The sequence below is a fragment of the Puma concolor genome, chromosome A1 (genome assembly GCF_028749965.1).
Source record: "Puma concolor isolate L17-30 chromosome A1, mPumCon1.1.hap2, whole genome shotgun sequence".
Taxonomy (NCBI): domain Eukaryota; kingdom Metazoa; phylum Chordata; class Mammalia; order Carnivora; family Felidae; genus Puma; species Puma concolor.
Genome location: NC_141667.1, coordinates 157,694,065 through 157,766,153, shown reverse-complemented (window position 1 = coordinate 157,766,153; position 72,089 = coordinate 157,694,065). Strand labels below are relative to the sequence as shown.

Here is a 72,089-nt window from a genome sequence, read left to right as displayed (position 1 = left end):
GCTAAAGGCTAATGCCAAGTTGGTCCATAGTAATACCTATTGGAGACATAGATTTGAAAATAATCTTTTGGGAATTTTTATTTATTCATAGATTTCTTCTGTGAATCAGATCAGCAAGCCAAAGCATAAAGGGGAGACATATAGAAGTCTCAGATATAATTGCAAATGGCTATGCATTTAGTACCTAAGCTATCAGCTACTTAATGAACCAAGGGAGACTCCTGTTGAGGTCTGTGCCCTGAGAATACACAGAAGAATGCTAAGTATACAAATGACAAAGGCCAAATTTTATTTACCTCAAGGAGCAGTATACTCAGAAAATCTCTATTCTAAAACTCCCTTCCACTCGATTTTTTATTAACTTCTTTCTCTTGTTGAGACTGGTACTGAGAAGTTAGGAAACATACTGAAGGCTACTGATACCAAAAATAACAAAGCCACAGTTAAAACGTCAATTGAGTTTTGCAGGCATACCTTAGAGATATTGCAAGTTCAGTTCTACACCACTTCAAAAAAACAAATATTACCCAAAAAAGTGAGTCCAATATGTTTTTTGTTTCCCAATATACATAAAAGTTATGCTTACTTTATGTCATAGTCTTTTAAGTGTTCAATAGCAATTAATCTAAAAACTTGCACACCTTCAAAAATACTTTATTGCTATTGACTGAGAAAAGAGGCAGAGCTGAAATAAATAGGTATATGCATTTGGGGTCTCAGAATTGCAATTAGGGAAGCAAAGATTTAGGTAGCAACCCAAATTGTGTCCCTCTAAGGAGCAAAAGTCAAGGGTTTTAAAAGACAAAAGGGAATGCTTGTGTGCATTATTTATAAAGAATTTTGATTGGTGTTGGTGTCAGAAAACTAATCTTGGCCGAACATAATTGTTTGCTTATCACTAAGCAAAGTCTCTTACCGCAAGGAGTTGCGGGTGTTTAGGCAGAATCCTCATAATATTTGCAGTTTGGCCCAGTTAGTTTAGTTTTATCCAATGAGGATGCACGAAGGACCACTTCCTTAATGACCTCATGTCTCCATTTTATTTTATTTTATTTTATTTTATTTTATTTTATTTTATTTTATTTTATTTTACTTTAATGTGTATTTATTTTCAAGAGAGAGAGAAATAGCAAGAAAAGGAGGGGCAAAGAGAGAGAGAGGAAGACACAGAATCCAAGGCAGGCTCCAGCTGTCAGCACAGAGCTTGATGTGGGGCTTGAACTCACTAACTGTGAGATCATGACCTGAGCCAGAGTCAGACACTTAACCAACAGTAGGGCCCCTAGTGTTTCCATTTTAAAAGCTCCTGACATATGTGTTTGCATTTCATTTTACCGTTCACATTTCTCCCTTTTGATCAAGATTGTTCTTCTAAAATTATTGCTGATCAACTATAGATTTATTTAGTCCTGTGTCCCTGGTTAGACCTGCCCCAGAAAGTCATGTCACATGTTGGGGGGAATTTTAATCTCTCTGTCATTTTAAAAAGTCACTGTTACTAGGGTTAGGCCACACTTTGTTTTTTAATTTTTTTTTACATTTGTTTATTTTTGAAAGACAGAATGAGACAGAGCATAAGCAGGAGAGGGGGAGAGAGAGAAGGAGACACAGAATCCAAAGCAGGCTCCAGGCTCCCCACTGAGCCACAGAGGCACCCCATGGTTAGGCCATTCTTCAGTAACAAGGAGGCTGTCAGGAAATAACTTCTAGGCAGTTTCCTCATCTGGGAACTTTAGGACACCCTCTGGATTTCAGATGAATATGTTATATTTATTATTTCAACATATTGTGTGACCATAATCTTGGTGGTTGTAGAGGTTCTAGATCCAAAACTATCAGCTAATTAAGTAGAGTTTTCTTAGAAAGGTGATGGACATAAGCAGTACCAATATCTCAAAAACTTCATGGACAATAAGTATACCAATCTAGGTAATTAGGAAATACTTAAGAATGTTGAATTATTAAGTCTCTAAGGTTCTCGATAAATGTATCAGTACAATAAAACAGATACAAGGAGGTAAACAAACTTTATAACAGTTGTTTACCAAGAATTTAGATTCGGGGTAAATTTATCTCCTACAGTTTATTGGTTGATCAAGGAGATTTTATCTATTATTATGAAAGGCTTTGTACTGCCTTCAAAAAGTGCTTTTTTAGCAAATAATTTGTTTAGGTTTTTTGGACAGGTCAGCAAGGTCAATACTGATATATATATATATATATATATATATATATATATATTATGTATATATATCATATATATATATGATTTTTTAAATGTTTATTTATTTTTGAAGGAGAGAGAAACAGAGTGTGAGTGGGGGAGGTGCAGAGAGAGAGGGAGACACAGAATCTGAAGCACGTTCCAGGCTCTGAACTGTCAGCACAGAGCCCGACCGGGGGCTCAAACTCACAAGCTCAGAGATCATGACCTGAGCCGAAGTCCAACGCTTAACCAACTGAGCCACCCAGATGCCCTAATACTGTTATATTTTTAACAAGATGGAGTATACAGTACAAAATGCCGTCATTGTTGATAATTTTTTTAAGTATTAAAAAAATTAATGCTTATGTATTTTGAGAGAAAGAGAGACAGAGTGCGAGGAGGGGAAGGGCAGAGAGAGAGGGAGACACAGAATCTGAAGCAGGTTCCAGGCTCTGAGCTGTCAGCACAGAGCTTGATGCAGGCAGGGCTCAAGCTCAAGAGCCATGGGTTCAAGACCTGAGCCGAAGTTGGACACAACCAACTGAGCCATCCAGGTGCTCTGACAATTTTTTAATAAAATGCTTAGTTGAGCTAATATGGTTAAGACTGAGGAAAAGTTGAAACAAGATATGGGGACTCCTGGTTATAATAACTTCACCCAATTGGTAATATCTGTAGGCTAAGGGGTATAACTGAGAGTGGCATTTGGGACCAAAGAGAGATTAGGAAAGATCAAGCAGTCTCTGACATTGTGAACAGATAAGAGTTTTTTTTGAGATTTTCCCTCTTGTAATAGACTGAAAGATGTAAATAAGAGCACTATCTCTCTAAGAGAGAGAGGGGGAAAAAAAAACAATGTAAGAAGCAGCAAGATAAGGGTATACAGGCTTGCTCCTCTCATCTTGAGAAAGCTGTCTCCTTTAGCTGTCATCTGCTTTATTTTCTGGAAATCTTTCCTTTTGGGTCACCAGTTAGTTGGTGTGTAGGTTCAGTAGGGGTTTGGTGTTTTCTTTAGATGTGATATGTGACTTCAAGCATCTATTTCATGGAATTTGGACTCCAAAAAGTTTGGGTTAACTGTACTTGATAGTTTTTCCTAATGGGATTGAAAAGAGTTTCTTGAGGCATTTTTTTTTTAACCAGATGAAGTCCCCAGGTTGTAACTTGTGATGTGTAAGTTTTTTATCTCCCAGGAGCACGCTGTGAATTCTTCTACCAAAGCATCATTATTTTTAATAAAAGTAAGTAGGCCTTTACAATATTAAAATATTTCTTATGTTATCAACTGTGGACGAAAAGAGCAGGGGCTATGTTCAACATTTATAGTCAGACACACAAAAATATTTAACAGTCTCCACCACAAGTCTTCATTTTTTAAAACTTTTTAAAAAAATTAATATTTATTTATTTTTGAGAGAGAGAGAGAGAGAGAGAGAGAGAATGGGGGAAGGGCAAGGAGAAGGAGACACAGAATCAGAAGCAGGCTCCAGGCTCTGAGTTGTCAGCACAGAGCCTGACGTGGGCTCAAACTCATGAACCATGAGATCATGACATAAGCTGGTCAGAAGCCCAACTGAATTAGCCACCCCTCCACTGTAACTCTTCAAACATAGGTTTCACAAGAAAAACAGAAAAATAATTACATAAACATTAAATTTGTATTTTCTTTTTTTAAGTTTATTTATTTATTCTGAGACAGAGAGAGAGAGACCCCTAGAGGTGGGAGTGCAAATGAGGGAGGGGTGGAGATAGAAGGAGAGAATCACAAGAACTCTACACTCAAAAAGTGCAGAGCTCAATGCGGGATTCAAAGTCTCAAACCATGAGATCATGACCTGAGCCAAAATCAAGAGTCAGACACTTAACCCACTGAGCCACCCACGTGCCCCCAACTAATAATTTTTTAACACATATTCTATATCAGGAAGCTTTTTTGTGCTTGAGATGCATCAGGGAACAAAATCAAGATTTGTGTCCCTGTTTGTATTGTGCATAAAATCCAATATAATTGGATAAGCAATAAAAAAATGAACTAAACAATGTGGAATAATCAGAATTGATGATCTAGGTATTTATCACCTCTACATTCTTAGCTAGTTGTGCAAACCAAAGTATTATAACAGAAACAGAAATTTTAAATATTTTCTTGAACTTTGAATCTCTGGGCTCTTGAAGGAAGCACTCATTGGGATGTTAGGTAACTGTGACAAGGGCATAGTAGGCATGTTGGTTTAACAAAACGTAGTAGCCAGCACAATCCCAAGTGGAAAAAAAAAATTATAAAGGCATCTAGTTTTAGGTATTATATACATATGAATCCAACTGTTGTATTAGTTAAATAACCTTTCAATATCATAAAATTAACTATTATTACTGTCTCATGTAAATCATTTCTGTATAGTAAGGATTTCATATTTCAGATACCTTGTATTCACGTTGTTATCAGACTTCACTTACCAGGACTTCACTTCATCCAATGTAATCTAACTTTGTCACCTTCTAGGCAACAGAGGTCTGAATTCTCTTCTCTAAAATAATTGCCTACATATTTTCACTTTCTCGATCACTCTATTTTAAATTTGTATTTCATTTTATTTATTTTACAGAGAGAAAGAGAGGAATCAGGGAGAGGGAAAGGGCGGAGAAAGAAGAAAACAGAGAATCCCAAGCAGGCTCCTTGAGGTCAGCACAGAGCTCGTGCAGGGCTCGAACCCATGAACCATGAGATCATGACCGAGCTGAAATCAAGAGTCAGATGCTCAATTGACTGAGCCACCCAGGCACCCCTCGCAATCACTCTTTAATGTCCAATATGTTTTTTGGACATTCATTCAATAAAGTATTTAATAAAGTATGCAAGAAGTAGACTTTATAGTATTAACTATTATAATTTTTATGTTTTGTAAATATACTTTTTAAAATTTACTATATCAATTAAATATGCAGAAACAAGGGTTCAGTTAATTTCCTGTCCAAATCCCTCTCCTGTAGAAAGATCCCACAGGAGTCCTACTGCCTTTCAACAAGGATCATCATATCCTTGTTGAGCCAGGAGAGATGGTATCCAACACAAAATTAACATATATTTTATTAGCATGTCACCCCAGAAGAACATTTTTTCTGCAGGTCACTCTCAAGATTAACAAGCTGGCAGCTGTATGTTGTGCTACATGTTTCTTTCTTTTCTATCAATTAATAAGATTTGGCATAAAAACACAAGACCAAAAATCAGAAGACATGGTTCTGAAGCTCCCATTTGCCTCCTGCTTGAAAGAAGCAATGATTTTCTCTGAATATCAGCTTCTCCATGTCCCATGAGGTTAATTCTTTCTCTAAATATTCTTAGAATTTTGTGAGGATCAAAATCAGATAATTCAGCGAATATCCTTTGAAAAATAGGGACAGTTTTTGTTGTTGTTGTTGTTGTTGTTGTTGTTGTTCATTTTTGTTCCCCTCCCCACTCCGCCCTCATCTTTCTTCACAATTTAGAATAGTACCTGACTGGGGTGCCTGGGTGGCTCAGTCAGCTAAGTGTCTGACTCTTGATTTTGGTTCAGGTCATGATCTCACAGTTAGTGAGTTTGAGCCCTGCATCAGGCTCCACACTGATAGTACTGAGCCTTCTTGGGATTCTCTCTCTCCCGCTCTCTCTCTCTCTCAAAATAAATAAGTAGACTTAAAAAAATAGCACGTGATATTTTGTGAGAATTCAATTTATATGTTGTTAATAATTAAAAATTATAATTGTCATTTCCAAGTTATATTTTAAGAAACAGGAAACACTGATGACCACAAATTATCATATATAAAAATTTGGTATGATTATTGGGGAAAAACCCTTGATCATCCCTTGTAAAATAGAACTAGTTCTGTGAGTGAGAAGAGAGGATACCCATGATACATATTGTGTGATTTATTAAAAATTTAAAAATTGTATTAAAGTATATCATATAAAAGAGAAGTGCATAAGTCTTATATGGTGAGACTAATAAATTATCACAAAGTGAACACACCCATGCAACCACCAGTAAGGTGGAAAAACATTAAAAAAAATGTTTATTTATTTTTGAGAGAGAGAGTGTGAGCTGGGGAAGAGCAGAGAGAGAGGGAGACACAGAATATGAAGCAGGCTCTAGGCTCTGAACAGTCAGCACAGAGCCCAATATGGGGCTCCAACTCACAAACCGTGAGATCATGACCTGAGCTGAAGTCAGAAACTTAACCGACAGAGCCACGCAGAGCCCCAATAGCTCTTAACAATATCAGAGAGGTCCCCTCCTTCCCTACCCCAGACATGAACTTTTATGACACCTCCCTTACAAGTTGTTTTTAAATAATTTTGAAATATTTATCAAAGTCTGTGTTAAATACCTTTCTTAAAGGTGCAAAAGATTCATCTTGCAAATGTGAAAACAAAAGCTCTATTAGATATTAATATAAAGAACACAGTTCCAGGCAGGACTCTGAGTAAATGAGGGACACAAATGTCCAAAGTAGAGGGGGAATGGAAACTGTGAAATGAAAGATTTTGAGAAAGGAAAAACCAGGAGAGATGCTAACAAAGGCAGGAAGAAGGAGAAAATAGAAAGTATCAGTGCAAAGACTAAAGGGAATTAAACTGAATTGAAACAACATTGAGTATATTTCATAGATGAATCTTAGTCAATTTCTCCACTTGAAGAGATTTAATATGTCCCAGAAATTCTTCCATTGTTTGATATCAGTGTATGATCAGGTTATTAGGAACCTTCTAAAGCAAACATAACCTTGAAAAGCATATTGATGATGGGGGTGCCTGCATGATCTCACAGTTCATGAGTTTAAGCCCCACATTGGGCTCTGTGTTGATAGCTCAGAGCCTGGAGCCTGCCTTGGATTCTGTGTCTCCCTCTCTCTCTCTGCCCCTCCTCCACCTATTCTTTGTCTCTCTCTCAAAAATAAATAAGAATTAAAAAAAAGCATATGAATGAGAATGTTTTACTTGCATCAACATTGTTGAAGAAAACATTTTCTCCTCGATGTTGATATTAGATTAACTTAAGGCTAAGTAACCATTTATTAGTCTTTGTTAATTGCGAAACCACTACAACATGCGTCCAACATTTTCTAAGCAAAATAAGCACCAGATGAATCAAAAGTTATTTTTTATTTGTGATATTTCAGAACCATACATTCAGTAGGAAGTTAAAATTAGGTAAATCAATGAACGCAGTTCAGTCAGGGTGGTTTTTGTTTAGTTAATAGTCTACCAAAGTCTGGAATATATCAAGACACCACACTTAACCAAAAGCTAATTAAAAGAAGAAATATTTGTCTACTAGTATAACACCTCAAGAAGTTGAGAAAAAGTAGAATTGACCACGAGAGCTGAGTTAGCTAATAAAATGTCTTGATTTATTCATTCTATGTTTATCTATACTATATTTTAGGGCCTGAATGCAAGTTATTGAAACATTGTATCTGCTGGAAGCGAGCTATCCCAGCCTGAGTGGCAGGGCCCGGGCTGTGGACGGATTGGTGACTGCAGGGCGGCCCGCCGACAGTGAAGCTTCTTGTACTCCCGCTTTTAGGTAATTTGGCCTTAAAACTACCTGGGGTATTGTCTGTTGGGGAATTGCCCTTGGCAGGCCCCCTGGGAAAAGAACCACTAGGAAGAAAATAAGATTTCTCAAGAAATTGTGCAGCCTTACTTTTAGCCCTTGCCATCCCGTATGGAGACTCCTCTACTTATAGGAAGGATAGCCTCATACATTTGCCAGCAAAGAGGGCCTGTAAAGAAGAGACATATGGATTTGAAAGTCTCACTTCGGCAACTAAGGAGTGTATCTCTGGGCACAGGTGACTTCAACCCCTAGGCCCACCTGGCCCCCCGGAGGCATTCCAGATGATGAGTGAACCTAGTTGGTTAACCTACAGAATGGTTCATTGGTTCCTAGGTGCATTGTCTCTCTGAGAATGTATGAGGCATGGGTTTCTAAGGCTTTTTCAGCCCCTTTCTGGCACCTCGGACTGAGGCAAACACATTGTTCTTCTGGTCTCATGTGATTACCATGTCCCTGTAACTGTTCCACTTCAGGTGTTGAGAAATGGAGGGCTTTTCACGAGAACAGCAAATCAAATGCTTTGTATATTATAGATAAACGCAGATGCATAATGGAATAATGTAAGAAATTAATCTATAATCAAAGGGTATGCGGGAAAGTTAGGGGAAGATCACCATGTTATTTTTTAAAGGTTGTTTATACATAGGAACATTTTCAAAATTAGGTAATGTTAGAAAAACATAGATGGCGTATGTTACAAGGAAATCACTAGCATATATAATGCCATTTTTACTACAATAAATCGGCCAGTTCAACACACTGCTGTTGTCTGTGTCCATTTTTATTTTAGTTTTAGTTTTTTATTTTAGTTTTTTATTTTCCAGTTTTTTATTTTAGTTTTGTTTTATTTTCACCGACGCCGTTCTTCCTTTGGGAACCCCTGGTTGCTGGAGCTTGTCTCCGGCACATATCAATGTTGTTACCTTAAGTATAGAAGTAAGCTTTTAATTAACTAGTAAATGTTGATTTTCAGGCACATATTAAACTCTATGTGAATAAAAGTATGATAACTACCTACAGTTTAATTTTGGTGGTTAGAGAATACAAGTATTCATAAAAGGTGAACAAGAATGTAGAACCCAAAATATAATTAAATTGTCTTCATAAAATTTTCCTAAATAAAATTTCTACATTATTATTACTAGAAAATATTTAGTTGACACTGAGTGTTTGATATTAAATCCTCGAGGACATGGTGACTGGTCCTTGCAACTTCTATTCAAAAGTTGGTCAATAATATAGACACAGACACATGAACATGTGTAACCTGAAAATATTTATCCAGTACTCTTCAAAGGGGCATTTGGCCTATTTTGGATTGCTTATAGTGTTACTTGAAGAAAATGCTCTCTGGAAAACGTTTTTCAGTGAATCCAGACTAGCCAATGGGCTAATTCTGATGCCTGTGGGCTACAGCTATTGTTTCTAAATGATGCTTGCAAAGAGATGATTTTGCCTGTTGATAACTCAGGATTATTAAAATGGTAGTGAATTTTTTTTTTCATAATCAAAAACATAGTTTCTTATATTAAGGTGTGCCAGTGGCCATAGCACCAATGATATTTGTACCTGGCCCTGTCTAGTATATCCTGGACAAATCCACCACTCTGGTTTTCTGGGAGGAGGGGCATCTACTCAGCACTTTTCTTAGAGCTGTAGCCACATCTTTATTCCTCAAGCTGTAGATGAGTGGATTGAGCATTGGGGTGAGGATGGTGTAGAAAGCGGATACAATCTTGTCTTTCTCTGGTGTGTGGTAGGAATGTGGCAACACATTGGTGTAGAAGGCTGCCCCATAGAAAATGCTTACTACCATTATATGGGAAGAACAGGTAGCTAAGGCTTTGCGCCGGCCCTCAGCAGAATTCATGTGATGGACAGTGAGCAGGATGCGTGTGTAGGAAACAGAGATTACGGATATAGGAATGAGCAGCATTAGCACGCAGCAGGCGTACATCAGAGTCTCATAGAGAGACGTGTCAACACATGACAGTTTCAGTACAGCTGGGATCTCACAGAAAAAGTGATTGATTTCTCGGGAGCCACAGTAGGGGAAACTCATAGTGAAGGGGGTCAGCATGAACCCATCTAAGGAGCCACCAACCCAGGAACCCACCGCCATGAACAAGCAAATCCTGCGATTCATGAGGAGAGGGTACCGAAGGGGTTTGCACACAGCCACGTACCGGTCATAAGCCATGAGACTTAGCAGGAAAAATTCACCTCCAATTAGTGTCAGGTAGAGGAAGATCTGAAGTGTGCATCCAAAGAAAGAGATGATCTTTTCCTTGGACAGAAGGTCTTGCAGCATCTTGGGAACGGTGATACAGATGTAAACTGTGTCCATAATGGAGAGCTGGCTGAGTAAAAAGTACATGGGTGTATTCAGGCAAGAGTCCACATGGATGAGCAGAATCATGACCACATTGGCTGTTACAGACACCAGAAAAATGGAGAAGACTACTGCAAAGATAAGTCCAGGGAGTTCAGGGTGGGTGATGAGGCCCAAGAGGATGAAATCAGTGGAGTTCTGGAGAATGGCTTCCATGATCATCTCACATGGTGGTTCTTAGGTCTTCAAAGGCAAAATTTTGGTGGGTTAATTAATAATCAATATTTACGCAGAGCCCACCATGTGTAATATATCAGAAGCAGTATGGGATAGAGGAAAGAATATAGACTTCAAATAATTTTGAATTCTAGTTTTAATATTAACGGTCTTTGTGACATTGAACAGATATATTAATCTATAAGTTAATACTTTCATTATCTATGAAAGTTTATCATAAGTCTATATCTCTTTAGGCTGGATGTGAGATGTAAATATAATAGTTCATACAGAACCACTTTTAAAATTTGATTTATTTTTATTTTATTTTGATCTTCTTTATAGTCTTTATAATCATATTACTTTAGGCTAAATATTTCCTGAGGTTGGTATAGTGCCTCGCAACCAATATCCATGAGTTGATTGAATTTGAGTTGTTCTCTGCCATTTAGATGATTACACTGTTAAGATTGTACATAGACATGCATTTGTGATGTAATAAATTGACAGAAAATAAGCATGGGCCCAATAAATCTAGATAAATTTAGCATTTGGGGGTGCTGGATCAGGGTCAAGTGAGCTATAGGCAGATGTGCTGCCAAAAAGTTAATGTTTTAAGCATAGGTAACTTTAAGAAGTCAGGTCTCTTTGTTCTCATGGGATAATTTGGAGTGATAAATCTCTAATAAGGATAGCCATGAACTCTATTCCACAATAAGGGGTTTGGGTTCATCTTCGTGGCAGTCTTTGGTCGCCATAATGGAGTAGGTTGAAATTTTAGGACTTAACATTGGCTCATATTACTCTATGGTGACCTAAACTTTTCTTAAATTATTGGTCAAACAAAACATTAACATAATTTTTCTGATAGGGTGGCATTCTGATTCTATTAATGGACTCCTAAGAATCCATTACTTTGTTGTTGTTGTTTTTTCATTCTTTAACATTTGTTTTTGTACTGTGTTATACTGGTCCTTCATGTTTATAAGTAAAGATAACTCCAGATGAGAAAATTATTTCTGAATTTAGACGGAAAAATATACAATAGTATTATTACAACTCCCATGAACTAAATGGAATCAATTGTCATACCTTTTATTCTTGAAGAATATAAGTGTGCATCTTTTAGATATGTTCATGGATATTGAGGAATGAGTTGTTTATTATCATCATCATCATCCTATTGTAGTGTTCCTCTTCTCCTATTTCAGTGACAGAATTACTAAAGAAGTTTATTTCTATAAAATGTATTGGCCACCATAAATATACCCATATTTTTTGGAGAGAAATATGTAGTCTCTGAAGCATTAAAAAGGAATAATTATCTTTTTATGTGGAACCAAAACTAATCAGAGCAACAGAGAGATTTATTTTCCTTTCTAAATATTCATCAAAGATGAATTTACATTATGAGTAATACTCTAAAGAAATAAGTAAAATGTGGAGGGGGAAGTAAAATCAGTTTTGTGTTAACTTAAATTTATCACACCTTATTAGCTAAGCAGGACAAAAACAAATGTCTGGATAATTAACAAACCATATCTGAATATCAACTGTAACTCTCAACAAATTTGATGAGCATCAGCTACTTCTGCCTTCTTTAATATATGAAAGAATTTTTTTATGAGAGATCCAGATCTGACTCATATACAAAAAGACAGAATTTAAGATTTACAAATGAAATTGTGTTTATAGCTCTTCACAATAACTGGTTGAATATTAAAATATTCATCCAGGCAGGCAGTAATTTTATCTTGAGCAGCCATATTTTTTCCACTTAGATACATTGTGGATTTTATATTTCATTTACTAATAGTACCAAATCAACTCCCAATAATAACAATCCCTTTAAAAATACAATGAAAAACTTAAATAGCAAAGAAAATTACCAATCTGAAAACTGCCTAATAACAAATTACTTTTTAATCAAAATACAGACTACATAATTTTATCTTATACAAACACTCATACTGGACTCTACATAGTGTTCACAGGAGTAAATCACTCTTACTGGCTCAAATATCTTTGATTAAGGAATGATATTTTTCTAACTTCTGGATCCTTTTTTAGTGTTTATCCTATAATAATAGGTTATGCAAGTTGAAGGAAAGATATAATTTTAAACCAAATCCTTTATTCCAAAAATAACCATAGACTCGTTGTGTTAAAAAAAAATGGATCTAGCCTGTGTGTGTGTGTGTCTGTGTGTGTTTGTGTTTGTGTGTGTGTGTCAGAAAGAGAGAGAGAAAGACGAAAGAATGTATATTGGGAACAGAGCATGCTAAAGGAGTAGCACATTAAAGGCTTAACACAAAGAAGCATATTTTACTTTGTCAATGAATCAAATTTATAAAAAGAATAATATGACACATGGTCAAAATACATAATCACTATTGTAGGATATTTGGAATGGTAATTAAGCCATGACAATATATACATTATGAATACAATGATATTTTATGATTAATATATGTTAACTGATATGATGTAAACTAATGTTTACATCAGCTCCTAATATATAAATTTAGCATTAGTGTTCACACTATTGCTGAAAGTAATGTGTTATTTGACTAATTCACACTACAAGATCCCAGATTCCATTCCCCACAAAGTAACCTTTCCTCTACTATCATTTTCTGCTATTCAAGGGTCTAGGTTTTTTTCCGTTTCCTTTCCAAACAAGAGTTTTTTGTTGTTTTTTTTTTTTAAGAGAAAGGAGAAAACAAACAAACAAACAGACAAACAAACATTTTATCTGCATGAGACTCAGGCCTTTCTGCTGTTCAAGTCAGAAAATACTCTGACCCACAGACTGGGTTCACTATTACCCAGCCTTGTTAGTTAGGACATGGGAGTGGTGGAAGATCCAGCCAAGGTGTGGAGAGCACTGTGGACAGAAGCTTGGATCTCTGCTGTGAAAAACAAAAAAGGAAGAATAAGTTTTGTAAGAGGTGTTGATCCTCCTTGTGGTCTCCATATGAAGAGAAGTAAAGAGATGTAGGAGAAGTTCTGTGCAAGGTACTGGCTGGTAGATGTGGCACATTTCAAGACAATGGGGAGTTGTTTGGGGAGAAGCCACAGAAGTCCAGGCAGTTTGTGACCCTCATGGCTTCTTGTAAGGAGAGACTTCCAAGTAAGATAAGGCAATATTTTATAAAGTGCTGTCCAAGAAGTTGAGGTCTCGGACCAATCCTTTCTGATAATCTGTATGTAGACATTTTAAGTTTTCTGTATATTACCATGTTCTAGCATCTTAAAAAAATCTAACTATGGAAGGGCTGGCCCTTCCAGGACTAGCCAAATCTTTAAAAGATAGCAAAGGGCTTAGCTACAAGCATGCCTTTGATATGAAAACTAAAACCAATCTAGGCTCAGACCTCCTCTATCTGGTATGTGCACCCTTACAGAAAATATTTCTCTGCCTTAAATATTTCAGAATTAGGTACCAGGCAACTAGAGACCACTAAAGTCAGACAACATTACCTAAACTAGCCAATCCTAAACAGTTTCCCCTGTCTGGCCTTATATTTCCAGCAGAAACCCCAATAAAAACTGTGTCCTCATTCCTGCCCTTTGCCTCTGACCATCCCAGTAATTTGGCCCTCGGTGTTGTGACATGATTTCTTTCTCTAAGAACAGAACAGTAAGTATAATGAAGGTTTTTGTTGTTTGTTTGTTTTTACTGAGCTTGGTCTCTGTCTCTTCCTGTGTTTATTCAGGGCTGACATTTAACATATCTCAATTCCCTCCCAAGCATACAAAAAAACCTTCAACAATACCTAACTACGTATGAAGGAGGTAATCCTTGCCTCAAAAATATTCAGAGGAAAATCCATGCTTCTCCCTTAGTAATTTATATTTGGCACCTACCCACTCATGTTTGAAAACTACTCATAATGAATACTAGGCACTCTCTTTCAATCAATCAGCTCTTAAAAGCCTGTTTCTTCTTCAGTGAACCCATTCATGCCCTTCCAAACTATACCAGATTCTCCTCAATCTCCCATATTTTAAGCTGAAGTATCCCTTTTCCAATAATCTAGTTGCCAAAAAGTGAATGTATAAATTCATCCTTGTTAATCTTGAAGAGACTTTCTAAAGTTCCAGAGTGGTGCCTGAAGAAAACATCCCACTCACTGGGGAATGTATTATCTAGCTTCCATGGAAAATCTAAGATCCTACCTCAAAGCAGCTGAGTCCAAGCCTTAGGTAAGGCAACAGTGGAAGAGAGGACTTCTTAACTACTTGAATATGGAGGTGGCATTGGCCCAAAATATTTTTCATTAATAGTGGGTTTCAGCATCTTGCAGAAGGAATTCCCAGGTTAGCAATTAGTCTAAATTTACAAGATTTACCTTGTGCACTATAAGAAACTCAATCAAAGCCCATCCCTTTTAGTGGAGTGTGCATTATTTTCCCAAGTAAAAGATTGTAATTATTCCTGGAAATTTCATCATAGAACTACTTATCTAATCCTGGCATCATTCTAAAGTAGTTCAAAAGAAATGTGGTCTAGGGGTGACAGTAAGGGTCACTTAAATTTAAAATTAAAACAATAATTCTAAAAGAAGTTATGCAAAACTGGAAATTTCTTTCTTCCATGGGATTGGCCTATTTTGTTTGAATAAAATTATATTAAAATTATGCAAGGTCACCTGGGTGATTCAGTTGGTTAAGCATCCAACTCTTGATTTTGGCTCAGGTACCTCATGGTAGTGAGACGGGGCTCTGTGTCAGGCTCGGCACTGAGCATGAAGCCTACTTAAGATTCTTTCTCTCTCTCTCTTTCTCTCTCCTCCTGCCACTTCCCTGCTTGCATGCTCTCTCTCTCCCCTGAAAAAAAATATTTAAATAAAGAAAGAAACAAATAAATAAATATATGCATTTGGCATAGAGTTTGTTTTTCATAATTGTTTAATGATTAGTTGGAATTAAAATTCAGTATGAAATAAAGGACACATGATAAAGAGAAAATAGAAGAGAAGAAAGTATTAAAAGAAGCAAAGAGGGAGGGGGAAAGGGGAAGCAAAGACAAATAAATAGGAGATAAAATAAAACAGAATTCATACATTTTCTAAAAGTTACTACTAAAAATGAAATTAATTGTATTTCTCTAAAGAGGTAAATTTAAAAAAAGTGGTCTTGTCTGGGGAGGTGAGCAACTTAACTACTGCTACTAAAATAATAATAGTAATAATAATAATAATAACAACAACAATAATAATAAATATCATGTTAGAATGCATTTCAGGACTACATCTGGTGATGGGCACATTACTCACATGATTTCTAATCCTTACAAATTTATTAGATTTTAGACCTTAAATTTCATAGCCTCTAAATTACAGATGAAAACATACACACTTTCAGCCACTTAGAATACTATTTAAAAACTATTATTGAAGAATATTTTCTATGTCTCTAATAAATATAAAGTATCCTCAATTAGATGTGCAGTGGATTTTAATAGAATCTACCCTTCACTATGATGTGAAGGGCCACAAATGGGTTACAACCAGATATTGACCTTCTCAGTCCTGGATTGGTCTACACTCCTGAACTGACTACAGCCCGCAGGGAGTTGATCTTTTGTCAACAGCCACCTCAGTTTACCCCAGTTTGCCATATGACTACAATTTATTTTGATATCCATGTCATGAAAATGATTGAGAAGTTCTGATATAACAATTAATTCAAACTTCTATTATTATTACCTAACATGCTAAGGAAAGTAGCACAGCCTGTGAACGTCACAACTTTTCATTTAGTGTTGAATTTAGGTATCTTTTAAAAATACAAGAGTTCAAATTATGTACATATGATGGATATGTTGTGCCTTCACAGTCTTGCTTTTCATGTTCTTCCTTCATCTTTGTTTTTTTTTTAGCTCTCCTCCTCCTATTCTTCCACTCTTTCAGGCCTTTCCAGTAATATGCCTTGCATACAGGTGTAAATAAGCATGTCCCTATATTCAAAACAGCAATTCTCAAAGTCTGGATGTTTACATTCCCAGTGTTTGGTTTGAGTTCAAATAATTCTGTCCACCCACACCATTACAAAGTGCTACTTGGCATTTATAGTGAATTATATTTGATTAAGACTCTGTTATTTATTATGATAATATCTACATCTATATGTTTTTAGAATGTTCTTTCTAAATTTCCAAAGATTTTAACTCTGCCCTTGTCCCAGAAAGACACACATATCAAAGTTTTCTAAATGGGGATTCAGACAAGAAAGAATCAAGCATGAAGACACTCAGATAACTGGAATAAGGAAAATTTCACAGCTGGTAAAATATTGGATCTTAACAATGACTCAGAATTTATATAATTCAACCTTTTACCCTTTGAGGGATGATTAAATTAAAGGGCTCAGAAGAAATGCTAAAAATTCCTGGACTTGGGATGAGGATATCAGGGCTGCAGCTAAAGTTCTGACATTTCCTGTTTGGCATGGAATTCCATTCTCATAAGTTTTATTTTATTTTATTATTTTATTTTATTTTTTTAATTTTTTCCCTATTTGGCACAGTCATAACCAAGATTGCTTCAAGTTCCAATGTTCCATGATACAGTATTTCAATATTTCCTTATTTTCTGTTTTAATTCTTGTCTTATTATGTTTACTTCATCTCTAGTAATCCTATAACTATTACCAAAGTGAACATAATGTATTTAATTCCTACAAATAGCTAAGTGAAGACAATCATGTTCAGAGCATTTCTCCCAAAATTATTGAATAAACTCTGGGATATCTATAAACAAACACTAGGAATCACTAAAATCAAAGTCTACACTCTAAAGCAAAATGTGTTGATGTAAACACCAAAGTAGCAGTCATAAAGTGATGAAAGAACCTGACCAGAGCACTCATGAAGGATGTGACACCCAAGACAGAGGGAATGTACAGTCACAAGTTGAGAATCAGCTTTCTTCCCAGAGTAGGAATTTTTTTTTTTTTCTACAGTTATCCGCCTTACTCTGGAACAATAGAATCTGTAATGTTGGCGGGTTTTCACCTATTTTAGACTAAAGATTATTTATATTTATACATCAGAACCAAAGAAGACTACTTAGCATACTATAAAAGTGGGTATAGATTTGCCTATGTTTTCTTTTATATAAACTTTCTGGCTACAACTAAGTGCATATAACCAAGACAAACACATCTGTGTTAAATAAGTTTCCATTACAAATTCCTCTACAGTAGCCATATCTCCTTTCTCCCTCATATCATTCCCAATACACTTCAGAAGACCATTTAAAAAAAACACATTGGGGTGCCTGGGTGGCTCAGTCGGTTAAGCGGCTGACTTCAGCCCAGGGCATGATCTCGGGGTCCGTGAGTTCGAGCCCCGCGTCGGGCTCTGTGCTGACCACTCGGAGCCTGGAGCCTGTTTCACATTCTGTGTCTCCCTCTCTCTGACCCTCCCCCGTTCATGCTCTGTCTCTCTCTGCCTCAAAAATAAATAAACATTAAAAAAAAAATTAAAAAAAAAAACACATGGATTTTCCTTTTCTTTGGATATGCTGCTAATCTAGGCTAATTCAAACTTCATCCACCACTAGGGAAGTGCAGCATCACCTCAAGATAGCAATGAGTGCTGGAGTATAGTCAAAATAGCAGAATAAGTAGAAATGGACAAAGTGCAAGAGCACGGTGAGAAAAATAAAAGTGAAAAAATGTTAGGAGGTAAAGATTGTTAGGAATGGAAGACAGAGGGATCTAAATCAACGAAGAGAAAAAGAAGAGGTATAAGAAAGAGGGAGGGGAAAAATGCTTAAATTGGGGAAAGGCAGAGCCCACTAATGGCAAAAATGCCATGAGTTTGCTAACACTACTCTAGTAAGGAGAGAATGGGCTGATATTGAAAAGAACTATATTATAGAAAATTTGACATTTCATTCTTTCAATTTATATTATTTAAGTGCCAATTATGTGTTAAAACTAAACAGAAAAATAAAAGCAAACATACATGACAAATATTCCTAGAAGCATGAGACCATTTTTGATTCACTGGGTTGAGAAAGTAAGGAGTCAAGCACTATATAGATGGTTGAGCAGTTTCCTTCCAACAAAAAAAACATCTTTATGTTGAGGAGTTTTTGCTTATGTTCTTTAATTTCTGAAGTTAGGTGAAAGTCGATGTTAAGGGTCATTATACCACCCAGCCCCTCATGATACCATAGAGACATCCTATCAGAAGGATGTATAATGGCCAGGTAGACTAACAGCCTTAAACATTTTCTGTTTGTTTTATTAGAGGTCTTATGTTAGAGTTAGAAGGCATTGGTGACCTCTGTAATGTCATTTCTGCAAGAAAGAATTACTTTAAATGCAATGTCAACAGAAAAGACTAGAATAGAAGTGAATGAGGGAAGCAGATTTCACTGCCTGTGCCTTATAGTGATGAGTTAATTTTAATAATACCGCATGGTATACAGCACCTTTCAAAGCTAAAGTTGCTTTGCACCGGTAATCTCATATCCTCTTAAAATTATCTTTCTGAGGTAAGAAGTAGGTTAGACTATCCTAATTTAATAATTTAGGAACAGGAGTTCAAGAAATTACTTTCCTCAATTTTACATAGTAAACTTATTTATAATTAGAATTTTACAAGTGTTACAATGGCAAGATTTTTTTATATAATGAGAATGTAATTTTCCTAATCTATTTCTTTCATACAAGAATCCACCTTTAAGGCATATCCACTATTACCAAACCAAAGAATGTCCAAAACTGACTAATCCTGGTCAAAGTCACTGTCTCCATGGCAGAGGTGTTAGAAAACAAAGTTCAAAGAGAATGAAAGACTGGGTTGAAGAATCCTGCGATATCAAAATAGAGTGGTGAAATCTAAAAGGTAACTCCAACTTCTGGTTCCAACTTGAATGTTATTGAGGAAAAAAATAGGACAGATGCCTACATTTAGGGATAAGAAACAATATCATCACCATTTGTTTTATGTGGGAATGCAAGATAGAACAATAAGGTGTCTTTGAAAGCTCTATAATGATATATTTCTCCTTTTCTTTTTCAGAATGTAAAAGCATTGGATTTTTGGAAGCATATATCAACTGCCTGTTGATTTGTCTATACACATTTAAACCACTCCAATAGTAGGAGAATTTTAAAATGAGATTTTATATAACCACATGTTTTTCTTTGTGTTGCAAAATATTTTATCCATGAATAATGAAATATAAGATAAGTAAACTCTAAGATATGAAAGCAGGAAGTTGGAAAGACAGAGGATTTAAAATAGAATAAGTTTTGTCAAGCATGAAAAAGAGAAGAGATAAAAATAACTTTCTCTACCTCAGAAGAATACTGGTTAACATACAATTATTAAAATAATTAAATATATTAAGCTATATTAAAATATTATAAAAAATACAAAAAATGAATATCAATAATTGAATAATAAGTATATTCATTTCCAAAAGAAGAAATCAACCTTTAACTCTCAAAAGAATCCTGTTCTTTTGCATAATAATTGTTAAAAATAAAATATTTAGGCCATCAGACAAGTTAAGTACAGTGAAAAAGATGCATTCTAAAGTGCCCTGGTTGTTCCTTTTAAATGATATCATTAAGAATTTGGGATAAGGAAGGATAGAAAACGTAGGAGCCATCCATGTTTAACAATGCATCAACACCAAACTTTCTAAACATTGAATTCATTGTTCTGGAATGATTTTAGTAAAACCTTTATGTTTTTTTAAGTATTTATTTATTTATTTATTCATTTATTTAGAGCATGAGCAGAGAGGGGCAGAAGGAGAAAGAGAATCTCAAACAGGCTCTGCACTGTCAGTACAGAGCCTGACACGGGGCTTAATCTCATGAACCCATGAGATCATGATCTGAGCTGAAACCAAGAGTTGGACATTTGACTGACTGAGACACCCTGTTGCCCATTTTTAGTAAAACTTTAAGGCAAAAAAAAATCGTTTCTGGCCTCTTACAAAAATTGACGTGTACTGTTGTGTCTACAGACCATTTTGATGAGATTTAGTTGAGAAAATTAGTTACATGGAGTCAAACCATTTTTTTTTTTAACAAATAATGATGCCAATATTGGCTTGATTGAATTAAAGATAGAATACAAAAAAAAAAAATCACTTGTAGAGATTGAAATAACATTTGAAATACAATCAAAATATTTGGCAAGTTGATTTTTTTGAAGTAGTCAATTTGTAAAGTTTCTAAAAGACTGTGGTAAGAAGTCAGAGGAATAGCTGAAGATGAGCATTTCTTTTGCCATGACTGACCATTGCAAGAAATGGACAACTGCATGGTTTCCAGTGGCATGCATACTTTATGGAAAGCAAACAGGTGACTCCTACTTTATTGCCACACATCCAAAACCATCCATGTTCTTCAGAAACCTATACTTTTCAAAAAATGGCCAAGTTCTCAAAATCCCAGAGTCAACTTTTTAAATCCTAAGAATAACCCACCATTGCTTGCTGGCATGTGAATGTCTTCGTTAAGTTTGCAGGCAGAGAATATGTAAATCCTAAGATAATGATAAAGTTTTCTATACATATTTTTTCAAATATCTAGAAGCAAATGCAATTTCTTTAGAACGTGGATACACTTCCTGAGGACAAATACTTGCCCAGAGCTTTCTGTAGAGCCCCTGTAACGTCCTTGTTTCTGAGGCTATAGATGAGTGGGTTGAGCAAGGGAGTGAGGATAGTGTAGAAGGCAGACACAGCCTTGTCCTTGTCAGGGGTATGGTAAGAGTGAGGCAGCACATAGGTGTACATGGCAGCCCCATAGAAAAGGCTGACAACCACCATGTGTGAGGAGCAAGTGGCCACTGCCTTTCGTCTCCCCTCTGCTTCACTCATTCCATAAACAGTGATGAGAATCCTTGTATAAGAGGCTGAGATGACGGAGAAAGGGATGAGGAGCATCATGATGCAGCAGACATACATGGCTGTCTCGTAAGTTGATGTGTCAGTACAGGAGAGCTTCAGAAGGGCAGGGACCTCACAGAAGAAGTGGTTGATTTCTCGAGAGGCACAGAATGGGAACTGCATGGTGACTGGGGTAAGCAGGAAGCCATCTATGGACCCTCCCAGCCAGGCTGCCAGTACAATCAACATGCAGACCTTTCGGCTCATGAGGACAGGATAGCGCAAAGGGTTGCAGATGGCTACATAGCGGTCATAAGACATGAGTCCTAGGAGAAAAAACTCAGCCCCTGCCAATGTCAGGTAAAGGAAGTGCTGGGCAGTGCATCCTGCAAAGGATATGGCCCTCTGGCCCAAGATCTGGTCAACCAGCATTTTTGGCACAATGGTAGAAATGTACAAGATGTCCATGAGGGAGAGTTGACTGAGCAAGTAGTACATGGGGGTGTGGAGGCGGGAGTCTATGTGGATCAGAATGATCATGATGGTGTTGCTGGCTATGGAGATGACAAAAACGAAGAGGATGAGGGCAAAGAGAAGCCAGGGAAAATCATTGTCATTGAACAAGCCCAGGAGAAGAAAGTCGGCATACATGGAATAATTGCCCCACTCCATAGCTCTGTAGGTTACACTAAAAAGACATGAATATGATAGGTAAAGTTGGGCACAAAGATAAATATTTAGTTTGTTTAAAATATTATAATGCAGTCATGGACAAAATCAAGACTAATCAATCAATCTCAGTGTGTAATTCTCTCCCTTTTCTAATAACTCCTGGGATTGATTCTGATGTGTTGCTTTGAGAAATGTATTTTTAACTCTGGGCCCTAAGGATGATCCACCCTATGCATAAAGCTCAAAAATTCCAACTTCCTGGAAGAACAACCTCAGAAGATTTATATATGCAGCACCATATAATCACTCACTCAAGGATGATATACTTGATTTGCTGACTATTACTTTTAAAGTTAGACGTCATGGTGAGACAATTTTATGTCCTTTTACTTAAAAATACGTATTTATTTATTTATTTATTTATTCATTCATTTACTTTGTGTTTATTTTTGCTCAAACATAATTTCACATAGAGAAAGATACACATAAAAGAGAAATATTTGAACTTGTCCGACTGAATAGAGATAGGAGTGTTGGGTAAAGAAGGGACAAAATCCCCACTTTATATTTCTGTCTCTACATCAGGCTCTAGCTCTTACAATCAAAATTCACTCTGAAAGCCATTCATCAAGAGAATATATTTTACTTATGAAAGGATAATCACGTTGACCTTTTACCTAATTTGCACTATTTTTTATTATAATTTCAATATAGTGAACATACAGTGTTATATTACTTTCAGGTGTACAATATAATAATTCAACAATTCTATATATCACTTGTTGATCATCACAAGTGCACTCCTGAATCCACATCACTTATTTCAGTCATTACTCCACCAACTTCCACTCTGGTGACCATCAAGATTCTTCTCCATAATTAAGAGTCTGTTACTTTATTTGACCTTCCCTCTATCTTTTTTTTTTTTCCTTTTGAATCATTTGCTTTCTTAAATTCCACATATGAGTGAAATCATATGATATTTGTCATTCTCTGACTGACTTATTTCCCTTAGCATTATACTTATAAACACTAATTTATACTAGTCTTCACACATCTGTACATTATAAATTTAGGGTGTTAGCTGATATTTATTAGGTCTTGGATATTTACAAATAATGATTGTATGATGAATAAAAAAAAAAAACAAGACCTCTGAGTTCTGAGAAACAATCTAAGAATTATTAGAAAGAAGAAAATCAAGGGGAAATTGTTTAAGGTCAAGTGGTGATCATTTTACTTCTTTTAGTATAAAGCTACTGATTAATATTCTATAACTCTTTAACATGATTAGTGAGATGAAAGCAATAACCACAGGGTGACTTTTTTAATAGAAAAAGTAATAAGAAAACTGTAAATGTTTTAAATAATACTAGAGATCATTGTCTCCCAAAAAAGGGACTTTTCTGCTTAAACCTGAAGTTTAATTTTATATATATATTTCAGTTAAACAATAGTTCATCACACTTATGAACAGGTAGGTTGTTGGGACAGTTTCTATCAGCAACATATAGAATTTCCCTGTCCAATGTAGTAGTCACAAGTCGCATGAGGCTATTGAGGACCTGAAACATGGGTGTTCTGAATGGAGATGTGCTGAAAGCACAAATTACATTAAGAATTTTAGACTTATGGGGCGCCTGGGTGGCTCAGTCGTTAAGCGTCCGACTTCAGCTCAGGTCACGATCCCACGGTCTGTGAGTTCGAGCCCCATGTCTGGCTCTGGGCTGATGGCTCAGAACCTGGAGCCTGCTTCCGATTCTGTGTCTCCCTCTCTCTCTGCCCCTCCCCCGTTCATGCTCTGTCTCTCTCTGTCTCAAAAATAAATAAACGTTAAAAAAATTAAAAAAAAAGAATTTTAGACTTATGGGAAAAAAAGATATGCAAATATCTCATTAACATTTTTATATTGATTATGTGCAGAAAAGACAATATTTTAGATGTATTTACTTAAACAATGTAGAATAATTTTTTTAATTTTTAAAAATTTATTTATTTTTGAGAGACAGACAACAAGGGGTGGGAGTGGCAGAGAGAGAGGGAGGCACAGAATTTGAAGCAGGCTCCAGGCTCTGGGCTGTCAGCACAGAGCCTGACACGGGGCTCAAACCCACAAACCATGACGTCATGACCATGACGTTAAACCGACTGAGCCACTCAAGTGCCTTTAACTTAGACTAAATTTATTTCACCCATTTCTTTTTACATTTTTGGTGTGGCTAATAGAAGGTTTAAAATTACCAGAATGCCTGGTGACTCAGTTGGGTGAGCAGTGGACTTCGGTTCAGGTCATGATCTCAGGGTACATGGGTTTGAAACCACCATGGTCTTGTGGCTGTCAGTGTGGATCCTACTTCATATCTTCTGTCCCTGTCTCTCTCTGCCCTTCCCTTGCTCATGCTCTCTTCTCAAAAATAAATAAAACATTAAAAAAGAGAAAATTTAAAATTATCTCTGTGCTAGAGACTATTGTGCTAAGTGAAATAAGTCAGTCAGAGAAAGATAAATACCCTATATTTTCATTCACATGTGGAATTTAAGAAACAAAACAAATGAGCAGAGGAAAAAAAGAGAAAGAGATATTGAGAGAGAGAGAGAGAGAGAGAGACACAAATAAATAAACAGACTCTTAATTATAGAAAAAAAACATTTATGGTTACTAGAGGGGAGGTGTGTGCAGTAGGGTATATAGATGATGGGGATTAAGGAGTGCACTTGTGATGAGCACAGGGTGTTGTATGGAAGTGTTGAATCACTGTATTCTACACCTGGAACTAATATTACACAGTATGTTAACTAACTTGAATTTACATAAATATATATATATATATATATATCTGTGGCTTCTATCAGATTTCCACCATACAGAACTTCCCTTTTCCCAGAGCAGCGTGACTCCAAATATCTCCATCCAATTGAGTCACCCAGAATTGAATACATCCCAAATTATAGAGAACTGAGCAAAAAATTAAGTGTAACAGTAAATTAGAAAAAAAAAATGATGTTACCTCTATGTGCATTCACCTATAAATAGTAATAAGAGCACATTAACAACAGAGTGTTTACTGCTTAGTGATTCGTATATATTGTTTAATTTACTCTATTCAACAACTCTGAGAAATACTACACCACTGCTTTATATATTTTACTGATGAAAAATAATTAGACTTGAGGTTAAGAGACATTATCAGGAACACAGGACTCTAGTTAACCAGTAGCAGAATAATTGCTCTTTGATGTTTTTCAATAAGCTTATTAGAGATCAATTTATTCATTCCAAAAATATTTCCTGAGTCACACTGTGTGAGCCAAAGTTTTAATTTCTGAAAAGACCTAAAAGAATGTATAAGACATGGCCCCTGCCTTCAAGGACACTAGAAGTGAAGCAATATATATGACTATAGGTGAATTTTAAGAATGATTTTGATTAAAACCTCTAGGGTTTTGTCTTCTCCTGGCCTGGTGTATAATTGAAAGTATGAAAAGAGAAGGACATAGTGAGAAGAGGACAATGGAACCCGAAGTCAAGTGGCTGGTTCATGAGAACTTCAATCGGGCCCCTCTGTATATTTCACCAGAACTAAGTCACAACAGATAGATCTGTAACTATGAAAAGTAAACTCAGCCAGATATTTATTAATGAGATCCACATTATGTCCTTACAGATTTTTTGCTTTCTCATTCTTGAAATATTGTTAGCTTTACATCAAGACTTTCACCAGCTGTTTCCTAATGTGGGTCCTTGTTCTGTTTCTGTCTTTCTTTTTCCTCCACTGTGTTAAAACACTGGGGAAATTAAAAGCAAACACTTAGAGGCAATCCACAAGATGGAGAGGGGGAGGGAGAGAGAGAGAGATGCTCACTCAGCCCTACTCATCAGAAGTTCAATAAGAACAAGCTCCTTAGAGGGCTCTGCTCATTATTTCACTATAAATTCAGAGGTTAGTAGATGGCTAATATCGACCAAACATAGTGACTAGTATTGGTCCAAGGGGAACATTAGAGGCCATGAGAGACCAATGGGCCCCAAAATCTCCCCTTCAGGGCACAGGTGTCCCCAGCCCTGACCATGAATATTCTTGGTGCTGAAACTCACTAATGAGGCCTTAGAGAACACTCCAGCATTCTGCACAAAGGGAAAAGATTTTAGCAAATCAATAACTCTCCAGATCTTAAAAGCATCTCCCTCTCAGTCAGTGCTGACTCGTGACCTGAATTTTTAAAAAAAAATTATAAAGCAGTAAAACAACATTAACGAGTATTGGGAAAATAAGAAAATGAAAAGAAGTCAACTGGAACACTCCATGTCCCCAAATAATAACTATTTATATGTCTATGCATATTTTTATACTTAGTATACATTCAATTTTGTTATATATGTAATAATGTTAAATGCTATTAAGTATGCCTTTTCTATGTAAATGTGCAGTCTTTATACAGAATCTCATTATAGTTGAATGATGTAACATGCATTTACTTATTCCTCAACTGGTTGACATTTATATTGCTTCTAAGTTTGCTTACAATGTATACTCCCGTGGGATAATTTTATGGGATAGACCATGGGAGATGGCTTATAAGATGGCTTTTGAAGTCCATCACCACTTTGATATACAAAGTTAGTGACTAGTGATGATAAAAGAACACTCTTTTTTTTTTTTTTTTTTTTTTCTAAATTTTTTTTCAACGTTTTTTACTTTTTTTATTTTTGGGACAGAGAGAGACAGAGCATGAACAGGGGAGGGGCAGAGAGAGAGGGAGACACAGAATCAGAAGCAGGCTCCAGGCTCCGAGCCATCAGCCCAGAGCCTGATGCGGGGCTCGAACTCACGGACCGCGAGATCGTGACCTGGCTGAAGTCGGACGCTTAACCGACTGCGCCACCCAGGCGCCCCAAAAGAACACTCTTTTAGTGTTCTAAAATGCTAGTGTTCGAATGCTAGAAAATCTGAGCTATATATATATTTCTAGAACTAATTTTTGGATTTCTTTGTTATGATCCTTGCCCTTTTCTATTTTCTATTTTGGTGATTTTCCACAAATTAGCATTTTTTTCATTATAATATAAGGATAAGGACTTTGTTTTATGTATAATATTTATTGCCATAATTTTCCCTAATGTATTACTCTTATTATAATTTTATTTTATTTTAGGCTAAGTGTTTAAAATATTATGTGGTTAAGACATTTATTTTATCCCTTTGAACTCTGAGTTTTGTTTGGAAATTATACCTCATAATTTCATAATCACAGGTCAGTGATTAACATGTAATTCTATTTTAATCCAGTTATAATTTTAAATGTATAATATTCTAATAAATATGAAATATATTTTGCATTTTTTTGTTGAAAACTTTAGGAGTTTGGTTTCTACTTACTCAAATAAACAAATTCAAAGGTGAATGAAGAACAGGGATAACTTCACCAAGGTCCGCTATTTCTTTCTGTTGATACAGACAAAGACACATCATCATAGGTGAAGTTAAATGTCACTCATGTTGCATGTGGAAATGTTAATATGAAAAATGGATACTGAAAAACAGGTAGGTCTTAGATAAGTCCCAAGAAAAACTGTAATAGCAGTGATAATTAAATTTTTGAATCTTACCCAGTGCTTTGCTTTCCATATCTATTCTACACAAGAATACAGATCCAATAGTAAGTAGCCAGATTTTTTTCCTTGTCTTTTTTTATTTTGTTACTCTGCTGTCAAACACTTCTCTGTGTCAAAGATTGGCACAATGCTCACTGACCACCTAATTCAGATGTTTGAGGGTGCTAAAAGGATAAGCCAGGGGCGCCTGGGTGGCGCAGTCGGTTAAGCGTCCGACTTCAGCCAGGTCACGATCTCGCGGTCCGTGAGTTCGAGCCCCGCGTCGGGCTCTGGGCTGATGGCTCAGAGCCTGGAGCCTGTTTCCGATTCTGTGTCTCCCTCTCTCTCTGCCCCTCCCCGTTCATGCTCTGTCTCTCTCTGTCCCCAAAATAAATAAACGTTGAAAAAAAAATTAAAAAAAAAAAAAAAGGATAAGCCATACAGGACACGAGTATAACTGGAATAAATAGCAAAGAACCTGGGAAAACAGGGAGAAAAGATGACCCTACACTTAAGTCATTTAATCCTATATATATAATATAGTCCATTATGTTTATTCCCATAAGATTTTATTATAAAGCTTCAATTTAAATTTTGGAATAAAAACTTTTTCTAAATAAGTAATAGGGATAAGTAGTGCACTTGTGATGAGCACCTGGTGTTGTATATGTGTGGAATAACTAAATTGTACACCTGAAACTAATATTACACTGTGTTTTAATTAACTGGAATTTAAATACAAAACTTAAAAAATTAAGTAGAATAATTTGGAGAATCTTTATTTAAAAGGGTAAAAAAAAAATGACAAAAACAAAGTTCCAGCCTTCATTCTAAAAACAGACCAAAGGCGTGATAATTGTCTCAGCTAAACCTCAAGAACAATTACACTGAAGACTTTCCCTAATTCCACCATTGAAACCTATTTTCCTTAGCATTTAGGATTTAATTCTTTGAATATTAAACAATATTTGGAATCAGAAACCGGTTTTTACATTGATCTTCATCATTTATGAGCTTCTGGATATCTGATAAACCACTTATATTATCTGCCTTCTAATTTCTAAGTATAAAATAAATAAGTGTATTGAAGCAGTTTCTTAGTAGGATCTTCCTGGCTTTAAAGAAATTCATGAATTACATGAAGAGATGGAATACTATAAACAAGTTAGATCAATTTTTGTCTCTATAAACACTTCAAAATTATATAAATAGATATACTTTTCCAACAGCAAAAATTTTGTGAATATTTACATTGAAATAAGTCTGTGGAGATTTTTTCTGGGCAGAAAAACCACCTACACTCTGAAATACATAATAGGAAATTGAATCTATCATATCAGCTAAGAGAAGAAATTAAATCAAAGGTTATAAAATTTGCATGAGTAACACTGATCCATGATACCTATAATTAGAATTCTGACTTATCAACTTCAGTATTCCTTAATATATCCCTTGTTTGAACTAGCTTTCCAGTAACTAAGTCTAGAATCAAATATTTCAAACATCCCAGGATTGATTGATAAGAAAGTCCTCAAAGTTACTTACCTGACAGTAGGCTCCATTAAATCAGATAGTCTAAACTGAAGGTCAAATACCTACTATCCAGAGAAAAATCTCACAGAACTAAAGTAACAAATGGAATTTCTCAGCTTCTTTTTGTTGTTGTTGTTGTCATTGTTATTGTTTCTGTCAAGTGTGAATAACTAAGAGGCATGAATCAGATCTTTCAAACTGAGAGCTTGTATTGTGAAGGAAAGCAAAGCAAAGAGGACAGAAGAGACAAGGAAGTGAAGGCAATATTAAATATTTCTGTGACTTGAACATGGAATTACGTTTTGTTGGCATAAAGATAAATGTTGGTCTCTAACCAGTGTGAGAGGCTTTAAAATAGGAAAGAATGGGTAAATAGATTGAGGACCTAGAGATGGATCAGCCTGGGTCCTTAAATGCTCAATGAAGATGGTGTAAGGAAAGTTGGCACCAGGTGCATTATGTAGGCTGCTAAAAACAAAGAGATCATGCAACTTAAATAAGAGCTTGAATCACCAGTGTAGACCAATACTCTCATTTGGAAGAATAATTGACATCAGAATATCAGTCCCTGTGGCACTTTGTCCCTAGCCTATAATTATACAGTTAATATAGATGGCAATAAGCCCTTTCACCTTTTTTTAATTCATGAAAATCTAACCTTTCAATTTACAAAGAATTACAATAATAAGCTGTCCCCATATAAATCAGGCTGTGAGACAATACACTAAAATTAATTATTATTATGAATATTTCACTTTTTCATGGAATTATTTTCAAAGTTTATTTCCTGTTTAACATTTCTTAACCTTATGTTTTTCTCCTTTCAAGGATTTAAGAAAAACCTTCCTAAGGAATTATTGTAGTATAAATCTTAGGCTCACACTGTCACTAAGGGGTATGTAATGGTTCTGTGTTTCTTATAAGTTGTAATGAGCTGTAAGAAGTTATAACAAAATTTTCCGCATTAAAAAACATTTAAAATGTGTGGAGAAACAATAACAAATAAAGAAATTTTTGAGTTAACTAAATAACAATGAGATCATTCTCCCTCTATTTTCCTATATTCTGACAAATGCTCTCTACTCTTGGGGGGAAAATTCCTAGGTCATAGGACTTTGCTGTGTTGCTATCTCCCTCTTGTTTCTTTATCATGCAACTCACATTTACCTCTCCATGTTATGTGCATAAATGAAGGTTGAATTTTAACTTTTCTCTCCCTAAAATTTATGTAATTTGGGGAGTCTCCTTAAGAAAGTTTAATAATCTTTGTTACATAACTATATACAAATATTTTCTTCAGGTGAGAAAACAAATAATTCCAAATTACACATTTTAAAATCTAACAAATACCCAAAGAACTCCAGAAAAACACTAACATAAACTTGGTATCATTTAACTGCTTGACACACCACTTTAATCATTTTTCCCAACAATTTTCAGCTTCATATTCTGTGACTTCACTTTATAAGACAATGTTATTTTCAATAGAAAGAAGAGAAAAATAATTCAATTCTTCTATTATGGCTGGCTGAGGATTTTTTTAAATTATTATTTTGATACTTTAAAATGTTTCTTTCAGTTTTTCTTACTTCTTAGGGATTGAAAATAAATACTAAAAATGCAAGTTGTTTTTGTTTTTGTTTTTTAAAGAATGTGATCAGGAAGCCAAAGAGGGAGGAGTGGAGGTTAAAACAGGAAGAAAAAAAAAAAAAAAAAAAAAAAAAGGCAGTCTCTGCCAAGATAATTTGTTGCAATAGCAGCCCCCACCTTGGCTGAATGGAAATTCACTCCAAAGACCCTGGAGAAGTCAGGTCAGAATGCATTTTAGCACTTTCTTCAAGAGGAAGAAAGGAAATAGATCCATTCACCAGTTACCAACTCCTTATTATGTTTCCATTCAGTCTATGCCCACACAAACAAAATCTGCCTTGGTATTTCCTTTATAGTAAAGGACAGGAAGGGACATCTGGTAAAGATGGGGCCCCATCTGGTTTACCTGCTTAAAACTGGTTGACCAAGAACAAAACTGTTGCTGCATCAGTGATAGAAGAAGAAAGAGGATTGTTCTTTAGAAATTTCAGTGGTATGCAAAATATGTTCTATATGCACACTATAAAATTTTGGGGCATTTCAACTCCTCTTGTGCAGTTACATGTTTTAAATACTTAAAAACTTAAATTGACAACATTATGAGTTTTATCTTATCTATGTATGTAACAAATCAGAGAGATATGTATAAATACTTTTTTCAAAAAATATATTGCTGTTATATTCATGTGTATATATGTGTGTGTATATATATATACACACACACAAAGTCATAGCAGTATATTATATTTATATGATCACCCAATGAATTTATATCACTATATGATGAGTCACTTCTGTAAGTAAATTATAAAATTATAATTTCTTATTTTTTCTAAAATATGTATTTTCCACTTATGACATGTTGTAAATATATTTTATTATTATTTCCCCAGTTGAAGGATATTTTATATGGATACTTAATAACTCACAATAATTACTTTTAATTAATAATCCATTAATTTGTATTTAAATTTTCTTATTAAATAAGTAATTTAAAGTATTTTATAGTGATAAATATAAATAATATAAAATTTATCATTTTAACAATTTTTAAGTGTACAACTTAGAGATATTTAATACATTCCCAGTGTTGTGTAATTATCGTTGCCATCAACCTGAAGAACTTTTTCATCATCCCAAATACAACTTCTATATCCATTAAATAGTAACTCATTATTCACTTGCTCCAAGACTCTGCTAATTTCTAGTCTATTTTCTGTCTCTGTGAATTTGCCTATTTTATGCATCTCATTAGAATGCAATCATGACATATCTTTTATGCTTATTTCACTTATCATAATGTTTTCAATGTTCATCCATGTTGTGGCCTATATCAGAAATGTATTCATTTTCAAGGCTGAATAGTATCACATTATTTGTAAATAATCACATTAAAAAAAATCTCTTTGTGTGTTGATGGACTCTTGGGCTATTTCCACCTTTTGTTATTGTTAATAATGTCATCATGAACATTGGTTAAAAGTATCTGAGTCCCTGCTTCCATTTTCTTTGAATATATACCTAGAAATGGAATTACTGGATCATAGATTAATTCTGTTTAACTTTTTTTTTTTTTTTTTTAATTTTTTTTTTCAACGTTTTTATTTATTTTTGGGACAGAGAGAGACAGAGCATGAACGGGGGAGGAGCAGAGAGAGAGGGAGACACAGAATCGGAAACAGGCTCCAGGCTCCGAGCCATCAGCCCAGAGCCTGATGCGGGGCTCGAACTCACGGACCGCGAGATCGTGACCTGGCTGAAGTCGGACGCTTAACCGACTGCGCCACCCAGGCGCCCCAATTCTGTTTAACTTTTTGAAGAACTTCCAAACTATTGTCAACAGTGGCTGCAGCATTTTACATTACCACCAGCAACCCACAAGGGTTTCAGTTATTGTACATTTTTGGCAACATTTATTCTTTTCTTTTTTTCCCCATCCTACTGAGTGCAAACTAGTATCTAGTTGTGGTATTGATGTGCATTTTACTAAAGACTAGTAATGTTGAGCATCTTTTCATATGCTTACTGGCCATTTCTACATATTCTTTGGAGAAATGTATCAGTCTCATTTTTTTAATTGGGTTATAATATTTATTTATTTTGTAGTTGTTTGCTGAATTTTAGTAGTTCTTTATATAGTCTAGATATTAATTCCTTAGCAGAAATATGATATGCTTATATATATATATATATATATATATATATATTTTTTTTTTTTTTTTTTTTTAACGTTTATTTATGTTTGAGACAAGGAGAGACAGCATGAAGGGGGGAGGGTCAGAGAGAGAGGGAGACACAGAATCTGAAACAGGCTCCAGGCTCTGAGATGTCAGCACGGAGCCTGATGCGGGGCTCGAACTCATGAACCGTGAGATCATGACCTGAGCCGAAGTCGGATGCTTAACCGACTGAGCCACCCAGGCGCCCCAAGATATGCTTATATTTTGTTCTATTTTGTGAATTACGGTTTTTTCCTCTTGATAGTGTCCTTTGACAAATACAATTTTTTAATTTGATTTAGTCCATCTTATCTATGTTTTTCAAGACAAGATAACTAAGTCTACTTTGTTGAGGATTTTTATCATGAACAGATGCTGTACTTTGTTAAATGCTTTTTCTACATCTATTGAAAGAATCATATTGTTCATATCCTTTCTTTTATTAATGTGGTATAGAATGTTGGGTGATTTGTAAATATTGAATGACCCTTGAAGCCCAGGAATAAATTTCACTTGATGGTGATGAATGATCCTTTTAATGTATTTTTAGATTCAGTTTGCTAGTGTGTTATTGAGAATTTTTGCATCCATATTAATCAGGATTATTGGCCTGTAGTGTTCTTTTTTAGTGGCATTTTCATGTGGTTTTGGTATTAGGGCCTCATAGAATGAATTTGGAAGTTTTCCTTACATTTCTATTTTTTGAAATAACTTTAGTAAATTAGGCATTATCTCTTTTTTAATTATCTGGTAGAATTCCACTGTGAAGCCATCTGGTCCTGGACTTTTGTTTGTTGGAAGATTGTTTATTATTGACTAAATTCCTTTGCTGGCTATTGATTTGTTCAACTTTTCCATTTCAACCTGCGTCAGTTTTGATAGTTTGTGTATTTATAGAACTTTTTCCATTTCTTCCAGGTTGTCCAATTTGTTGACACATAGTTTTTCATAATGTTCTCATAATCTTTTTTGTGTGTCTCTGTGGTGTTGGTTGTTATTTCTCTTCTCTCATTTGTGATTTTTTTTTCACTTGGGTAATTTCTCTTATCATTTTAATAAGTCTAGACAGAGGTTTATTAATTTTGTGAAATTTTTCAAAGAACAAACTCTTGGTTTCATTGATGTGTTGCAGTTTCTCTTTCTTTCTTTCTTTCTTTTCTTTTTTTTTTGTTGTTTCTGTATGATTTACTTATGCTCTAATCTTTATTATTTCCTTCCTACTGTTGGATTTAGGCTTTATTTGGTGTTCTTTTTCTAGCACCTTCACTCATGAAGTTGGATAATTTAATTTGAGATTTTTTCTTACTTCTTGAGGTAAGGCTTTATTATTATATACTCTCCTCTTAGGACCACTTTTGCTGATCTCAAAGGTTTTGGGCCATTGTGTTTTCATTTTCATTTGTTTCCATGTATTTCTTATTTCTTCTTTGATTTCTTCATTGACCTTTTTGTTATATATTAGCATGTTGGTTAATCTCCTTGTATTTATGGTTTTTCCAAATATTTTTTCTTATGGTTAACTTTTAGTTTCATAGTGTTGTGGTCAGAAAAGGTGCATGGTATGATTTCAGTATTTTTATATTTGTTGAGATCTGATTTCTGACTTAATGTGATCTATTCATGAGAATGCCCATGTGCACTTGAAATAATCTGTATTCTGCTGTTTTACTGTAGAATGTTCTTAATATATCCATTAAGTCCATCTGGTCAGTTATGTTTTTCAAAGCCTTTGCTTCCTTGTTCATTTCTTTGTTTAGATAATCTGTCCATTGATATAAGTATGGTGTTGAAGTTCCCTAAAATTATTGGAATATTATAAATCAGTTATTTTGTGTTTGTTATTGTTTTATATATTTGGTGATTTCATGTTGGGTCCATAAATATTTATTATTGTAAGATATCCTTGTTTTATTTTCTCTTTTATTATGATATAGTGGACTTCTTTATCAGTTTTTATAGTCTTTGTTTTAAAGTCTAGTTTTTCTGATATAAATATTGCTACTCCAGTCTTCGTTTGACCTTCATTTTCACGATAAATATCTCTCCATCCCTTCATTTTCAATCATCAGGAGTCTTTAAGTCTAAAATGCGTCTCTTCTGGGGCACCTGGGTGGCTTAGTCAATTAAGCATCTGACTTTGGCTCAGGTCATGATCTTATGGTTTGTCAGTTTGAGCACCGTGTTAGTCCTGTGTTGACAGCTCAGAGTCTGGAGCCTGCCTCGAGTACCATGTGTGTGTGGCTCGCTCTCTGCTCCTCCCCCCACACTTCAAAAATAAGTAAACATTAAGTTTTTTTTAATGAGTCTCTTGTGTGCAGCATAAAGATGATCTATTTTTAAATCCATTCTGACACATTATGTCTTTTGATTGAGCATTTAGTCCATTTACATTGACAGTAATTATTGAAAGACATGTATTTATTATTAGTCATTAGTTGTTTTGTTGTTATTTCTGAATATTTTCTCTAATGATTTCCCACCTTTGGTTGCTTACCACTGAAAGAATCTCCTTATATACCTCTTGCAGGGCTGGTTTAGTGGTCACAAAGCCCTTTAGTTTTTGTTTCTCTAGGATGCTCTTTATCTCTCCTTCTACTCTGAATGATAGCTTTGCTGAATAGAGTATTCTTTGCTGCAACTTTTTTTTTTTTCCATTTAGTACTTTGAATGTATCAGGCCACTCCCTTTCTGGCATGTCAAGATACTGTTGAGAAATCTCCAGCTAGCTTAATGGATTTTTCTTCATCCTTTAAAGATTTCTTTTTCTCTTGCTGATTTTAAGATTTTTTTTATCACTATATTTTGCAAATTTAATTACAATGGGCCTTGGTGTTGGCTTGCCTTTGTTGATTTTGAAGGGAGTTCTCTGTGACTCCAGGATCTGGATGTCTGCTTCATTTTCCAGATTAAGGAAATCTCTGTTAACACTTTTATCTCTGTGGTAATGGTGATCCTGGTGTCTTCCTCTCTTTTCTCAAGTCCAGTGCATGCCCTTTAATCATTGCTCTAAATTTTCCATCAGGAATGTTAATTATATCTGTTTTGCTTAGATTTCTGGGTGTGCCCTTATCTTGTTCTTTCATTTGGGATAAATTCTTCTGTTTTCTCATTTTGTTAAATATCTTCCTTCTTGGGTCTGATAGAAAAGCCAGTATTGTATCCTGTCCTAAAAGTAATGTCTTTATGAAGAAGATGTCATGTAGTTCCCAGGGACTGGTGCTTAAGGCAGTACCTCCAGTGTGTGTTGCATGTGCTCTGCTGTTGTGTTATGCCTACACTATCCTTCAAGTCAGTTGTCTGCAGAGGCTCTCTTTGCATGTAGTGGGTAGTGTTTGGTCTCTGGCCTGAATGTGGCAAGTTTTAAATAGGCGTGCTTTGGTATGCTTGTGAAATCCATCTGTCACAACCTCCACCACTACTGAGGACCTGAAAAACTGGTCACAAGATGTAGCATGGGCAGGAGTTTTGCTGGTTTTGTAGATGATGGGCCTGTCTCCCATGGACTATGGAAAGAGTGAGTGTGAAGGTCTGAAGCTTAGTATAAGCAAGTTAGGCATCCAGAGTACCCACTGTACTGTTTCTTACAGGTGGCTCTGTAAATGCTGACAGATAGAGAAGGGAAATGGTGCCAGCCAGCTCCCTTGTTCCAGGAGAGGCACTACTATGCACACTGCCTCCCAGGGAAGCATACCAAGAAGAATGAATAGTCACCTATAGTTTGTTCCAGGTGTTTTTTAAGATTGCTGCTTCCACATTGTCTGCCTCAAGGTTGTTTGCCTGTCTTCTGTCTAGGAGCATCAAAGTGCCCGCTGGGCTTTATCAAACCATACCTGCTGACTTTTAAAACTCTAGACTTTAGGGTTGATATAAATATGTTCATTGCATTATTACATTGCTTATAAATATGTTCATTGCATTACATGTAAACATCTTAACTCAGATCTCAGGAGTGAACCTGTTGTGATGAGTACCAGGTATAGTATGGAAATGTTGAGTCAGTATATTCTACTCGTGAAACTAATATTACTCTGTATTTTAACTAACTGGAATTTATATAAAAACTTAAAGGAGTCATTCATGAATTTAGGATAGAAAGAATTACTTAAACAAGACAGAAAAAGTTAACTATCCAACTCTCAATCTTGGCTCAGATTATGATCTCACAGTTTGTGAGATCAAGCTCAGCATGGGGCTCTGTTTTGTCAACCTGGAGCCTGCTTAGAATTCTCTTTTTCTCTCTCTCTGTGCTCCTCCCCTGCTTGCTCATTCTTGTCTCCTTATCAAAGTAAATAAATAACATTTAAAAAAATACAATAAATTTAAAATATTTTAAAAAATAAGTTAAAGACTTGAATAGACACATCACATAGAGGATCTGTAAATGATAAATCAATGAAAAGTTATTCAGCCTCAGAGCGCCTGGTTGGTTCAGTTCACTAAGTGAACTGTTTTTGGCTCAGGTCATGATCTCATAGTTCATGAGTTTGAGTCCCACCTTGGGCTCCACAACTGGCATCATGGAGCCTGCTTGGGATTCTCTCTCTCTCTCTCTCTCTCTCTCTCTCTCTCTCCCTGTCTCTCTCTCTTCCTCTCTCTCTGACCCTGCAAAACACATGCTGTCTCTCTCTCCAAAAACACAAAACAAAAACAAAAAAAGGATACCTAGGAAGATGGTGGCATAGGAGGACGCTGGACTCACCTTGTCCTGCAGATCACTTAGATTCCACCCACATCTGCCTAACTAACCCAGAACCACCAGAAGACTAGCAGACCTGATTCTTCAGAGACAAGCATAGACAAGAGGCCCACGTAAGAGAGTAGGAAGGGTGGAGAGGCAGTGTGCATTACATGGACTGGTGGAAGGGAGCCAGGGTGGTGTAGGGGGCAACATGCAAGGCAAGGCAGAGACCCCGAAGTCTGGTTTGCAAAAGCAGAGGGGCTGAACTCTGTGAGTTCTGACAGCCAGCTGGACTTAACATCTGGAATGTTAAAAGTCAACAGCTCTGCTCTCGGAGAGCAGGGAGGGCGAGAGGACACCAGGAGGGAAAGTTGTTGAGCCCCGGAAGGAGAGTTCAGATCGGGGTGGGGGGGAAGGCACCGGCAAAAGCATTTCCCTCTCCCATCCCCCAGCAGAAATTCCAAAAGGAACCAGTTCCCATCACCAAACTTGCCTGTACTGCACAAACACCCAACTCTGTGCTTCTGTGGATCCATCCTTCCAACACCCATGACTCCTTACTGCTGCTGCAGGGCCCCTACCCAGGGCATCACAGATGGCAACACTAACTAAACCTGCTCCTCCCACCCCTGTGCACCTTGAGGATTGACACCGGCTAATACGCCCTTGGCCAGCAGCACCACAACCCTGGAAGTGTGCAAGTAGCCCAGACAAGAGCCACACCACTCCACATTGAGTTCTGCCCCTGGGAGAAGGGAAGATAAGGTGCACACCAATCTGACTGTGGCCCCAGTGGTGGGCTGGTGGCAGACATCAGGTCTGACTGCAGCCCTGCCCACCAACACAAGGTACTCAGGACAGCAAAAGGGAAGAGCCCTGCAGTTTGAAGCTACTGCAGGGACTACACAAAATGACAAAACAGAAGAATTCTCCTCAAAAGAAACTCCAGGAAGTGCCGACTGCTAACAAATTGATCAAAAACTATTTAAGCAATATAACAGAAGAAGAATGTAGAATAATAGTCATAAAATTATTCGCTGGGCTTGAAAAAAAGCATAGAGGACAGTAGAGAATCTATTGCAACAGAGATCAAGGGACTAAGAAATAGTCATGAGGAGCTAAAAATGCTATAAATGAGATGCAAAATAAAATGGATGTGACCATGGCACGGAATGAAGAGGCAGAGGAGAGAACAGGTGAATTAGAAGATAAAATTATGGAAAAAGAGGAAGCTGAGAAAAAGAGAGATAAAAAAATTCAGGGTTATGAGGGGAGAATAAGAGAACTAAGTGATGCAATGAAATGGAACAATATCCATATAATAGGAATTCCACAAGAGGAAGAAAGAGAGAAAGGTTGGGAGGTGTACTTGAACAAATCATAGCTGAGAACTTCCCTGATCTGGGGAAGGAAAAAGACATTGAAATCCAAGAGGCACAGAGAACTCCCTTCAGACATAACTTGAATCGATCTTCTGCACAATATATCATAGAGAAACTGGCAAAATAAAAGGATAAAGAGAAAATTCTGAAATCAGCTAGGGATAAACACACTCTAACTTATAAAGGGTGACCAGTAAGACTAGGGGCAGACCTTTCTACTGAAACTTGGCAAGCCAGAAAGGAATGGAAGGAATTCTTCAATGTGAGGAACAGAAAAAATATGCAGCCGAGAATCCTTTATCCAGAAGGTCTTGTCATTCAGAATAGAAGGAGAGATAAAGGTCTTCCCAAACAAACAAAAACTGAAGGAATTCATCACTACTAAACCAGTCCTCCAAGAGATCCTAAGGGGAACTCTGTGAGTGAAATGTTGCAAGGACCACAAAGTACCAGAGACATCACTGCAAGCATGAAACCTACAGACATCACAATGACTCTAAATCCATATCTTTCTATAATAACACTGAATGTAACTGGACTAAATGCTCCAACCAAAACACATGGGGTATCAGAATGGATTAAAAAAAAACAAGACGCATCTAACTGCTGTCTACAAGAGACAAATTTTAGACCTGAGGACACCTTCAGATTGAAAGTGAGGGGATGGAGAACTATCTACCATGCTACTGGAAGTCAAAAGAAACCTGGAGTAGCCATACTTCTATCACACACTAGACTTTAAATTAAAGGCTGTAACAAGAGATAAAGAAGGGCATTATATAATAATTACAGGGTCTATCCATGAGGAAGAGCTAACAATTACAAATGTCTATGCATGAAACACGGGAGCCCCCCAAATATATGAAACAATTAATCACAAACATAAGCAATCTTATTGATAAGAATGTGGTAATTGCAGGAGACTTTAATACCTCACTTACAACAATGGATAGATCATTTAGACACAGGGTCAGTAAAGAAACAGACCCTGAATGAAACATTGGATCAGATGGATTTGACAGATATATTTAGAATTCTGTATCCCAAAGCAACAGAATATACTTTCTTCACGAATGCACATGGAACATTCTCCAAGATAGATCACATACTGGGTCACAAAACAGCCCTTAATAAGTATAAAAGACTTGAAGTCATACTATGCACACTTTCAGACAACAATGCTAGGACACTTGAAATCAACCACAGGAAAAAGTCTGGAAAACCTCCAAAAGCATGGAGGTTAAAGAACACCCTACTAAAGAATGAATGGGTCCACCAGGCAATTAGAGAAGAAATTAAAAAATATATGGAAACAAATGAAAATGAAAATACCACAATCCAAATGCTTTGAGATGCAGCAAAGGCAGTCCTGAAAGGAAAATACATTGCAGTCGAGGCCTATCTCAAGAAACAAGAAAAATCCCAAACACAAAATCTAACAGCACACCTAAGGAAAATAGAAGCAGAACAGCAAAGACACCCCAAAACCAGCAGAAGGAGAGAAATAATAAAGATCAGAGCAGAAATAAACGGTATAGAATCTGAAAACAAAAACAAAAACTGTAGAGCAGATCAATGAAACCAAGAGTAAGTTTTTTTAAAAAATAAACAAAATTGATAAACCTCTAGCCAGGCTTCTCAAAAAGAAAAGGGATATCACCCAAATAGATAAAATCATGAATGCAAATGGAATTATTACAACCAATCCCTCAGAAACACAAGTAATTATCAGGGAATACTATGAACAATTATATGCCAACAAATTGGACAACCTGGAAGAATGGACAAATTCCTAAGCAACCACCCATTTCCAAAACTCACACAGGAAGAAATACAAAACTTGAACAGACCCATAACCAGTGGAGAAATTGAATCAGTTATCAAAAATCTCCAAACAAATAAGAATCCAGGACCAGATGGCTTCCCTGGGGAATTCTAGCAGACATTTAAGGCAGAGATAATACCTATCCTATTCAAGCTGTTCCAAAAAATAGAAAGAGAAGGAAAACTTCCAGACTCATTCTATGAAACCAGCATTACTTTGATTCCTAAACCAGACAGAGACCCAGAAAAAAAAAAAAAAAAGAACTACAGGCCAATATCCCTGATGAATATGGATATAAAAATTCTCAACAATATACTAGCAAATCGAATTTAACAGCATATATAAAGAATTATTCACCATAATCAAGTGGAATTCATTCCTGGGCTGCAGGTCTGGCTCAACATTTGCAAATCAATCAATGTGATCCATCATATTGATGAAAGGAAAGATAAGAACCATATGATCCTGTCAATCGATGCAGAAAAAGCATTTGACAAAATTCAGCACCTTTCTTAATAAAAACCATCGAGAAAGTCGGGATAGAAGGAACAACCTTAATCATCATAAAATCCATTTATGAAAAGCCCACAGCTAATATCATCCTCAATGGGGAAAAACTGAGAGCTTTCCCCCTGAGATCAGGAACATGACAGGGATGTCCACTCTCACCTCTCACCTCTGGCTACTCCAGCTTTCTTTTGGTGACCATTAGCATGAGAGATGGTTCTCCATCCCTTTACTTTCAATCTAAAGATGTCTTTGGGTCTAAAGTGGGTCTCTTATAAACAGCATATAAATGGATCTTGTTTTCTTATCCATTCTGCTACCCTATGCTTCATTGACATTTCAAGTGAGTACTAAAAGGTATGAGTTTCTTGCCATTATGTTTCTTGTAGAGTTGGAGTTTCTGGTGGTGCTCTCTGGCCCTTTCTAGTCTTTGTTGTTATTGTTTTTATGTGTTTTTTTTCTCCCTTCAGAGAGTCCCCCTTAAAATTTCTTGCAGGGCTGCTTTAGTGGTCATGAACTCCTTTAATTTCTCTTTGGGAAACTTTTAATCTTTCCTTCTATTTTGGATGACAGCCTTGCTCAATAAAGAATTCTTGGCTGTATATTTTTCTGATTCAGCACATTGACTATCCTGCCATTCCTTTCTGGCCTGCCAAATTTCCATGGATAGGTTTTGCCACAAACCTGATCTGTCTTCCCTTGTAGGTTAGGGACTGTTTTTCCCTTGCTGCTTTCATGATTCTCTCCTTGCCTGAGTATTTTGTGAACTTGATTATGATATGCCCTGTTGATGGTTGATTTTTGTTCAATCGAGTGGGGGTCCTCTGTGCTTCCTGGATTTTGATATCTGTGTCTTTCCCCAGGTTAGGAAAGTTTTATGCTATGATTTGCTCACATAATGCTTCTATCCTCATTTCTCTCTCTTCCTCTTCTGGGACCCCTATGATTCTGATGTTGTTCCTTTTAATGAGTCACTGATTTCTCTAATTCTTAAATCACGCTTTTTTGCCTTCATCTCCCTCTTTTTTTCTGCTTCATTGTTCTCCATAATTTTGTCGTCTATATCACTGATTTTCTGCTCTGTCTCATCTATCCTTGCCACCATGGCATCAATTCAAGATTGCAGCTCAGTTATAACATTTTTTATTGCATCTTGACTAGTTTTACTTCTTTTATCTCCTGAGAAAGGGATTCTAATATATTTTTGACTCCACCTAGTAGTATTCTTATCGTGATTCTAAATTCTGGTTCAGATTTCTTGCTTGTATCTGTGTTGTTGAAGTCCCTAGCTTTCGTTTCTTCCTGCTCTTTCTTTTGGGGTGAATTCCTTTGTTTCATTATTTTGAAGGAAGAAGAGAAATTGATAAGGTAAAAATATAAAATTAAATTAAAAATTAAAAACCACACACACACACACACACACACACACAAAATCAAATAAATGATGCCAGATTCTAGATGGGTCTGTGTCTGGTTATTGAAAGGAGTTTGATAGATTAGAGAAAAAGGAGAAAAAAGGAAAACATTTGAAAATTTGTGAAAATGAATGCAATTAATTAGAATAAAATAAAATGTTGAATGTAAAACAGAACTTGAAAAATTTACAAAAAATAAAAAATATAGTAGAAAAAATAAAGAAAAATGTTTTGAATAAAAATTGAAAATAAAAATAATTTTTCCTCTTTCTGTATTCAAGAAGAAGAAAAGAAACAATAAAGAAAAAAATTGAATAGATGAACTAGCTAAAAGACTGAAATACAATTGAAATTATGTCACAATTTACTGTATGTCACAATTTATTTATCTATGTCACCACCAGTGAGCTTTTGAATAGCTTCTATTTTTTTTCTGTTACTATATATCTTTTGGTAAAGATTATGAATACATGTTTGTTAGAAATTCACCTGACTGTGTTTATTCTGTGGTGCAGAGAACAGATATGTTCAGCTTTAGTCACTGTTGCTTCATACCATGTGGTAGGGATTCAAGCTGTTTGCTTGATTGCTTGTTTGTATTTTATTTTTATTGCTTTCCCCCATTGGAATGTAAACTTTTTTGAGTATAGGTGCTTTATCTATCTTGCTCACAGCTATGATGAACAAATGAATGCCTGGACAAATGAGTGAGAAAGCTATATCTGAAAGATATAGTGTTCAATCAACCACACTTCTTTTTTGCAATCCAGTGAACTAATTTAAAATGTTACTATACAGAAGTCCCTCACTTCCCTGATCCTCACTGTTATCATCTGTAATTACAACTCTTAGTATGTGCTTTATTTTTATGAAGTTATTAGATGATGATGAATGTATGTGAATTTTTAAGTTTTAGAGAGATTAGTATGATTGATTATGATTATTAATAATTTCATAAAGTAACACCTATGATACTTAAGTAAACTTCTTATATAATCAAATGCAACATTGAACATGTTTTGCTGTACACTTATTGTCCTCAATTCTTGGATCATGGGGAGCATGAATATGGAATATAAACAAACTTCTACTAACCAACTGTTGTATGGTTAACCCTGATGACATTGTGACATATTTGAAAATTCACTTGAGTATCCTCCCAAACCATACTCCTGTGTGTTTAGTAAATGCTTAGGCATATAATATCCTCATGTTGCCTTTTTTGGGCAGGGTTCTTTGCTCTCATCCATGAATGTTAACTTATCTGACAAATAGTTTTCACTTATGTGTTGCAAATAAAAGTTAAATACTACATTTCTACTTAAAGTAAAACATGCCTAATTATTGCAGGAGTATAATGGCTATTAAAAAAAACAAAACAAAACTATATTCAGTGACTCTTCCTACCAACTGAAAAACTGGAACAAACAGAGAGCTACACAACTATCTTCCTAAAGGCTATGTCAGGTATTAGTCTTCAAAATAGAGAAGATAATATTTCTCTTATACTTAGATGGTAAGTATAATTATACAGGAGTATCACATATACAGAAATTACCATCTTCCCTCCTGCACTCTTCAACACAGTTCATGCAATTTAAAATTGCATGCAATTTATTTTTATCTCTAAAACGTAAAAGCTTCAAGCAATATTTTTTTTTTTTATTTCTTAAAAACACTGGGCATTTATTTTGAATGCAAGTGAACAGGTCATAATAAATGGAAGATATAAGAAAGGAAAGAAGAGATGAAGGAATGAAGATTAAGAGGATACATTTCTTATATTGCTCTTTTTCTTTTCCTTTTTCTTCTTCTCCATAATTAAACCTTCCTTCCAGGTTAATCCTTCATTAAGAGCATGGCCACAATGTCCACAAAGGCTCCTATTTGTCATCCACATGAGAAGAAGACATTGTCAAAACACAGCTCCTGACACTTTTTGTGTACATTTGAACCTGCCCATTGCCCTCTTCAGAGCTCCAGTCACATCCTTGTTCCTCAGACTGTAGATGAGTGGATTCAGCATTGGTGTAAGGATTGTGTAGAACACAGAGAAGACTGTATCCTGGGCTGGGCTATGGTAAGAGTGTGGCAACATATAGGTGTACATGGCAGCCCCATAGAACAAGGTCACTACTGTCATGTGAGATGAACAGGTGGCAAATGCCTTCTTTCTTCCCTCAACTGAACTCATGAGGTGGACTGTGGTCAGGATTTGGGCATAAGAAGCAATCACCACAGAGAAAGGAATCAGCAACATCAGGACACAGCACACATACATTACTGTTTCATAGAGGGCTGTGTCTGCACATGCCAAACTCAAGACTGCAGGTGCCTCACAAAAGAAATGGTTAATTTCCCGGGAGTTGCAGAAAGGAAAGGTCATGGTTATGGGAGTTAGAAGGAAGCCATCCAAAAAGCCTCCAAACCAGGAACCTGCTATGATCATCCAACAGACCTGGCGACTCATAAGGACAGGGTAGCGAAGGGGGTTACAGATGGCCACATAGCGGTCATAGGCCATGAGGCCCAGTAGGAAGAACTCAGCTCCCACAAGGGTGAGGTAGAGGAAGTGCTGAGCTGTGCACCCCATAAAGGATATGGTTCTTTGACCCAGCAGATAATCAACCAGCATCTTGGGCACAATGGTGGAGATGTACATCATGTCAATGAAGGAGAGATGGCTGAGAAGGAAGTACATAGGAGTGTGCAGTCGTGAATCAGTGTGGATCAGGAAGATCATAATCCCATTGGCCATCAATGCAGTGAAAAAGATGATAGAGACAATGGCAAAGAGAAGGCCTGAGATGTCCTTCTTGTTGAACAGTCCCATCAAGGTGAAGTCTGTAGAGGATGTGTTGTATACTTCCATGGATCCCATGATGGTGTTGCTGTGACCTAGAATCTTCCAAATAAAATGAGAATATTCGCAGGGAATTAATATAAGGACATATAGGTTGATTGTTAAGTAAAAACTTGTAAAAGTCTGAAGAAAATACCTAAAAATATTTCCTTACAATTTTGATGCTGATATCTATCATTTAATCTATTATAGAATGTTTTTACATAAAATTGATCACCTTAAATCAATAATTCTTTAAATACATTTGACAAGATTATGTCAACAGATGCTATTGTACTATAGTGATACATATAACAACACATAGGGTATAAACCATATTGTTATTCTGTTAAACATACCCTAGTCTGGTGCGTGCATGTGTGTGTGCATGCACGTGTGTGTGTGTGTGTGTATAACTACTATGGTAGTTTAAATTGGCGTCCTTATTAAATGAATCTTTTTTTAAGTTTATTTATTTATTTTGAGAGAAAGGGAGAGAGAGAGAGTGAGCAAGGGAGGGGCAGAGAGAGAAGTTGAGACAGAATCCCAAGCAGGCTCCACATTGTGCAGTGCCTAATGCATGGCTCCATCCCACAAACCATGAGATCATGACCGGAGCCAAAATCAGGAGTCAGACCTTCAACTGACTGAACCACCCGAGTGCCCCAAAGGAATCATTATCATAATCAACAATACCACCATCTTAAAAATATCCCAGCACTGATGATAAGTAGTCTATCTCTGCCATTTAGCTACAAATGAGTGATTGTCAATGTGGACTGTGAGAATTTGAGAATTATGAGTATTCTTTTGATACCATTTCATCTGTGTTGCAGACAAAATTGTATGGGAGAAAATGGGAAATAGAAACCACTCTTGCAAACTCAGAAAAAAAAAAAAGAGGCAATCACTCTTGTAGAATTATTTTTATTTTTAAGAAATAAATTTAAATTTAGGATGATGAAGAATTGGCATTAGGATTATGTATTAGCATCAGCATTCGCTATTTATTAGTATTTAGTGTTTGCAATTAGGATTCAGAGGAAATAACACAGGGACATACATGGTTAGCCATAAACCACCTGCTATTTTTGGAAATTGAATTTTTTTCATATAGATTGGTAATTAAAAATACTGATCATATTTTACTTAATTTCAAGTGGTGATAAAAGAAAAAAATCTACAACAAGCTTTTTGAAAGTTAATTATTATTTTTCATATGTTTAACATTAAGTATGTCAAGGTAAGATATATTTTACCAATGTGTTTTTAAGGTAGATTGACCAAACTAATCCATTCCTGTAAATACTATACAAATATGAGCATTTGAATTAATTGCACAGAAAAGAAAATGCTATTAAGAATAATTACAGGGGCACCGGGGTGGCTTAGTCAGTTGAATGTCTGACTCTTGATTTTTGGCTCAAATCATGATCCAAGGGTGGTGGAATCAAGCCCCGCATTGGACTGCATACTGAGTATGGAGAGAGATTCTCTCTCTCTCTCTCTCTGCTCCTCTTCCCTGTTGTGCACACTCTCTCTAACTATTCCATCTTATTTAAAAATTTAAAAAGAATAATTAGAAAAACACTGTAAAGAGTTTACTTTGTGCCAAGTGCTTCATTTCGATTGACTTGTTGAGCTTCACAATAAACCTAAGAAGTGAGGAACTATAACCCTCATTTCACTGATGGCAGAATTGTGAATAATGTTCTTCTGGTCACACATACTCTTAATGGCAGGGATGTTTGGACCAGGAAGCCTCAAATCATTCTGTGTTCCTACCTACAATCCAAAAAATTAGGCATTTACATTATCTGTCAAATTAAATGTGCCAACAATGTAAATCTGTGAATTTTTTAACTATATGCAATAATTAATATTGCTAATGAAAATATGTCATAATTGAGAATATACCACACAAATTATTATACTCAAGACTGCTGTTTTTAATAGAATAAACTCTATTTTTCTCTTTTATCTTTTTATGTGTATGAATTTCAAACTATTTGAAACACATTTTATAAATTTCCCTGACACCATATACCATGTCATCATCATTTCCAATCGGCCTCATTTCCTTTACCTTTCTAATTAAAATATGTATCTAAAGGGAAAATGCTGTCAAGTTTATGGAATAGCCTAAATATAAGTTGTATTCTGTTTCCACACCTTTCACATTTTCAGTCTAACTCTTATGATGCACTAAATTCCCAGTAACAGAGGCAAAATTATGTATTCCTTTACAAGGTCAAGTAGTTTTCCCTGTTCATCATTCACATGCATTCTAAAATATTTTAAAAATATCTATCTTTCTGGTTTTTTTTCTCTATCTCATCCTATAGTCCTAGCATAACAAAGGCAAACTCTAAAGTCTTCTCTATTTTGCATCTGGCTGGCCTTACTCTCCTTTTTGCACGTAAAAGTTCTAAATGGTCAGAGAGCAAGTCCTGTTTGGTTAAATCTGCTATTTTACTATGAGGAAACATGATGAGAAGGACCCATACTTATTAAATTTCTGCTGAGGACAGATTATATTATTTTGTTATGGTTAGTACAAATGAAAATAATCAGAAAAATGTCTAGAATAATTATGTGACCTTATACAGGAATTTTCTTCTGCAATATTATAGTAGACATAGAGTAAAGCAAAATTTAGAATCAGATGAATTGAGTTATTCTACTCATGTTAATGCTGTTACCTTGGATTCTCTCCCCCAAACACTCTGAGTCTCAGTTTCCATTTATATTAGATTTATTTTTTTAATTTTTTAATGTTTATTTATTTTCAGAGAGAGAGAGGGAGAGAGTGAGGAGACAGAGTGAGTGATGGAGGAGCAAAGAGACAGGGAGACACTAAATCTGAAACAGCCTTCAGGCTCTGATGTCAGCACAGAGCCCGATGTGGGGCTCGAACTCAGGAACCATGAGATCATGACCTGAGTTGAAGTGGGACACTTAAATGACTGAGCCACCCAGATGCCCCTAGATTTAGATAATATAATATACAGGGCTACTCTATGGATCAAATGAGAAATTCTTAGATGAGAATATTTTATACAATGCAAAGTAAAATGCCAATGTTTTACCCATATATGTTAGTTATTTCAAAACTATTGGTATGTGAGAATCTCCAATTTCTTATTTAAGTAGTCCACATATTCAACTAAAATACATGGATTTGAATTGCAAAATAGTCTTTGAATTCAATTCTATGGGCTCTGGAATTCCTGGCAAAACTATTTCAGCCATTAAATTCTATATTTTTTCTCTAATTATGTCTTCACTTGAAGGAAATCTCCTTTAGCATAAATTCTCAGAAATATGTACATCACATTTAAGCCTGAAGAGAATCTGAACATCTATGAAAAGCATATATATGCTTGGGCTGGAAATTATGAGAACATAAGAAAAAAGTTATTAAGTAGCACCAGAGTGGCTCAGTAAGTTAAGCATCTGACTCTTGACTTCAGCTCAGGTCCATGGGTTCCAGCCTTGCATCGGGCTCCATGCTGATAGTATGGAGCCTGCTTGGGATTCTCTCTCCTCTCTCTGCCTCTCTCTCTCTTTCTTTCTCTTTCTCTCTTTCAAAATAAATAAATAAATAAAATTGAAAAAAAGACAAAAATATTAAATGAAATTGACATGACTTTATTGGATGAAATTGTTTTCAGAACTTACTTAAATTATATTTGTTACACTATATCACAAATTTTTAAAAAATGTAATACATTTATTTTATCTTGACATTTGCAAATATTCCCTTATTTTGTAAGGAGTACACATTTGATTGAGTAGAGATGTTTGAAATTACTTCTCCTACCTAACTTGAAGTCAGGATATGATTCTTGCTCAGGCCTGGGATGATCACTAAGCCCATCCTTTTAATAAAATTACAATGGAATCTCTAAGTTGTAAGTTGCAGCCTTTCCCTGATTCTATATGACCACTGGTGAACTTTCTGCCAAATGAAAGAACATACTTCATGTTCTTTCAGTGCAACAGGTCCATTGCTAGGAAGCTCTGTGCTCACTTGCATTAAGAATTGCAACTTCCATCTTTGGCTTCTAGATCTACTCAGAAGCAGCTTCTTCCCTTTTTAACTTTCAGCCTTTCATAATGTGAATATGGTTATAATCTTTCTTCATGCTTTTCTGTATCAAGCTTCCTGATTACCATATGAATGCACTCATGAAGACCTTGCCAAAATGCTCAAGTTTCAGACACTAACTTGAGATGATCTTTGACAATGTCCATTTTAAAACGCAATATCTCAATTTCAGCAACTACTTCATGTGAAGCTTTTCCGATGCAGAATACACTAAGAATATTACTTTTATATTTTTATATCAGATTAATCACACTGTTGACACATTATGTACACATTAAAACTCTTCTGGTTGAATTATTACATGAGAGTTCTCAAGCCAGGTCAATTCTTAGTTGTGCAGTTTTTTTTTAATGTTTATTTATTTTTGAGAAAGAGAGAGACAGAATGTGAGTGAGGGCAGGGCAGAGAGAGAGAGAGAGAGGGAGGGAGAATCTGAAACAGGCTCCAGGCTCTGAGCTGTCAGACACGGAGCCTGATGTGGGGCTCAAATCCATGAGCTGTGAGATCATGACCTCAGCCCAAGTCAGATGCTTAACTGAATGAGCCATCCAGGAACCCTCATACTTGTGAAGTTTTTAAAATAAATGCAAAACCTTACATTTAACCCTAAATCTTCTTTATATTTCTAAATTCTGCAAAAATTGTAATCATCCATAATCAAATCAAATTGAATAAGAAAGACATAATTATTAGACAGTAAAATGTCAATGTAATCAGACAATTTCACCAAGTGTCTATTATTGTTTACAACATCAATCCAAGAAGTGACTTAGAACTATATTCCTTTGTTGACCATGTAGTCCTCCTTCCAGAACCTCTAAAGAGATCACACACTTGGATAACCATTGGATAACCATAATTAGAGAGACCCACTCCTTCTGATTAAAGTTTATTCCATGGTATGGTGGACATTTAAAAAAATGTTTCTGAACCACTATCAGAGTGGAACTGAAATATACAAGTATCTGTACAACCTTTAAAATCATTATGGAAGAGTGATATGTAAAATGTTTGCATCACTGACAAGGCAAGAGCTCTGAGCTTGAAGTCAGAGGACCTACAGGAGTCTGCCTATGTGTCATTAAGGCAAGTACCTCCATCTTCCAAACTTCAGTTTTCTTTTCTGTAAAAAGAGTGCAAGGATACAAATACAATCATGCCAGTGCTGGTGGTGATGGGAGCTCCAGCAGGGAATTAGGAAGACTTTTCATAATTGATGCCGTATAAACTAAGACTAAATGCAAGTTTTTCATTTAAATTTTCTGTGTCTTTCCAATAGTATTGCCCTTTTCCCATCCAATTAATAAGGTCAATTTTTGCTTAAGTCATTAAAAAAAGAAAAAAAAAAGAGAAAAGGAAAGATTTTGCTAAGATCATGTACACACAGACATAAACAGGTATTATTAGGAAAGAATATTCTTTGCACTGTTCCACTCAATAGCACCATTACAACTGTATATTTGAAATGCATTCTCTAGATAATTTCCAGAAATAATTAAACAAACAGTCTGCTTCTCAATGTATTTGAGGTGGGGGATGTGGGGCAGTCATCACCTCACTAAGTTTCCACCTGAGATTTGCAGCCCATGAGTTGTAGACAACCCTGTCTCCATTTCCTTAAATTTAACTTGCATAAGTCTTTGATTTATTGAGACCCTTAAAAACTGTTGTGGAAGCTCATTAATTTCCTTATTCACCAAATATTGAAAGTGTCATTTGAAGACCCAGGCTATGTGCTCATCAGCATTTGATTAGTCACCTGTGATCTTGGTGGACACCTTCAATAGACCTGGATTTTCATTAAAGAAATAGGAATTAACAATAAACAGAGTTGGTCTAGTATTTCAGCAGCCCCTAGATAATCACTAAATTGCTTAACTCTAATAATGAATTTTGCATTGTGCAGAAAAACTTCAAACTATTTAATCCAACCATTTAATTTCCAAAGAGCCTCAAAATGATTTATTCATTTACCCAATATCTTCCCATTTTCACCCCATCAATTTACAATCCTCAATACTTTTCTCAGGCATGCAATTTGAATGCTATGTATTAAAAGCAGCTTGCTACACACATTTCTTGGTATGCGTAAAAGAAGGGAATGCACATCATCAATATAAAAAAATCACCTGATGCCTAAGTTTATACTAAACTTAGGTCCAACTAAGATAATCTCTGTCACTTACTTAGAGGTGAATCCTCTCCACACAGTCATTCAGAGTAGGGTGCGTTGTTCAAAGGTAAAGACGGTCATACAAAATTTGTTAAAAATGAATGAATGAGTAAATGAATGAATGAATGAATGAATGAATACATAAATACAAAAAAAAACTCAGCAGGAAAGCATAAGAACTTTCTATAACTAAGAAAGAAATGGGAAATGAACAAAGACTTCAGAAAACAGAAAGTGATCTGTCACTAGAAGAGAAATTATTGTTTAATGGATTTGATTTATCCTCTAGTTTATGTTAACAAATTAAAAACACAAAGCTATTCACAGTCATAGGTATCCATGGTAGGAGAGATTTCAAGATCTGGCCAGTCTGTATGCCCAGATGTCTGCTGCATGAAAATCCAGCACACAGAGGTTTTTAATTTGTATTTATGAACTTGAATTTTCTGAACTATAGACTAAAAGTATCCTTAGCAACTGGTGATGGAATTAGCACAAAGAGATATGCACAGCAAGTTATCAAGAGCTATTTTGCAATATAACTCTGCAGAAGGAAGTATCATTAAAAGAAAATTCCCATCCTAAAACTCCTGAGACATTTTGCAATGCCAGGACAAATCATACAAATTTTCCATTCTTCTATAAAGGTGTGTTAATTCTTGCATTCTATCTTTACAAGAAAATAGGTAGAAACCAAAAAGAGACAACTATGAAAGATTAAGAAGGAAGAAAGCTGCAGACCATTAAAGAATGCTAAATCATCTCTGGGTGTTCTGTGTTTGGATTCCCTAGCACAAAGGGGAGCACCCAGAGTGAAAAGAGGAAGGAATTTAAAGTTTTATGACAATGACAGAAAATGAGGTGCTTTTAAAAAGAGCACAACTCATCCCTATGGATTTCAGTATATATTAATGAGACAGATTTGTCACAGCTAATTAGAATTGTATTCATGGGGTGGAAGAGAGTGAGCCCTAAAGTCATATTGGGCTTTGAAAAAATGTTTCCACCACTTGGTTCCCAAGTGCAAGTCCCTGATATTCTGACCATTTCATCAGAAATTTCCTCCAGCATCTTTTCCTACTAGAGAAATGTGGGAATTACCATGAAAAACAATAAAAAAGATTAAAATAGCCTAATTCATGCTATTTATTTTAACATTTTATTGATGTAATAATAATTATTATATCTGTGTATTATGGCAATACATACCTTGAGGAAAATATGAAATGTTTAAAAATTTAGAATATTCCTTAATATCCAGAGATAGTTGCCAGAAACATATCATATAGAAAGTTATCTGTACAGGGGCACCTGTGTGGCTCAGTTGGTTGGGCTTTGTGGGTTCGAACCCTGCATCCGGCTCTGTGCTGACAGCTCTAAGTCTGGAACCTGCTTCGGATTCTGTGTCTCCTTCTCTTTCTGCTCCTACCCCACTCATTCTCTCTCTCTCTCTCTCTCTCTCTCTCTCTCTCTGTCTTTCTTTCTCTCAAAAATAAGTAAACATATTTTAAAAAATTATCTGGGGGCTCCTGGGTGTCTCAGTCGTTTGGGCGTCCAGCTTCAGCTCAGGTCTTGGTCTCCCAGTTCGTGAATTTGAGCCCTGTGTCAGACTCTGTGCTTACAGCTCAGAGCCTGGAGCCCGTTTCAGATTCTGTGTCTCCCTCTCTCTCTGACCCTCCCCCATTCATGCTCTGTCTCTCTCTGTCTCAAAAATAAATAAACATTAAAAAAATTATAAAAAAAATAAAAAAAGATTATTTGTACAAAATTGCATTTCCATTGTGTGTATATATACATGCATAAGTACAGTGTATGTGTGTATACACACACACATACTGTATAATATTTATATACTAACACATATATATGCATGGGTATGTTTATGTATTACATATAGTTTGGCAATTTATATTGTTCACGAACTACTTCTTAAGAAGTGTCCTTCATGGGGCGCCTGGGTGGCGCAGTCGATTAAGCGTCCGACTTCAGCCAGGTCACGATCTCGCGGTCCCTGAGTTCGAGCCCCGCGTAAGGCTCTGGGCTGATGGCTCAGAGCCTGGAGCCTGTTTCTGATTCTGTGTCTTCCTCTTTCTCTGCCCCTCCCCCGTTCATGCTCTGTCTCTCTCTGTCCCAAAAATAAATAAACGTTGAAAAAAAAAAAATTAAAAAAAAAAAAAAAGAAGTGTCCTTCATGTGAAATACTCTTCCAAATGTAACATTCAATGTCCACAGGGTATTCTATTTTATGGATATACTCCATTATATTTAACCAATATTTCAATTTTGATGCACACATTGTTTTAACAGTGGCAGTAATAAATCATGTAATGATAAAAATTCTTATACTTAATTTTGAGTGTGGATCCTTGAGTGGTTTTTTTCACAACGTTTTCTTCCATCAGAACTATTTAATAATTTTGTGTAAATATATTTAAAGTTTTTTTTATTTTTTAAGTTTTTATTTATTTTGATATTGTATATATATGTATGTATATATACATATATGTATATATACATACATGTGTATATATACATATATGTGTGTATATATATGTGTATATATATATACATATATATGTACATATATATGTATATATATATATATATATATATATATACATATGAGAGACAGAACGAGAGAGAGAGCTAGTAGGGGAAGGGCAAAGAGAGAGGGAGAGAGAGAATCCCAAGCAGATTCTGCGCCATTAGCTCAGAACCTCATGTGGGGCTGGATCACGTAACTGTGATGTCATGACCTGATCCAAAATCAAGAGTTGGATGTTTAACTTACTGAGACACCCAGGTGCCTCTGTATTTCACTTTTAAGTTGCATTTTTACAATTTCCCACTTTACTTTTCTACTGTCTATCAGTTCCCATTTCCCTGATGCATTCTCATAACACTGTAAAGATAAATAAACACACAAATTTACATGTCTGGTAATTCTGGCATAAGATGACTTAATATAATTATTTTTAAAATTTTTTAGTAAGGTTAAAACTTTGAATATCTGTCCATTTGTTTTTATTTATTAGAAATGCTATTTTTTTAACTTTCTCTTTGAATATTTAAGTATGAATATGTGTCTTCCCTGTATGTCTCAAGTATTGCTTGCATTTTCTCGTTTTTTTATTTTGTTATTGTTCATAGCTTTTTTTTGTTAATCAATAATATTTTTTTAATTATGGAATAAAAGTCATCATTACATCTGTAATTTCTTCTACTGATTCTATACTTTGAAATCCTTGAATAGCTTCAATGTGAGAAACTTGTTTTTTTAACTTTTATCAGTTTTCATTTGTCTGTATGTGGGGATGTTTTACACTTAATTCTTCAAAGTCTAGAATTTGGAGATATGAATATGAAGCAGAGATTTACTGTATTGTCTCTGAAAATTATGTATTTGTCCTAAAATCAACTATTGATAATTTATTCCTTTATCCAGTCAGTTTCAATGTCATTTTTTTTTCATATACTAAATCTTTATAATTTTCAGGAATCTAACTCTTCTAATTCTTAAAACTGTAACTAAAAACTAACATTTTATCAGATATGTCATTTGAAATATTTTTCCCCATTCTGAAGGCTGTCTTTTAGTTTTTTTATTGTTTTCTTTGCTGTGCAGAGATTTTTATTTTGATAAAACCCAATAGTTCATTTTTGGTTTTGTTTCCCTTGCCTCAGGAGACACATCTACAAAGAAGTTACAAGGCTGATGTCAAAGAGGTTCCTGCCTATGTTCTCCTCTAGGATTTTGTTTCAAGTCTTACATTTACATTTGTTACAAGTCTTACATGTTCCTATCATGTATGTTGGTTTTCCCAACATCATTTGTTGAAAAGACTGTCTTTTTCCCATTAAATATTATTTCCTGCTTTGTCAAAGATGAGTTGACTATATAGTTGTGGGTCTATTTCTGGGTTTTCTTTTATTTTTTTTTAATTTTTTTAATCTTTATTTTTGAGAGAGAGAGAGACAGAGCATGAGCAGGGGAGGAACAGAGAGAGAAGGAGACACAGAATCCGAAGCAGGCTCCAGGCTCTGAGCTGTCAGCACAGAGCCCGATGCGGGGCTCGAACCCACGAACCGCGAGATCATGACCTGAGCCGAAGTCAGACACTTAACTGACTGAGCCACCCAGGTGCCCCTATTTCTGGGTTTTCTATTCTGTTCCATTAGCATGTGTGTTTATATTTGTGTTTGTACCCTGGTGTATGATCATTACAGATTTTTAATATAACTTGAACTCTGTTACATTGATCCATGTGTCTGTTTTTGCCTAAAGCAAGCAGAAGAAATAATATAATAAAGATTAGAGCAGAAATAAATACTTTTTTAGAACAAAAAAAAGTAATTGTATTAAAAAAAAAAAACTAAGAGCTGGTTCTTTGAAAGAATTAACAAATTGATAAACCCTTAGCCAGACTCATCAAAAGAAAAAGAAACAGATAAAATCACAAATTAAAAAGGAGAGATCACAACCATCACCACAAAATGCAATTATAATAGCATACTACGAAAAATTATATGCCAACAAATTAGGCAATCTGGGTAAATGGACAAAATCCTAGAAACTCACTATTATTAATGAAACAGGAAGAATTAGAAAATTTGAACTGATCCATAACTATCACAGACATTGAATCTGTAATCAACAATCTCCCAACAAACAAGACTCCTGGGTTTGATGGTTTCCCAGGGGAATTCAACCAGATATTAAAGGAGAGTTAATACCTATTCTTCTCAAACTGTCCCAAAATATATAAATAGAAGGAAAAATTCCAAGCTCTTTCTATGAAGCCAACATTACAATGATTCCAAAACCAAACAAAGACCCCACTACACAGGATAACTATAGGCCAATGTTCTTGATGAGCTTGGGTGCAAAAATTCTCAACAATTCAACAGTACATTAAAAGAATTATCCACCATGATTAAGTGGGATCTCTCCTGGGCTCTAGGGCTGGTTCAATATTCACAAATCAATCAATGTAGTACACCACATTAATAAAAGAAAAGATCATAACGTTATGATCTTGTCAATAGATGCAGAAAAAGCATTTGACAAAATACAGCATTCATTCTTGATTAAAAAAAAAAAACCCTCAACAAAGTAGGGACACATAGAACATATCTTAACATCATAAAGAACATATATGAAAAACCCACAGCTAACATCATTCTTAGTGAGGAAAAACTGAAAGACTTTCCAGGGTCAGGAATAAGACAGGGATGTCCACTCTTACCGTTACTATTTAAGATAGCATTGGAAGTGCTAGCCTAAGCATCAGACAACAAAAAGAAATAAAAGGCATCCAAATCGGCAAGGAAGAAGTAAAAATTTCACTATTTGTGGAGGACATGATACTCTATGGAGAAAAACCTGTAAGACTCCACCAAAAAATTGTAGAAGTAATACATGAATTCAGCAAAATCATAGATATAAAATCAATGTGCAGAAATCTGTTGCATTTCCATACACCAATAACGAAGCAGCAGAAATAGGAATCAAGGAATCAATTCCAATTGCAGTTGCACTAAAAACAGTAAAATACCTACGAATAAACCTAACTAAAAAGGTGAAAGGTTTGTATTCCGAAAACGATAGAACATTTATGAAAGAAACTGAAGAGGACATAAAGAAATGGAAAAGCATTCCATGCTCATGGATTACAAGAACAAACATTGTTACAATGTCTATACTATCCAAAATAATTTACACATTTAATGCAGTCTCTATCAAAATACCACAAGCATTTTTCACAGAGTTAGAACAAACAATCTTAAAATTTGTATGGAACCCAAAAAGACCTCAAATAGCCAAAACAATACTGAAAAAGAAAAACAAAACTGGAAACACCAAAATTCTAGATTACAAGCTATATTACAAAGCTGTCGATGCACAGTACGATACTTGCACAACAGATTTTTGTGTGTTGATTTGTATCTTTGTGTTTACTGAATTCATTTATCAGTTCTTGCAGCTTTTTGGTGGAGTCTCAGATTTTCTATATAGAGTGTCATATGATCTGCAAATAGTGAAAGTTTAACTTCTTGTATTGGCCACCATTCTTTACAAACTATGTTTGTGTGTGTGTGTGTGTGTGTGTGCGCGCACGCGCGCGCTACTGAGTTTTCTCATCAACAAAAAAATGGTTCTGTAGATAAAAACATTCCATGCAAGAGATCTGAATTTTTTGCCAATGCTGCTCTTGACAGCAGATTGTGTAACCCAGTACAGCTTGCTGGAACTCTGTTTCCTTATCTTTACAATAATCATTTTGAACAAATCAGTAATAACAAATACAGGGTATTTGTGCCTGGCAACTACACCCTGGCACTCACCCCCAGGAGCATGCCTATATCCATCCTGGTTGATGAGATTATACCACACTTCTTACAAACCTTAACTCTGGCCTTCGTCCTTGACGAAATTCTCAACACAGAAATCCAAGAAGCCACTGTCAATTGTTGAAATTAGCACATGTCATAAACCCATTGATCAGTCATTGTACTTACTCCCTTGAACTTTCTTCCTGTATGAAAGATTCCTCACATTTCCTTTGGACGTCATCTACACAGTGCTTGCTGATTGTCAGGCCCTTGGCAGGTCCTGGAAGACCACTGGATTCCTTGTCTCACCATAGTGTTCAATTCACCTGTACTCCTTCCCATGGATGGATGGTCTTGTTCTTCTTAGGGACACCAATTAATGCCAAAAATCACTCTGTCTGCTATATACAGGTGCATTATTTTTAAGCAAATCATGTGTTCATGATGTTCTAAATATCAGAATAGAAACCACAGTTTAAAACTTTGGTCATATACTTCCTGAAGTTGCTGAAAGGGCCTGTGCACTACTCAAACTATTGTCAAGTTTTTTTTTCTGAAAGAATTAGCAATTATATCTGCAGGAATATTACCCATTTCATTTACGAAGAAACAGGCTGAGACGGCAGAGTCATCTAAGTGACAGCATGAGTGATTAGCAGGACTAAAGGTCAAATTAATCACTGTTCTAGGCATTACTAATTCTTCTATGAATACAAGTTATGTATTTTCCTTATAGGTTTCCACCAGAGGAAGCACAAATTCCTGACCTTATCCATTGGCTCTAGCACTGATGTTCAACCTGATTTTTCTGCTCCATGCCTGAACAGCTCACAAGTGGAGAAATGACTACCTACTCCTTTAAAGGACTTAAAAATTTTTCACTATATTTGCACAGCTATTACGGTCTGAGCTACATAACTTTTAGTATTTGAAACTTGTATTGAATGATAAAATACTCTCTGAGAAGAAAACCATTCCACTCACTCTAATGAAGACTTTTCCTTGCAGTAACAGCTTTCATTTGAGATTGTTTTCTCCTAATGTGGAGAAGACAGAGCTCAGGGAAATATCGACCATTTATTTCTCCTCCACACACAGATTGTTCATTACCAGTACCCTCTTACATATTCAGGAGGGGGAAGGAATGCTGACTTGGATTGTGGAATGCCAAGGAAATGTTACCTACCATATGCACAAGTGAAACTAAATGACATTTGGTCCAAGTTCTACTAATTAACTCTTCTTTCTAAAAAATATTATCCTCATTGCTACCCACTCCCAAAATGCACACAGCCAAATCCTAAAAGTAGGGCTAATAAAATTAACAAACTTTTATTAATTAATGCCCATCCCCACCCCACTTTTACCAGCTCCATTATATCTTGTGACAGCTTCTAGTGATTTCTTGAGTGAAATACAGTATCAGAGGGTTACATGGGTTTTAAGAAGGTTTTCATTAATAAAGTTTAAATCTTACTTTTTTTGGTTCACAGAAAGTTCAGCAGATGGTTCAGTGAGTTACCATATATTTCTTCTCTTTCTCCTATTATTTATATCCTGTATTAGTGTGGTTCATATATTGCAATTGATGCGCTAATTTTCATACATTATTATTAATTACAGTCTATAGTTTATATCAGGATTCACTCATCCTGTTCTATGAATTTGGACAAATGCATGTCATGTAACTTCCACTACAGCATCATACAGAATAGTTTCACTGCCCCAAATCCTGCGTGTTCTCCCTATTCATCCTTTCCTCTCCCTAAGCCCTTGGCAGTCCTAATCTTTTTATTATTTCTATACAGCTTCTTTTTCTAGGATGTCATATAGCTAGAATCATATAGTATGTAGCTTTTTCAGATTATCTTCTTTCACTTTGTCCTATACGTTGAAGATTCCTTCATGTCTTTCCATGGCTTGATAGCTCAATTCTTTTTATTGCTGTATCATATTCTATTGTCTAAACGTACTGTAGTTTGTCCATTCACCTACTAAAGATAACTTGATTAATTCTAAGTTTTGGGTGATTATGAAAAAAAAATTCTATAAACGTCCACTTGCAGGTCTTTGTATAAACATAAGTTTCCGAATCAGTTGGGTAAATCATGTGAAACACAATTGCCAGGTCATATGGTACGGCTATGTTTCATTTTGTAATAAACTACCAAACTGTCTCTTCAAGTAGATGTACTATTTTGCCTCCCCACCAGCAGTGAATGTGAATTCCTGTATTTTAGAATTTTGGTATTGCCAGCAGTTTGAATTATAGCCATTCTAATATGAGTGTGATTCAATATAATTGTTGTTTTAATTACTATATTATGAAAGTATGCTTATTTATCCTTTTTCTAATCATTCTAATAAGATTTACTTTCAATTCCTGTAGTTGGGATATTAAATTTACCTATTATCAATCCTTTGTACCTTAGTATAATTAACAAGGGAGTATGATTATGTAAGCTAAGGATAGAAAAAGGAAAATGGGGGAAGTAAGAAAAAAAATCATGGATATTATGAAGATGAAAAGCAATTGCATTTGTTAAAAATAGCTAAAATAATACTAATATTAATTACATTTTTCATATTTGATCTTTAAAATCTTATAAAGAAAAATATATATTAGCTAAAATGTCACAGGAAAGGAAATTTGGTTCCATTGATATTAAGTGATGGACAGAGTTTCTTGAAAAAAATGGACCTGAAATTAATGCTCAGTTTTCAGGATCAGTCCCCTCTTTCTTTTCTGTTTTATGTATTGTGTTTCTTGTACTTCACCATCTTTGAGTTGGAAAGAAACTCCCTAATATCTGACACATGATGCTCCCCAAGCCAGTCGGAAAAGATCGAAGGATATGAGATCTTCCAGAAATAAAGACTCAAAAAGATTAACTCTGGTTTGCAACTGATAGCCTTGCTGAATTAGATGCAAGCAGGTCTGTTTTCCTGATTAACTGGTAGTCCAATCCACAGTGTTCCAACATGTATTGTTTCATTGGTTAAATATTTTGTCTACCACTCAACAGCTTTTGTAGTGCAGTAGAAGGCTTGGCTGTATTTACCTCACCCACCACAACTAGTGACTGTCAGCAGCAAAACATCACTGAACCCAGTGAGGATTTTTTCAGACTGGTAAGAACACAAAGCCTGGCATAGCACCATGCAGAAATGGCCCAAGAGGTCTGGGATATGGTTCAAGTTCTTCAACTGGATCTACAATTAAACCTAAACACATGCATTCTCTGGATTTCAGCTTCCTAAAGAAATTGTACTAAGTCATTTCCAAAGACTTTGCCAGCTGTAGCTTTCAAATTAAAAACTACTTCTTTTCTTCCATTTTGAAATGTTATCCAATGGAAAACCAAATGTTGCAACAAAGAAAAAGTGGGCTATTCACTTTTTCTTTGAAAGAGAAAGATTTATAAAAACATCCCCACACAACTTACATCTAGAGAGACATTCCAGAAATCTAATAATTTTAATGAATTGAAGAAACTTAAAATGGATTAGTGAATTTGTGAATTAACTGAACACTTTTTTCTCTCTCATCTCTCAATGTCTTCTGATGTAATAATTAATTACCATTTAACAAATATAACATCATAGAATTGACCTACAGAGGATTAGTCTGCATTTCTGCAATAATACATGATTCATTTTCTCCAGCTCTAAATTTACATAAAGGAAGAATGTTTTCAGTTGTTAATCAAAGAAAGATGTCTGGGGGGCGCCTGGGTGGCGCAGTCGGTTAAGCGTCCGACTTCAGCCAGGTCACGATCTCACGGTCCGTGAGTTCGAGCCCCGCGTCAGGCTCTGAGCTGATGGCCGGAGCCTGGAGCCTGTTTCCGATTCTGTGTCTCCCTCTCTCTCTGCCCCTCCCCCGTTCATGCTCTGTCTCTCTCTGTCCCAAAAATAAATAAACGTTGAAAAAAAAATTAAAAAAAAAAAAGAAAAGAAAAATGTCTGGGTTTTCTAAATACTGATTTGTGTGTACTTAAGTATTCCCTTTGAAGTGTTCTGACACTTTAGTCTCTTTCAAATGTATACACCTCTAACCCTTTCATAAACCCCATCAATATGCCTTTAAACAATGTAATAAACATCACTAGTTTTTATGAGAACACTGACAGTGATCAGACTATGTAATATTAACCAGACATTTGGGAGCATTTATATAAATTAATTACAATCAGAGGAGTGGTGTGAGATAAGAATTGGAGTTGTATAGTTTGTTGTCACCTTGGTTTCCATACAACACCCAGTGCTCATCCCAACAAGTGCCCTCCTCCCCGCCCACCACCCACTTTCCCCTCTTATCCAACCCCCCATCTACCCTCAGTTTGTTCTCAGTCCTTAAGAGTCTCTTATGGTTTGCCCCCCTCTCTCTCTGTAACTTTTTTCCCCTTCCCCTCCTCCATGGTCTTCTGTTAAGTTTCTCAAGATCCACATATGAGTGAAAACATAGATGTCTGTTTTTCTCTGCCTGGCTTATTTCATTTAGCATAATACCCTCCAGTTCCATTCACATTGCTACAAATAGCCAGATTTCATTCTTTCTCATTTCCAGGTAGTTTTCCATTGTATATATAAGCCACATCTTCTTTATCCATTCATCAGTTGATGGACACTTAGGCTCTTTCCATAATTTGGCTATTGTTGAAAGTGCTGCTATAAACATTGGGGTACATGTGCCCCTATTCATCGGCACACATATTTATTTTTATCAATGATCAAAGCAATAGAAAAGTAAAACAACAATTAAAAAAAAAAAGAACTGGAATCGTAACCAGCATAGAGGGTTGCTCCAGGTGGTATGTAAAGTTTTTTCTATAAGATGTTTTTCGGGAGCCCAACTCAGAAGACCCACATGAAAAGGCAAAGCACCAAGACCTTTAGAAGAAGACATGATATGTGCAGACATGGGATTTAACACAGAACCATTTTAAGCCAGATCAGAGCTGAAGCATGTGCAGAATTCCCCTGAACTTCTCTACCTTTAACTTTAGAGGATTACAACACTAAAATCTGCTCTGGAGGCAGATCCTAGGCAATTTTTTGAACTTGAGACATATGCACTATCATGTAAATGTGTTAAGTATGCACAGTAAACCTGGAATGCCTAAGTAATAGAATACGTATAAGTTTCCTAGTGTATATGCAAGCTTCTGGCCTCTGCCCCATCTGCATACTAAATAAAAGCTAATTGCACTATCCCCAAAGAGATACAATGCTTTAGGAAATATCCCCAGTATTCTCCTTAGTTACTGCAAGGAAATAAATGCTTCCATACCAGACTGACTGTATGCCTTGTATGTGCTACTGGCTTGCATTCACCAAGCGAAGGGACCCATTGCATCCAGTAACAGAATGGGAGGACATGGAGAAATAATAAACACCAGTGGTATTTAGGCACTCTGGCATTATTCATGTTACAAGGTTTCACATTTTTGACAAAATTAGTGCTGATGCACTTTTCAGCATAACTGGCATTGGCAGTTGCTGAATACATTAGTAATATTACCTATGGTATAACCCCAAGTAACAGCACCCATGCACCCCTGAGCAGATGTGAATGATTTAGACTGTCAGAATCCTTCCCGTGTCACACCACGAACCCCTTGACATCTTGCTAAGACCCTTTTAAAGGCCCCGGTTACATCTGTGTTTCTCAAGCTGTAAATGAGAGGATTTAACAAAGGAGTGAGAATGGTGTAAAAGGCGGAGAAGACCTTGTCTTTGATCGGTGTGTGGTAGGATTGGGGAACCATATATGTATACAGGGCGGCCCCATAAAACAAGGTCACCACCATTATGTGTGATGAGCAGGTGGCAAAAGCCTTCTTCTTCCCTTCTGCTGACTTCATCTGGTGCACTGTGATGAGAATTCGGGCATAAGAAGCAATTATCACAGAGAAGGGGATCAGCAGCATCATGACACAGCAAACATACATTACCATTTCATAGGCAGCTTTGTCACCACAGGCCAGCCTCAGCATGGTAGGTGCTTCACAGAAGAAGTGATTGATCTTGCGGGAACTGCAGAACGGGAGACTCATGGTGATCGGAGTGAGGAGGAAGCTGTCCAAAGCACCACCAAACCAAGAGCTGGCCAAGATCATCCAACAGACCCGGTGGCTCATAAGAACAGGATAGCGAAGCGGGTTGCAGATGGCCACATAGCGGTCATAAGCCATGAGTCCTAGCAGGAAAAATTCAGCCCCCACAAAACCCATGTAGAGAAAGTGCTGGGCTGTACAGGCAACGAAGGAGATAGTCCCCTTGCCCACAAGATAATTGACCAGCATCTTGGGTACAATGGTAGAGATGTACATCATGTCAATGAAGGAGAGGTGACTGAGCAGGAAGTACATGGGGGTATGGAGGTAAGGGTCTATATGGATCAGGAAGATCATGACCCCATTAACTATCATGGCCATGAAGAATACAACACAAATTATGCTGAAAAGGAAGCCTGAGGTTGCACCATGAGTGAAGAGCCCTATGAGGGTGAAGTCACTGGAACAGGTTTTATTGTCTCCAACCATGGTGTTAAGTTGGACCTAGAGTGATAAGGAAATACGTGGGGGGTTAAAGAAAATTCCAGTAGATAATATGAATCATTTAATATGTAACTATAAGCATTAGTAAATTAAAATTACTTGTATAATATTAAACATTTTGTTCATGTGTATATGTTGTGGGGTGGATTTGCAGGTTCTTTCTTGGATATTTCTTCTTGTTGAGGAACAATTTTGAAGCTGAGTCTCCATGGCATGAAGACGAATGGATATTTGGCAATTGATCAGTTTAAGGGAGTGTAGTTATTATTGAAGAATGTGTGGACCCCACAGATGCTTCACCTAGAGTTGGCTTCATGTTTATTTAAAACACGGATAGGGGGGCGCCTGGGTGGCGCAGTCGGTTGAGCGTCCGACTTCAGCCAGGTCACGATCTCGCAGTCCGTGAGCTCGAGCCCCGCGTCAGGCTCTGGGCTGATGGCTCGGAGCCTGGAGCCTGTTTCCGATTCTGTGTCTCCCTCTCTCTCTGCCCCTCCCCCGTTCATGCTCTGTCTCTCTCTGTCCCAAAAATAAATAAACGTTGAAAAAAAAAATTTTAAAAATAAATAAATAAAAAAATAAAACACGGATAGGGCTGTACAACAATTGATTAATTCAAATAACCAAATAATTTAGGAAGATGTTTTATTGAATTGGGAAGTTTATGGCAACTATGAAACTGACCTGCCTCATCTAGACATAACCATTAAGGTGTAGATATGGCTGAAAATTATGCAATATAGTAAATTGGATCACTGCATTGTCCATCTGATCATTATTCAACCTTATTTTTTTCTTCACTCATTTGTTGAATTAGTAAATTGTACACCTGAAACTACTATTATACTGTATGTTAACTAACTGGAATTTAAATAAAAACAAACCAACAAAAAGATAAAGTGATTCTATTATATAATAAAACACACTAAATAAAATTACAGGCATTGTTCATTAAAATATCAGAGAACCTGGGGCGCCTGGGTGGCTCAGTCAGTTGAGTGTCTGATTTTGGCTCAGGTCATGATCTCATGATCAGTGAGCTGGAGCCCCGCACTGGGCTCTGTGCTGACAGCTCAGAGCCTGGAGCCTGCTTCAGATTCTGTCTCTCTCTCTCTCTCTCTCTCTCTCTCTCTCTCTCTGCCCCTCCCCCACTCATGCTCTGTTCTCTGTCAGAAATGAATAAACGTTATTTTTTTTAATATCAGAGAACCTGAAAAAAACACACACACTAATGCCCCATAATTATGAACTACTCTCAATTATAAATGTGGATTAAAATCTCCCCCAAATTAATATTAGTTATTAAACCCAGCAATGCATTAAAAAACCATATCTGCAAATCTGTTCATATAAACCCACTCCCTCTCCTTTTGTTAAAAAAAATAATGTTTATTTTTGAGAGAGAGAGAGAGAAAGAGGGAGAGTGAGCACGAACAGGGGCTGAAGCTCAGAGCCCAACACAGGGTTCAAACTCATGAGCTGTGAGATCATGACCTGATCCAAAGTCAGACGCTTAAGTGACTGAGTCATGGGCGCCCCTCCCTCTCCCTCCTAATATGCTTTAAAGTTCAGCATTATTTGTGGGCTAACGATAAAAGTCCTGAATGTGGTTTGCATGAATTTTGGTAGCCTGAATATTCAGGACTCTGTTCTCTAGTGCTTTGTCAGTTTCTCACATTTGTCTCCAAGAAAATAACCAGACTCAGAAGTCCCCCCAGCCTGGAACACAATTATTCTCTATTTATGTGGTTTCTATAATCCCAGGTCTCAGCTCACATAACTTCCCACATGGACCCTTTCTGGTGTCAGTAATAGTGTCAAATACTCTCATATGTTAACATATTTGTTCATAACATCAACAAAATATTGATACACAATATCAACAAAAATGATGAAATAGCTGGTACTAAACTTGGAGAAAATTGTAAAATTAATACAATGCACTCTTAATTGAAATTCTAATAGGAACTTTTTTCTGGAGAAACTTGGTGAAATAATTCTAAAGTGTATCTTTAAAGAATGAGCATATGTTAAATGTCCAGAGGGAAAAATGTTAAAAATTGACAGTACATTCACCTCTGTAACACCTATGCAAAATATGGAAGCTGAACAACTAGACAGAAAAAACGGATTAGAAATAAACATCCCTCACCACCACCACTCTCCAAAATATACAAAAAATCATAGCATGTAAGTGGTTGCTGCACATAAGATTTCAAATAAATGGAAGGATTAATTTAATAATATTTATATGGAAGTGAAGGAAAACCAAAAATATCACCCCAAACTCCTTCTCTGACATAAAAGTTATTTTGAGCTGAAGGAAATTAAGCAGAAGCAAACTCAGATAATTCTCTTTTCTACATAAAGGCAGAATATAAATTATCCTTTTCCTAGAGACAGACTCTTATCAGCCCAGAGATGGCCCCTAATAAATCTGCAAAAAATCTTACTCTATTTGTTCCCTCCCTTATATTTACATTTCCAATGTGCTGCTCTTGGAAGTCTAAGAGCCCTATAATTTCTCTACAAACTCATTGTTCTTTTTTGAAGATGCTATATAAGTCTCAGTTTTAAGACATCACCTTGAGTTACTTTTTTTTGTTTTGGTTTCTCCTAGGTGTTATACACTGTATGCATTAATAAGCTGTTTTTCTTTTGTTGATTTGTCATTTTGTTAAAGAATCTCACCTAAACATTACATGAATAGAGGTAAAATTTTGTCTCCCCTACAGATTAAAAAAAAATTACAATTTAGAGTTAAAGGTTAAGACTTTTCTTTTAAACTCACTATCTTTATATCAGGTGGCTCAAAAGCTTGAGTAAAAAATATATTACATTTCTAAAAGAAAACTTTTAGACAAAGAAATATTATTTTTTTCATAAGAAAAAGGAATTTTCAAAGAATGACAGTAACACTTAGAATATTCTTTATTTTAAGATTTTATTTTTAAGTAATCTCTATACCAAATGTGGGGCTCAAATTTACAACTCCAAACTCAAGAAATGCACCCTCCACTAACTGAGGAAGCCAGGTACCCCATACATTTAGGATTTTCAGTATGAGAAAGCGGGTTCATGCACTCTTACACACTGATAGCATGAGTACAAATTAAAAGATTTTCTCTAGATGTTTTTGGCAACATTTATTTTATATCAAACATCTTTTATAAACATCTACAGTTCAGCTATTTTTACAAATTTATTCTGAGGAAAAAATAGTATGAAGATGTGAGTATATGCAAAGATGCTAATCAATCATTGCTTTTGACAGTAAAAATAAACTGGAAACAATCTAAATAATCAACATCACCAGACTGACAAAATAAAACTCTCTGCAGCTTACCTTGTACCTATTGATAATAGTGATGTAGTTTAGGGTTTCTGGTCATGTAAATATGTGCAGGATGTATTTTTGATTAAAAACACACACTACTACTCATTTACAGAAGTACATATGTATATAAAAATTATAATAATCTATACATAGTTTAGCAATTTTAGCACAGAGATAAGAAAGAATGAGCCCAAGGGCAGAGGCTCAAGAAACAGCAACCTTGAGGCTCTGCAGAATTGAATGGCGCTTGAGGAATCAGGAAGACACTTTACCAGAGCATCATAGAATCTGGTTTATTTTACTTACTGAATATTATAAACTTTATATTTAGTCCCTTTCCAAGTAAAATGGACTAGATCCTGATGGTAATCAGAGTCCCATAAACATATCTTGAATCTCTCCCTGATGCTCTCAATCTTTCTGACCAGGGAGAACACCATCCTCTTACCCCCATGATAGCTTTTCCACTTGATTCCACAACTTGTAGCAGTGTGCCTAGGGTTTCTATTTGCTCCTTCTATCTTCCCAACTACAATGTGACATATTTGAGAGTAGAGCCATCATCTAAATAGTCTTTATATTTGCAGTTATTAGAACAGTCTTGCATATAACAGATGGTCTACATATCAATAGATTACTCCTAGAATTTAATGACTCCTATATTTAATATTTTCCCATTTCAAATGTGTACATGAGGGGACAATAAATATAAATATTTGCTTTTGCTACTCCCTGTGAAATCACACTGTACCAAAAAGGCTAACTTTGAAGACCTCTTAAGTCAGAACAAAACTGGGTCTCGGGGGAAGAAAGAAAGTGAATGATATCAGTCAGAGAGATGATGTTGTCAGCCATTGGTTCCCTTCTAACCACATAAATACATTATCCATGCACTTTCAACACAGCTTAACAGCATCTTTCCAACCAACAGCTACAACCATTAATGAAAAGCACTCCCACCTTTTGGATACTGCCTCTTGATGTGTCTAAAATGGGCAACAAAATGTAATACATAGAATCAGTTCATGAAATAGTTATTGGCTTTATCACAATGCTACCAGAATGATTTTCCATTTGATTATCTTTATCCTAAGCCCTTCTGCAAGAAAGTGATATTTGTTTTAAACAAGTGAATGGATATTTGTAGTTGAAGCAACAGAAAATTTGCAGCCCTCTCTCAATGTTTCTATGATTATTATTACACTCTACCTATATATCTATATTATATTATAACTATACAGCATATACACATATAGTATACCTATTATACTATATCTATATACCTATATTATACTATATCTATATATATACTATATCTATTATTATACTGATGATCCCATTTTAAGTATTCCATTTTCACCTGAAAAACCTACCTTTATGTGTGCTAAATGAGTAATGTGACAGTAGTCAGAAATAGTTAAATAATAGCCTATGTTTTAAGGTTTGACAACTAGTTTTTAGTCTACAATTTGGGCTTTATTAGTTCAGTCCAAAATATTTGCCTTTGGACTCCTGGCTTGTGCTTCATCTACTTCCAGTCCATTCTTCTTAAGGTAGAGCACCCTAATTCCTTAAACCTCCACCAAAATTTCTACTTTACAAACCTATTCAATTTAATTGTTTTGGCATCTTACTTAAGTCTTCATGTTTTAAATTTACATCAAGTTTGTTGTAAATGAAGGTGCAAAAAATATCTGAATTTTATCAAACCATTGACCTTTCTTATCCATTCTCCCGCCCATACCCCACCCTAGCCCCATGCACATTATTTAAGAGATACAAATGGTTTTCTTACCCTTAGAATGTAGGTGAAGAATGTGATAACAGCAGATGACTTATATCTAGAAAAAGGTATATGAATCAAAAGCAAAACTAGTTACAGACAACATCACAAGAGATAAGAACTTAGAAAATAAGCAGATAAAATGGAACTTCCTTGGTTTCCTTATTTCTTATCCTCATAGAGGTCTCCTTCCTTCCTTGAAGTGATGGCAGGAGATTCAGGTTGAAAGACACAAACCATCAAAAAGAAGATTGTTAGAAGTATTTAAAGATGAAACCTTAACTGGAGCCATGGATTTTATACTTCAGTGCCACAAAAACTTTGGGGCACATTGCACCAGAGAACTCAAGAGAACGTTTAAATAACCTGCAGAATGTCATCATAATCATTCTGAGATTTCTTATGGAGACATCTCCTTCTAAGAATCCAAGGGTTATCAATTAAACTGGCTCTGGTTGGTACTGAACCAGACTGAGACTTCACTCAAATGTCTAAATTGTAAGCAAACGTTCCGCAGCTAAAGTGATTGGGCTGAATTCTCTCCAGTATTTTTTTTTTAGTTAGTAGCTTGAGAACAACTATTTTATGGATGTTTCATCACCAAACACTTATGTCTTTTATTCCTCTAGAGAACAGATTAGTAATAATGGGAAAATTGCCAATGGAAGGAAAGAGAAGTTTTCATTTGGTCATTTAATTTCTCACTTCAAGAACAATTGTCAGCTCTAATCCTGTCATTTTTCTCTTTCAATAATCACCTTCTCATAAAGTCCACTCATTAACTAAATGCCACCAAAATAACTTGTACAATCACCAATTTAATAAAAGTACTGGCCAATTTGATAAGAAAGTATGTTTTTGTTTAGCCTATTGTCAGTGTAATGGATGTAAAAACCCAATTTAAGAAAGTGATTATTATGAAACCTTATTTAACATATGGTTAGAAAACAAAGTTGGTGAAAATACTTTATTCCAGATTGGTAATTCTTAATTCATGTACAAGCCACCTTTGTTTGAAAAAAAAAAAAAAAGCCATTGCTTTCTTTTTTTAAAACAACAATTCATTTAAAAAATGCAAAAACATGGAAAATAGTTCATCACTACAAAAAGCAAAAAAATGTGCTAGTTCAATCTGAAAACTTTGATATGTTCAATTTATCTCTGGGAACACCAGACTTTGTGGTTTCAGATTAATACTTCTTGTGATTATTTAGGTATGGCCAAGATGGCAGAACAGCATGGAAGTTTTTTTATTTTGCTGTTGTTGTTGTTGTTGTTTTGTTTTGCATCTCTCCTCCTGACATGCAGCCATATCAACACAAAACAATCTTGCACACCTAGAAAACTGATTTTAGGATTAACACAGCAATCTGCACAGCCTGAACCACAAAACTTGGCAAGTATGCAGTGCATAGAGGTGAACTGGGGATAGAGAAGCCACAGAGGGCAGGGAGCCATTTTTGCTTGTGGGGAGAGGATAGAGATGGGGGTAGAGTACAGGATTTATCCCTCCGCCCCCCCCTCCAAAAAAAAGCATCTGGAGAGAAAGTGGAAAAATAGAAGCAGCCACAGGGACTGAACAGAAACAGGAGAAAGAAGAGGGTTTAAATTCCATGAAGACTATAAACAGCAGGAGTGCAGAGTCTGAAACTCTGCAGCCCAATACCTGGAGGTGCTCTGGTGGGAAGGGAAAATCCCCGGGATCAGAGAGTGAGGCTCTCAGGGTCCTCAGGCTACATGGAGACAGGCGGTTCCCCTGCTGGGATGACATTTGGTACAAGCTGTATGGCCACCCCACAGGTAAAGGTCCCAGTGGGCCCCAGAGAACAACCAGATTCGCTGGTGCTGGAACAAGGACATTAAGGGGTAAGCCTGGTGTCAGATGTGTGTTGCGATTTTCCATAAACCCTGAAAAGATGCTTCTACAAGATTGTGCAAACTTTTTTGGTGGCAGCCTGGTCACCCAGCCACAGGTTCTGGGTATTGGTAGCAGTATGGTCTTGTGAAAGTTCCAGGGGGTGGGCCAGCACCCAGCCATTTCTTAGCAAGACCCTCCCCCAGAAGGTCTGAATGGGTCAAAATCACAGTCCCTCAGAAGTGAGGGGTTGGGAAACACAGTCCCATTTGAGATAAAACTCAGGACTGATGTGCTATCTGGCAGCCTGACAGCTTGGTCACAGACAGTGTAGAAGCACAAAGTATACAGAAGCTGCAGACAAAGGAGGGGTGCTTGATTGTCGGTGGTGGATAGCACAGAGTTCCTATACTAGAGACTAGGAAGCTGAGTGACACCATTTTCACTCTTCCTGCA

At 35.9% G+C, this 72,089-nt stretch overlaps 4 protein-coding genes across 4 annotated transcripts; all 4 read right to left on the bottom strand.

The window, feature by feature from the left end:
- Nucleotides 1–9,388: 9,388 nt before the first annotated feature.
- Nucleotides 9,389–10,363, bottom strand: LOC112856833 (olfactory receptor 2T2). The gene has a single exon (XM_025920139.2). It carries the CDS (start codon nucleotides 10,361–10,363, stop codon nucleotides 9,389–9,391), a length of 975 nt encoding a protein of 324 aa, XP_025775924.2.
- Nucleotides 10,364–20,946: 10,583 nt separating this feature from the next.
- Nucleotides 20,947–21,918, bottom strand: LOC112856823 (olfactory receptor 2T27). Its single transcript, XM_025920133.2, has one exon. The coding sequence runs from the start codon at nucleotides 21,898–21,900 to the stop codon at nucleotides 20,947–20,949; it is 954 nt and encodes a 317-aa protein (XP_025775918.2). The 5' UTR covers nucleotides 21,901–21,918.
- A 22,639-nt stretch (nucleotides 21,919–44,557) lies between these two features.
- Nucleotides 44,558–45,642, bottom strand: LOC112856822 (olfactory receptor 2T1). Its single transcript, XM_025920132.2, has one exon. It carries the CDS (start codon nucleotides 45,521–45,523, stop codon nucleotides 44,558–44,560), a length of 966 nt encoding a protein of 321 aa, XP_025775917.2. The 5' UTR covers nucleotides 45,524–45,642.
- Nucleotides 45,643–63,686: 18,044 nt separating this feature from the next.
- LOC112856826 (olfactory receptor 2T6) lies at nucleotides 63,687–64,646 on the bottom strand. Its single transcript, XM_025920135.2, has one exon. The coding sequence runs from the start codon at nucleotides 64,644–64,646 to the stop codon at nucleotides 63,687–63,689; it is 960 nt and encodes a 319-aa protein (XP_025775920.1).
- Nucleotides 64,647–72,089: the final 7,443 nt, after the last annotated feature.

Bases quoted from the DNA above. Each gene is read 5' to 3' on its own strand.
- LOC112856833 (XM_025920139.2), bottom strand. From the start codon at position 10,363: ATGATCATGGAAGCCATTCTCCAGAACTCCACTGATTTCATCCTCTTG.
- LOC112856823 (XM_025920133.2), bottom strand. From the start codon at position 21,900: ATGGAGTGGGGCAATTATTCCATGTATGCCGACTTTCTTCTCCTGGGC.
- LOC112856822 (XM_025920132.2), bottom strand. From the start codon at position 45,523: ATGGGATCCATGGAAGTATACAACACATCCTCTACAGACTTCACCTTG.
- LOC112856826 (XM_025920135.2), bottom strand. From the start codon at position 64,646: ATGGTTGGAGACAATAAAACCTGTTCCAGTGACTTCACCCTCATAGGG.